The sequence below is a fragment of the Chlamydotis macqueenii genome, chromosome 1 (genome assembly GCF_036417535.1).
Source record: "Chlamydotis macqueenii isolate bChlMac1 chromosome 1, bChlMac1.mat, whole genome shotgun sequence".
NCBI lineage: Eukaryota > Metazoa > Chordata > Aves > Otidiformes > Otididae > Chlamydotis > Chlamydotis macqueenii.
Window position 1 is genome coordinate 167,694,019 of NC_141556.1, and position 72,089 is coordinate 167,766,107.

General features: G+C 38.3%; 1 protein-coding gene across 1 annotated transcript; it reads right to left on the reverse strand.

Moving 5' to 3' along the window:
* Positions 1–13,829: 13,829 nt before the first annotated feature.
* On the reverse strand, positions 13,830–49,484 carry LOC147602337 (uncharacterized). The gene is made up of 3 exons (XM_086739898.1): positions 49,475–49,484; positions 47,552–48,426; positions 13,830–14,156 (listed from the first exon to the last, which is right to left on the reverse strand). Exons 1-3 carry the CDS (start codon positions 49,482–49,484, stop codon positions 13,830–13,832), a joined length of 1,212 nt encoding a protein of 403 aa, XP_086596024.1.
* Between the last annotated feature and the right edge of the window lie 22,605 nt (positions 49,485–72,089).

Here is a 72,089-nt window from a genome sequence, read left to right on the forward strand (position 1 = left end):
GAGATAGGTGCATTTAACCTTGATTATGATAAGCTGCTTCAACAAAAAATTATGTTAATTTCCACTTCATGAGAAGAAAATCTAGTAAAAGTGTTTTAAATTTTAAAGAGATTTTAAAATAAAATTGATCCCTAACCAGTTATACTGCAACAATTCTAACTTCCTTTAAAACATTGCTTGTCATAGTGAAGCTGTAACACAACTTTCAACATTAATGAAAGGAGCAGGCTGAAAGGTGCCTCAAAAGCTCCTAATTCACTTTTGAATCTAAGGTAGAGATTATAAATTAATAGAGTGCTCTTGAAAATGAGATACTTAGTATATTATTCCAAGGTGTCATCAGTAATAGTATAATAAAATTATCACATTCTGCTTTATCTAGCTTCTGAAATATGAAAACTTCTAATGTCTAATGAAGTAAAAGTTCTTTCCTTACTCATCCTATCTTTCATCTGTTCCATCTGTCATCCAGAAGACAATATTGGAAAAAAATCTGCTGTGGATTGGATAGCTGTGGACTAAGGAGTCCACATCTCATAATTCAATACCTTTTGATTAAAATAATTGCTTGGAAAACAGATATCCTAAGTCTTCCTTAACTTGGAGAGTTTTGAAGCTGTATCTCAAATAATAACCTGAACACTATCCTGGGAGAGAATTTTGTTTATTTTGAAAATTAATGCTTTAAAAACAAGAATAAAATTGTTGGTTATTTTTCTTTTTAATCATGATTTTTTTTTTTTGGTCTCCATCTTTTAAAATTTCTTAATTCAATTTAGCTTGAGATACTGGTCTTGTGTTGTCAAGCAAATTCAAACTGAGAAAAATATGGAAAAAAAAAGAACTCCAATGGCTTAAGATTTGGTAAAAGGAGTGAGGTTATTCTTCATAAAAGATTCTACTGCAGTGTTTTCCATGGAAGCATAGCTGGCAGGTTGAGAGAGGTGATTCTTACCCTTTACTCTGCTTTGGTGAGACTGCACCTGGAGTACTGCATCCAGTTCTGGAGCCCCTAATATAAGAAGGATGTGGACCAGTTAGAGAGAGATAGTCCAGAGGAGGGCCATGAAGATGATCAGAGTGCTAGAGCACCTCTCCTATGAGGACAGGCTGAGACAATTGGGGCAATTCAATCTGGAGAAGAGAAGGCTCTGGGGAGACCTTATAGCAGCCTTCCAGTATGTAAAGGGGGTCTATAAGAAAGATGGAGACAAACTTTTAGCAGGGCCTGTAGCAAGAGGACAAGAGGTAATGGTTTTAAACTAAAAGAGGGTAGCTTTAGACTAGATATAAGGAAGAAATTTTTTACAATGAGGGTGGTGAAACGTTGGAACAAGTTTCCTAGAGAGGTGATTGATGTCCCATCCCTGGAAATATTCAAGGCCAGGTTGGATGATGCTCTGAGCAACCTGATCTAATTGAAGAGATCCATGCTCCTTGCAGGAGAGTTGGACTAGATGACCTTTAAAGGTCCTTTCCAGCCCAAACTATTCTATGATTCTATGAATCTATATTTCTACTTTAACTTAATTAGTTTTCTTATACATAATCACCTTAGTATAGTATAAGTGTGTGTGTAAGCTTAGTCTTCAATGTTTCTTTCAAAAAATAAATTATGATCTCATCAAAGCAATGTTGAACCCAAGTTTAAGTAATAGTATACTCTGGATTACTGCCAGAAAGATGTCTTGGGCACAGATTGGGGCAGCCATATTCCAGTTACATTCAATTCAGGGTGCATTTTAGAATCATAGAATGGTTCAGGTTGGAAGGCACCTTTAAAGGTCATCTAGTCCAGCTCCCCTGCAAGGAGCAGGGACATCTTCAACTAGATCAGGTTGCTCAGAGTCTTATCAAACCTGGCCTTGAATGTTTCCAGGGATGGGGCATCTACCACCTCTCTGGGCAACCTGTTCCAGTGTTCTACCACCCTCAGTATAAAAAAAAAATTCCTAATATCTAATCTAAATCTACCTCCCTCTATTTTAAAACCATTAACCCTAGCCCTGTCACAACAGGCCCTACTGAAGAGTTTCTCCCTGTCTTTCCTGTAGGCCCCCTTTTAGGTACTGGAAGACCGCTATCAGGTCTCCCCGGAGCCTACTCTTCTCCAGGCTGAACAGCCCCAAGTCTCTCAGCCTGTCCTCATAGGAAAGGTGCTCCAGCCCTCTTATCATCTTCGTGGCCCTCCTCTGGACCTTCTCCAATTGGTCCATGTCCTTCTTATGTTGGGGGCTCCAGAAGTGGACACACTACTCCAGGTGTGGTCTCACCATAGTAGATTAGAAGGGTAGAATCGCCTCCCTCAACCTGCTGGCCACACTCCACTTGATGCAGCCCAGGATGCAGTTGGCCTTCTGGGCTGCAAGGGTGGATTACCTGCTCATGTTGAGCTTCTCATCCACCATCACTCCCAAGTCCTTCTTCTCAGGGCTGCTCTCGATCCGTTTTCCACCCAGCCTGTATTTGTGCTTGGGATTGTCCCAAGTTGTATGCAGGACCTTGCGCTTGGCCTTGTTGAACTTTGTGAGGTTTGCACGGGCCCACCTCTCCAGCTTTTTGATAGGCTGACTTTAAGTTTCAGAAATTAGTAGTTCTCATACATTTTTACTTATAGTGTATGCTAACGGTATTTTAAACACTTCTAATAACTGCATTGAAGAAGATTCTTTAAATATTAATCAGATGAGATAGACATTGATGAATATCTTTTTATTACATTTAAAAGACAAAAAAGGGTGAATCTATAAAGATATTTATGTAAAACATCTGCAAAATTATTCATTTCTTTGATTTTTTTTTCAAAGTGTTTATCTGTTACATTTTGTTAGTGAAATTCTTGCTATTTGGAAATAGCTTTTTAAAGAAAATTGAGAGGCTTAGGTTTTTTTTATGGGAACAAATTGCTAGCTGTGAGGTAACTTAATGGGCCCATTTAAACAGTTTTCTCATTGCTTGGTTTGAAAGTACATTAGAAAGTAATGTAAAGGGAAAAAAATAACACATCAACTTCACTTTGATAAAAGTCTTTGCAATTCTTTTTCATTTAAGACACTATTTTAAATTCTACCTTAGACAAAATTGACAATCTGTTACTGCAGTCTTTCAAGGCTTACACTTTGCACAAATCATTTCAGTACTCTGAGACATAAGTTTGCATTCCTAATAAACCAGAATTGCAGCAAGCTGTTTCACAATAATGAAAACTGCACTGAACAAATTATTTCTATATTTCAACGTGCCTTAATCGCTATTTCCCTATCTGGCTGCCTTCACATCAGGAGCCTGCGTGGCACTGAATAGGCTCAAGCTGATGAGAAAGAAAATACCAAGAACTTCAGAATACACTGTACCTGCAATATTTTCACAAGAGTTTCGCCTTTTTTAGCAAAAGAAAGAATGAGGAGCCATAGTATTGCAGAATGATTTGATAGCTGTCACAGCCTCAGTATTCTTTCATTAGGAGCAGATTCAGACTAAAGCAGAGCTCAATGATGCTGGAAAAAGAAAAAAAAAAACCTGAAACCAACAGAGCATCTTTAAAAGATCAGAGCTTACAGTTATGACAGTAGGCTTTTAACTTTTCCCTCCTTTTCCACAAGATGCTTCTAAAAGAAGTAAGTGGTTTCAATAAATTGTTTTCTGAAGTGATACTCCAGACAATAATATTTCTTAAGCTTATTGTGGTCCAGATGATACAATTATGCTAATCTTATGACATTACTTATAGTCTTTTATTATTTCTTCAACAAAATTTGTGATCAGTAATCTTTGGGGTTTTCTTGCTCCATATATTTGTCATCTACTTTGCCTGCCTCAGTGTTTCGATCTCATACTACCTTTTGGGATCTCATATTTTATATCACCTTTGCTTAACTCTCTCTCTTTTTCTGTCAGTTCAGATTCTTGCAATGAAATTACTGTGCTCCAAATTTGAGAATGACAAAAATAAAATTAGAAACTTAAGACCATATAATTTCTGATGTATATGATATCTTCCTTTCTTTAAGATATTAATTTCAATATCATACCTATGTGGAGATTTTCTTCCTCGTATTTGACCCCAGAACATCCCTATGCCAGTCTATATTAGGTGTTTTCAGCGCCTGGTAAATGTAATCATATCTGCAGAAACAGTGAGTGAAGTCATTCTCTTCAGTGGCATGTTAGTGAAAGAGAGTTTTAGCTTTCTTAAGCTTAATTGGGAAATAAGTTGAAATTCAGACAGCTCCATGCCTAAAACAGAATTTATATTTAATAAGTCATTGACTTCCATTTGAATATATGAATAGATGAAGAAAGACAGGGTGAGGATATCTGGAGTTGGCTTTTGTTTCCCAAAGTAATGGTTAGGTCTGATGAAGTCTTAGTATATTTTAATATATCATATTACAGCATAGTATATGTATATATATATATCTCTCAAGTATCTATCATATGTCACATAACACATACCTCATGTTAGTCAAAGAGTACTCATATTAGTAGTTGAGTAAGAGGAACTGCACAGAGATATAGACAGAGAGTTCACAAAGTTGAGCCTCTTGTATAAACCCTATTAGTCATTGTTTTCATCTGCACAATAAAACTTACAGTGGAGTAAGTTGCCTAATTAGAGTTAATTATTAATTTATTCCACTGGTTTCATTTAGATTACCCCTGGAGTAAGGCATGATCTTCACATGAATTCTGAGATCAAAATATGGCTTTCTGTGCTTGAAGTAGTTTAGAGTCACCTTGAGTACCACACCTCTAAGTACAAGCAAGTCTCTCACTAAGATCAGTATCATAAGTCTGCCTTTTTTGTTTCCCATGGCAACTAAATTTTTTTCAGAAATCTTCTGGTGTTTTTATGAGACAAAAAAAAATCATCTATACAAAAATAAAATGTTGATGTATTTTATATTAGTAGCATAGTTATATGGACTACTCCAAATTTACTATGCATATATTTTACTTTTATCTTCAAGGTGCAAGAGTAAAAAAATTTACATGTTTAGTGGGAAAGGTGGGGGTGGATTTTCTCTTTACATCCTAATGAATCAATAAGGCTGCAAGATCTATCTTGTAGAACAGAAACTCATAAAATGTTTTAAAATCAGAAAGCATTTGTTTGTATTTTTTTTTTCAACAGTGCAGAATTAGACTGTTTGTTTTCTTTTATTCTCAAATAAATCCTTTACAAAGCAATGCAATGTAAAATAAAATTTTCCCAGTTGCAGAAATGTAGACTTAAACCTCTTCTGTAAAGAAAAACAAGGTGTTATTGCCTTGACAGATTTTTTTTTTTTCAGTGCATAGAATTTCTACAACCATGTGTCATGACTTCGCACACTTCCTACAAAAGACTCATATTTAGTCTTACTCTCAGATTTACTGGATTTCCTATATTGATGTTAATCAAAAGAAAATGCTATTCAAACATAATCGAGCAAAGGGATAGATCCAGATGAAACTTCTGTTTATCATTTCACAGTGACAGTATACAGAAGAAAACAGTCAGATTCTGTGGGGGACACAAGAAATGTCTTGTCCTGATGTCTCGTCAAAAGAGGTTTCAGATTGTATGTACATCTAAATGGCAGGGGCGGGGGGAAGGAGATGTATCCTAAAGCTGATTTAAAATAGCATTGATGAGGAGGAGTTATTGACACATATACCAGACCTAAGTAATTATTCAGGGCAAAGTACAAACCTAAGTTTTAAGCAGCAATTGAAACTACTTACTCTTCAAGAATGACAGACTTGTGCACCAGAATATGCTGGGGAGCCAACCAATGAGAAATAAGCTCTGCAGAAAAGGACATAGGAGTCCAAGTAGACACCAAGTTGAACATGAGTGTTGTGGGTTAACATCAGTAGATAGATAAGAAACACATAGCTGCTTACTAGCTTCCCAGAGTGGGATGAGGAAAGAGAATAATAAAGTTAAAAGTGAGAAAACTCGTAGTTTGAGATAAAGATAGTTTAATAGGTAAAGCAAAAGCCATATGCTTAAGCAAAGCAAAACAAAGAATTAATTTGCTACTTCCCATCAGCAAGCAGGTGTTTAGCTGTCTCCAGGAAAGCAGAGCTCCATTATGCATAACAGTTGCTTGGCAAGACAAACAGCAAAACTCTGAACATCTTCCCCCTTCTTCTTCATTCCTCAGCTTTTATTGCTGAGCATGATATAATATGGTAAGGGATATTCCTTTGGTCAGTTGGAGTCAGCTGTCCCAGTTGTGTCCCCTCTCAACTTTTTGTGCACCCCCAGCCTACTTGCTGGTGGGTCATTATGGGAAGTGGAAAAGGTCTTGACTCTGTGTAAACACTGCTCAGCAGTAATGAAAACATCCTTGTGTTATCAACATAGTTTTGGTCATAAATCCAAAGCCTAGCACCATACAAGCAACTATGAAGAAAATGAATTGTCCTAGCCAAAGCTAGTACTAGAAGACAGCAATGTGTCCCTGCGACAAAGAGGGATAACAGTACATTCTGATAAAATTCTACTTCAATCCCCAAATGAACTTAGAAATCCTTTAGGATTTCTCACCTAAACTTTGTAATGACAGTTAATGATAAGATAGTACCCACTTATTTATTTTTTTTTTCTCAAGGACACAATAGCCAATTAATTAAATCACTTGGCCAAAGCAGGAAGTGCTAGAGTAATCCTTTCCTTGACCTGCACAGGTTTGTACCCAAAAGACAATCTTGATTATTAGACCATTTAATATAATGTGGGAAATGGAAAGAAAGGAGAAAGAGTTTTTTTGCCCTCCTGCTAAATTTGGACTTCCATGCAGCAAGATTTGTGTTGGATGAAGTAGAAATTATTCATGCAAGTGATACGTTCCCAGGTGAAAAAGAGGTTAAGGAAGGAGGACCTTGACTACACAACACTGATGAGGATGTTTTCTCTGTAGACAAAATGATTATTTAATTCTAGTCATTCCTATAGAAACTACTCGTTTTGTATTCGTGAACAGGAGGTCCCTCTAGAGCACTCTTAACTACCGGAGATGTTTGCAGGGATTCAGTACTTAAAATGATTCAAGAGTAAGAATTTTGCATGAGCACAAAAGTAAAATCTGGAAAACATGCCACTCTGTTGCTCCGATATGCAGACTGCACATGAGATAAGAAAGTGCTTAATGATTAGAACTAGGTAAAGGAATCAAGCCTGAAGTAGAACCTTGTGTCATAAAGAGGGTCTAAGGTAGAGAATGTGTTGCAAGTATGAGCTTGACAGCTGCTGGGCAGCGTTGGAGTATGCCTAGACAGCAGCGTCAGCAATATCATATAAGGCCAAGTTTCGCTTAATAAAAACATTGGAAACTCCAGATTTTGGTATGTGAGTGTAGGTAGCAGAATTGAGACCAATGAGGAATAATCAATTAGGGGCAGAGAAGTTGACTCCAAAAGTAGAAAAAAAAATGGAGAAAGAAGAAGGTATAAACTCCGATAAAGAGCAAAGGATGGCATGATGTTCCAGTGGGAGGGGTGAGGGTGCCTACAGCCAGTAATGAAGCTTCCCTGCAGACACAAGCCCAATTTGATGCTGAGGGCCTACCAGACTCTGTCAGATTTATACCTCAAAAACTTGGTCTTGGAGGGTGCGGTAGAGAGGAATGTGCTTTCATCCTGGCACTAAATGGTTTTGAGAGGGAAGGGTTATAGAATTGTAGTTCTATAGAAGCTTTTGCCCTATTTAATAACGCAGTTTCCTTTTTATTTTTTGCACTTCAAATGTGTAAATATTTTCAGTGTTGTGTATCAAGCTCTCTAGGAGATAGATTTATTCCTTCAGTAATTGACATAGCAGTTTGGTTGTGTGTTGTCTTGGAATCTGGAGGAAAAGAGTTCAAATATTTTCAAGTTGGAGGGACCCTAACAAGATGAAATCTAACAAGATAATGACCTCTTAAGGATCATTTCCTTTAGGAAAAAAAAAAAAAAAAAAGTTCTGGTTTTTCTTTCTCATTTCTGAAACTCTAGTAGCAGAATTCTGAAATCATCTCTCCAAAGTGTATTGAGTATTCTTTCACTGACACAAAATCGTTATTTGTCCACAGAGTGTACTTTATACCAAAGTTATCTTTATCAGATTCAAGAGCTCTGTGATAACCAAGGTTGGAGTCACTTTGGAATCATCACTACTTGTCACATTCTGTTTAACTTTAATGCTTGTGGGACTTCTCAGTTTCTATGGTGAATCTGGACATGAAAGACAGAAACTGTTCATTAGAAAGTCAAAAGCAAATTATGGTATATAAATCTTTATTTCTTTTTTCTTAGTGCTAACTTAATTTCTAAGCAGTGGAGTACTGGGAAAGTTGGGTGACTTGGGGTGACTCATTCCATTTAAATGCCAATGTTAAGCTGGCAGAAAGCCAAGATGAATTGTATGTCAATTTAGACAAATTGGAGAATTGACATGTGAGGAGCCTGCTTTTGCACTCTTTATTGAAGGAGAGTCAGAAATAAAAGTTTTTCTAGAACAATTATTATCATTTATGAAATATCTTAACTTCAATTCAGTTATTCATATTCAAGAATATCTTTAGCATAGACATATCTCCTGGGGTGAAATCCTGACCCAGATGTATCAAATAGCAATTTTTTTTTTCCCTAGATACTTCCCAAGATAGGTGCAAGTAAGTGCAACTGCTATCCCCAGCAGCAGATAAGAGAAAAGACTGCACAGCATTGTCTATGACACCCATCGTGTGATACTAAGTGTGTATTTACATGGCGTGAAACATTATCTTTAGTTTTCTGGGAAAGATTCCAGGTTCCTTTTTTTTCTATAGCATAATTTGTTATTTATTGGTTTAGTTAATTTCTGCTTTTGTGCAGAAATTCCATCATGATCTCCGTAATTTACAATGCACATCTCCAAGTGCTACAAGAATAATAATTGCTTGTTTTCTAAGGATTTTAAGAAATTATTTTTTCAATATTTTACCTCAAACAGCTAGAACTTTATCCCACCCCATTCATTCTGCATCATGCATTTGGCTAAGTGCATCGCGTAAGCACTGATGACCATTGTCAGTGATAGTCTTTATTGCTGAGGTTGAGGTGGTCAGACTTTGGAGCCTCCCTTCTGCAGCAAGGATGGCTCAGACCAAAGTCGGTTTGTCCCCTCTCTCCCCCATCCAATTTTGGGACCTTATTCTTTTACAAGGCATCTGAGTTTTTAAACAATTCCCATCCCTTAGTCTCTGTCAGAGACAGCGAAGAAGAGAGGCGACAGCTAACTGCTTCCAGCAGTTGCAGGCAGATACCCTATCCTGTAATTTGGGTGATCTGGAGTTTGTTTCTTTTTGTTTGTTTTGTTTGTTTTCTTCTTGCTTAGCTGCTGCTTCTTTCCTTAAAGCAAACATAGTCTTTTCCCAGCTCTTCCACAGCCCTTCCACAGCCAGTTTCCATAATAAGTTGATAACAAGGGACCAGGATGAAGACCTTGCACAGTCAGCCTAAGGCACATCTAGTACAAGTCCAGACACAACACTCTTCTCAGTGAGCCACCAGGTACAGAAATGTTTATACAGTTACAGTTATTAGTGTGCTTATGTTTGGTTTCATAACAAGTGAATATTGAAAATTGTTTGGTGTGCTACTGTCTTCCTGGGTGCAACAGACTTCTGGTTTAGCTATACAATATATTATGGATACAGTATCTATCTTGCTGAAATAGTTCAAAAGTACTTAGTTTTAATTCATATTGGATTTTAAATTTAGTGATTTTTGCACAGGTTTTAAAATCTGAATCCAGTTATGAGCACTTCATGGGCTATAGTGTGCATAAACTATATGTTCAAGAAATATACTCAACAGAAATGTTTCAATACACCAGTACTACCTCTGTGATTACTTTTAAAGTAACCAACCTGCAGAGTTGTCTTAGCACATAGGACAACTTTGTTACATTTATTTTCTATTCATACTTCTGAGTCTTTTTAATTTTATAATATACATCAGATTTAATTATTTTAATAATTCAGTTTATTTTCATACTTGTGATTACTAGAATCCACATTAAAATATATCTCATTGATGTTGGTAACTGAATTTCTTTTATAATGCATTTACTCAGGAAATTACTTTAAGGAAATGTTGATAGCAATATATTAATAAATAATGGAAACTACAATTGTCTTCTGACTACTCATTGCTAAAAAAAAAAATCTTATCAATAAAATTACACTGCTAACATAATCTCAAATACTATCCCCAAAAGTGTACCTTTTGTTTTGCTTTCTTTGTATGTGCTTTCACATGGAGCACAATTCCACTGCCATTGAAATAAACAACATTTTTACCATTGGTTTCAAGAGCAAATGACAAGGTATTAATTTTAATGGAAATTTGATTAAATCAGATTTTGTTTTCTGAGTTCATGTTTATTATCTCCGGAAGATTATAATGTTATTTAGTAACTAAGTTTAAATACTACACATTGAGGGTTACAGGGGTATGCAAATTGAAGTTGATGGTAAAGAACATTTCAGTAATGCATCAATAATTTTATAAATTAATTATAATAACTAACAATAAGGTATGGGTTTTCTCTGTATAGGTAAATCTCACAGCTTTCCTTCTTCTTTAGGTAAAACTTATTATCTCTTTTGTGAGAGCCATGTTTGAATATACCTTTGATTTTGATGGATGGAAAGAGAGGAATTTCATTAGCATGAAGCATTTATCACCATGGTGATGTGAACAACCATAAAGGTGACCTGGTTAGAAGGGGAAAATTACTGAACAGGAGAAAATGCCTGCCAGCCTAGGAAATATGAGCCTGGGAACTAGGTCTGGGAACCAGAAGCATCCTTGAAAAGTGCATCTGGGCTCTTTGAAGTACAGCTGGGTACCTAGAGGCCAGAGTCATTCTGAGATACTGTTGATAAGCATAAAATCAAGAAACTGTAATGACAACTTGTCATCTGAAAAAGTGTAAACAGTCGGGAAAGACAAATGGTCTGAAAGAACAGAGAACATTTTGGCTGTTACAGGTGAAAAATAGAAACTAACAGCATCTATTCAAAATGCTAGTTTCCTATGCCCTTTTATGACTGTATGATATAAAAAAAATTATTTACGTTTTATCCAAAATGTAGCCTTTCTCTCTGAGAATTTCCTGTGCTGCACATACTTTTCCTTTCTTAATGTATTTGGTTTGTGTGGCAAGGTTTTGGTAGCAGGGGGGCTACAGGGGTCGCTTTTGTGAGAAGATGTTACAAGCTTTCCCTATGTCTGATAGAGCCAGTGCCAGTCAGCTCCAAGACAGAGTCATCGCTGGCCCAGACTGAGCCAGTTAGCCATGGTGGTAGCACCTCTGTGATAACATGTTTAAGAAGGAGGAGCGAGGGGGCTGGGGAAGCCCTGTGGTGACAGCAGCAGTCAGAAGAAAGAACTGAGAATATGTGAGAGGAATGGCTCCAGACACCAATGTCAGTGAAGAAGGAGGGAGAGGAGTAATGTCGCTCCTGGCTGAGATTCCCCTGCAGCACATGGAGGTCCACAATGGAGCAGAGATGCACCTGCAGCCCATGGAGGACCCCATGCCAGAGCAGATGGATGTGCCCAAAGGAGGCTGTGATCACGTAGAGAGCTCGTGCTGGAACAGGCTCCTGGTGGGACCTGTGAACCCATGGAGAGAGGAGCCCAAGCTGGAGCAGGTTTGCTGGCAGGACTTGTGACCCCATGGAGGACTCACACTGGAGTAATTTATTCCTGAAGGACCGTACTTTGTAGAAAGGACATATGAAAAGGACTCATGCTGGAGCAGTTTGTGAAGAACTGAAGCTCCTATGAGGGACCTCATGCTGGAGCACAGGAAGAGTCTGAGGAGGAAAGAGAGGCAGAGACAACATGTGATGAACTCACCGCAATCTCCATTCCCTGTTCCCTTATGTCACTGGGAAGGAGGAGTAGAGAAATCAGGAGTGAAGTTGAGCCCTGGAAGAAGGGTTATGTGGAGGAAAGGTGTTTTAATATTTGTTTTTATTTTTCATTACTGTACTCTGACTTGATTAGTAATAAATTAAATTAATTTCCCCAAGTTAAGTCTGTTTTTCACTCTTGACAGTAGCTGATGAGTGATCTTATTGTCCTTATCTAGACCTACGAGCCTTTTGTTGTACTTTTCTCCTCCTGTCCAGTTGAAGAGTACTGTGTCCAGTTCTGGAGCCCCCAACACAAGAAGGACATGGACCAGTTGGAGAAGGTCCAGAGGAGGGCCACAAAGATGATAAAAGGGCTGGAGCACGACAGGCTGAGAGTTGGGGCTGCTCAGCCTGGAGAAGACGAGGCTCCGGGGAGACCTGATAGTGGTTTTCTCATACCTCAAGGGGGCCTACAAGAAAGATGGGGAGAGGCTGTTCAGTAGGGCCTGTTGCGATAGGACAAGGAGTAATGGTTTTAAAATAGAGGGAGGTAGATTTAGATTAGATATTAGGAAAATTCTTTTTACAATGAGGGTTGTAGAACACTGGAACAGGTTGCCCAGAGAGGTGGTGGAAGCCCCATCCCTGGAAACGTTCAAGGCCAGGCTGGATGAGGCTCTGAGCAACCTGATCTAGTTGGGAATGTCCCTGTTCCTTGCAGCGAGGTTGGACTAGATGACCTTTGAAGGTCCCTTCCAACCCTAACCATTCTATGATTCTATAATTCTAAGAGGGGGAGTGATAGAGTAGCTTGGTGGGCACCAGCCAAATTCAACCCAACGCACCTAAACAGATTGACTTCTCTGCACAGACTCTCTGTGAGTTCTTGAAGCCCCACTGGGCACATCAGACTAGCTCCAAACTTCCTGATGTGTATAATCTTCAAAGTGAGACTCTGCCTGTTACTTCATTGGTCACCTTTTGAGTCCACTTCTGAGACTGGTTCAGTTTGTTGTCCCACCTGTTTGTGGCAAGATTGGGTCCCCTTCTGTGATCAGCTCTTCCTCCTCTTCAGGATGACTTAGCCCCTTCTGAAATCTATCTCATTTGCTTTATACCAGTATTATCTATATCCATGCAAGTAATCTATTGTAAGTATATCTGCTGTTATATTGTTTATAAGTTTGCAGTAACTTGTAATAGTATATACCTACTTGGTTGCTGCTGTTATTGGTTTTTGCTATTATATTAATTGTTGCTATATTATTAATTGATACTGTACTATTGATTGATACTCTATTACTGATTGTTGATCATAATTTTCGGTAGCTTAATTTATACATATTCACTTTATTAACCATAGATATACTTACTAGTGGTGATTTTTTGGTAGCTTACTTGCTACTGTGGTGATTTTTTATTATATTTGTGGTGATTTGTAATAAAGTAGAGAAATTAAGATGGTAATGTCTCCATGTCCTTGTGTATCATAGAAGTCTACAAACCTAAGTTCACAATCTCTATTCACCTGCAGGCTGGGTAAGACTTTAGGTTTTGACACATGGTCATATTAACTGAAAGGCATTCAGTTTATTTATTTACACATGTCTTATTCCTTCCATATCCTTTTAAGCTTGCCTCTGGACACAGTTATATCGTCACATATATCTTACATATAAGCTTTCCTTATTATGGTATAGTTGTTTCCAAATACAAAAGAGGCAAAAAAAAAAAAAAAAAAAAAAAAAAGCACTTTTTTTTTTTTTTTTTTTTTTTAAATAATGAAACTGCATTCATATTGTGAGACTTATCCAGATAACCTTTTGGAGAAAATGATACCACTATCAATCATATGTTTTCTGTTCCGGGCAACTCAATAAAGTTATCTTCTTGTGTTTGTTCAAAGATCACTGGATGTGTATGTCAGGGACTTGAAGACACCATCTGGCCTCACTGATAGGCATCAGTGCTTGAGCCCAGTTCAGTCTCTTCTCCTATTTCTAGCTGGCCTGGGCCCACCACTGTCAGGATCTCATCTCCTGGATGGCCTGCACTGCCGCTCATCTCCAGCCTGCCTTCAGCCACTGCTGATGGAAACCCCTGTCCAAGCTGCAGCCTCAGCATGAAACTCAACAAAACTTTTGGGGACTGTTGGTGGGCCCTGTTACTAGCCACCAGCTCTACCTGCTGTGCTGTCAAGGAGAGCTCAGCTGACCTTTTGTTTCCTGCATTGCCCCACTCCCTGACCCCAAGGGTGCTGCTGGCCCACTCTGTTCCCTGAAAACATATTGAAAATACTATATTCTAGAAAAGTATCCTCAACCTGAAAAGAACACTGCTTTTCAGAAGCCATGGCAGAAGAAAGATTGAATTGTCTTGGAAAATAAGAATAACTCAGGTGCGTGTTTAGGATGTGCTTGAGCATCTTGGATGGCTGTAAATGCCTGAGGACAGGCAAGTGAATCAAAACTACAAACAGGATAGGATTCAGCTCTACATTTGTGGATGCCTAAATTTGTTGTAAATACATGCCTGTGTGTGAACTGCATGTCTAGGCTCTGCTTCTAGTTGATTAAATCCTGCAGCTTAATATAGATACCTCAGTATAGGCACCTAATAATATTTATGTTGATTTAATGTAATCTGATCGCCTTGCAGTTGCCAGTCCAAAACCACATGGATTTCTGTTAGTCTAGTGAAGGTGCTTTGGTTAACCTATATGTCTCACATGGCATCAAACTCTAACATTTAGGCAACTGACTGAATTTCCAAATCAATATGAAAGCTACAAAACCCAATCTAAGAAGGTCACAGATATGTCATCAACTGAATAGCCTCCCAGACAATACAAATAGATTTTTCTAGAAGCTATATTCAGTCACTGTAGCTATATACTACCATTGTAGATGTCCTAGAGTATCTGAGACATCAGCATGGGAATATCCATAGGGACATATGCTTTTCTTGGAATAGCATTCAGATGTCGTGCAGAATACCCTAGGATTTGTTAGATGGTATAAGACCCTGATATGCATATAAGCAATCAAATTAAGCCTCCTTTGTCTGGAACAGAAGCTGAGGCATGATGTTTACATGCAAAGTCTGACATTTAGTCATCTGGATCACATGTAGGTGGCTCACATGCGAGATGTTGTTCAGATTAACAGTACGTTAGGAACTTACTGCCCAAAAAAAAAAAAATCAAGATCTTAAAGGGATTCAAGTAGATATTATCATTTTCAGTGAGTATGAGAATATCTGCATTTATATCACGCAAGATTTAGTCACTACACGCATCATCATTTCTTTATAGACCTTAATTTAACTGAGAGCATTTAGGAGGACATTTTTCATGGGAGGCAAGAGATCTCATAATATGCTGCTGAATTTTTCTTACAGCCTTGTAAGTATCTGCAGTTGTTCATTCCAAGAGGTAGAATATTGAATTATTTGAAACACTGGTATGATTCAGTAGAACAGTTGCTATGTTATGGTTATCATTTGGTACTGCTTATTATGTTATCATAACCAGTTGTACACAATGATACATACATTGCCACACTGTAAGTGATGCAATCTGACTGGACTTTGTTCCAGGCATATGGATTAAAAAAAAAAAAAAAAAAAAAAAAGGAAAAAAAACTATACAACATCATTTACTGTGTAATCTTGGTACATTCTACTAAAAAAAAAAATGTATGTGGATTATTTTCTTTTTTTATTTCTGCTGTTTCACTTACCTACCTTTAAAAAGAAAGGCAATTAATGTGATTATTTTATACATCAAGAAATCCTTACTGAGAAAGAGTGTGAGAAAAATTTAACCCTGCTAGTAACCTCCTTCATTGATTTGTCATGCATACTGTACAGTTAAGTACAGATTGTTAGATTAAATGCTCTATAAACCTGAAAATGTAAATTATCTCATGAAGTTTTTCCTTACTTTCTCCTCTCTCCTCTCCTCTCCTCTCCTCTCCTCTCCTCTCCTCTCCTCTCCTCTCTGAACCTCTCCTCTCCGAACCTCTCCTCTCTGAACCTCTCCTCTCCTCTCTGAACCTCTCTTCTCCGAACCTCTCCGAACCTCTCCAAACCTCTCCGAACTTCTCCTCTCCGATCCTCTCCTCTCCGAACCTCTCCTCCCCTCTCCGGACCTCCCCTCCCTTCCCCTCCCCTCCCCTCTCCTTGTTCCTTTCCCTGAAAAGAGCCAGGGGAAATAAAAATACAATTATGTAAGATTTAGTCTTATTTGCAGCTACCAACTTTGATAACAGATGACTGAAACTAAAGGGAAGCAATGAAACATCTGAAGATATTAAAATGAGTAGATTTTCAAATGTTTGCATGATAACAAAGTTTTCTTGACTTTAATACATATTTATTCAGTAATAAACTCTATTTTTATAATGAAAGTACCAACTCAAATTTCACAGAGGTCTATTTATATCTGTTACCATCTCAGATATTATATCGCAAAAAATTTGCATGGTTTCTTCTAAATGGATCTACAAACAGTTTGAAATGGAAAGTAATTTTTTTTTTTTGTTAAGACAATAAGAAAATGTCACCTTTCAAAAGAACATCAGAAAAGAAATGATGATGATGTGTCATATTTTTTTTTCTGACTGAGTACACTATTTAAAATGCATATTGTGTAAATATTTTGTGTCATTTTCTGTAATGACCTACATATATTACATGCCCCATACTATGTCAAATGCAGTTCTAATTCTTTAGTAACACAAGGAGGTTGACAACCATGAATTATATAGATGATTGCTGCATTTAAAGGAGATTTCTATTTCTTGAGAGAAAGGGAGAGTTTGCAAGAACTACCTGAAAGTATATAAAGAAGTGAATGTTAGCTTAGTTTCTGTTCTCACACTTCATGTAAATAGTTAAATCCGTATGCAGCTTTTAAAGAACACTAACTTTACTACTGAGTTATAACCATAATGTGAGTGAAGTTCAGAGACCTTGTCCTTAATTTTTTGTATCAAATGAAGCAGCTAGATTAGGAGGGACTGAAAGACATGAGCTCCAAAGAAAGCAACATCTTCCTTTCAGTGAAAATTTTCTGTTATAAAATTGCAATTTGAAATTGTAAGAAATTTGATCCAAGGGCTTCTAAAACCTTCTTTAATACTTACATTGCGGAAGAAACACATCCTAGAAACTTTTTTAAGTGGATGATTTTTGTATAGTATTTACTTTTTTTTTTTCTCTGAATATTCATAATGGCAAGACTGTTAACAAGAAAAAAATAGAATTTAGTTTCAGTCTTCCATGTCAATGTAAGTAAGCTCTAAACAGCTTGTTAGCTTAGTGTTATATCAATAGGCTTTACATGTCTACTACAGATGACATCTATTGATGTACATATGACAACAGAAAGTGCTCCTGATGATTATATTCTCCTAATGAAGGAGAGAGAGATAACAAGATACCTTTATGCATATATCTCCAAGGCTGAAATCTGTATAAAATTTTCTCCTTGTTTATTAAAAGACTGAATGAAAGTGTACAAACAGGGTTATTCAGAAGTTCATAACTACAACATCAAATGCAGTCATCTAACAAACTGCTGGAATAAGTCAGCCTCTGAATACTTTATTTAGTATGACCCAGCTTAGAAACTCATGCACATTGTTGCTCCAGTTAGAGACTTTCAAAAACTTCACTCATTCCTTTTTGCAATCATGAAAAAATGTGAGAAATAAAAAAACGAAAGTACAATGTGACATAATATGAATATCAAATGGAAGGAACAGTTAGATCTATGGTGAACTTAACCTTGAGCTTTAACATTTCTTATTTGTTGATCATACGGTTTTATTTCTTCCTTATAATTTCCTTTTCTTTTATATTCTTATTAAGCCAGAATATTTATGAAGACAACAGTCTTCTCTGTTTGCAGTGCCTAATCAATGTTATCTTTTCCATAGCTACTGACTACCAGCATATTAGTAGCCGTAGCATTGAATAGTAAATTGTTGTTGGTATTGGTATTTAATAGTAAAGTACTACCAGTAGTAGTAAACAGAAACAGTAATACCATAATATTGATGGTGTTTATAAAATCAGAATCACGGAGGCTGAAGGGACTTCTAGAGGTCATCTTGCTCAACCTGTTGCTAAAAGCAGGTCAAAACTAGATTGGATCTGACCTTGTATGACTCGGAATGTGCCCAAGAACAGAAATTACGCAGTCTCTCTTGGCAAATCATTGCAGTGTTTCATTATGGTGCTTTCTGGAAAAATCATAAGAAAGAATAACTATATATATATATATAGACATATATATATATATATATGCTAAAATTTATTTGGATAGTTCTGCCAGTATTCTTTTCTGAAAAGTAAGAAATGTGAGGGGAGTTATAACATCACTGGGTTAAGTAGAATTATGTATCAATTATTTTTTGTCATAATTACAAAATGAAGATCTCAAGATGTTTCAATCAGGAGAGGTTATATTGTAAAAAAAAAAAATGTTTAATGATAATTATACTGTAAAAGTTACAATATCAAAATACCATTACAGTAGATGAAAGATTACACTGAAATATTTGATTTTTTTTTTCTTGATAATAGTTTGGTCTATTCATTTGAAAATAATAGTGAATGATTGTTAGACACTTATTTTGTCGCACTGTGAAATATAATAATTCCCTTCTGTGAAAAAAAAACATGCAGAATTGGATATTTTCATAGTAAGAAATAACGAGTAAACAAACTAAACAAGTCAGAGTTACTAACTTAAAAGAACCCTTTAAATACTATTGTGCAGTTACATTTATTGTATTTCATGCATTTTTGTAACATATTTGATTAGTACATAATTTGAACTATCTTTGCAATCATCTCCTCTGAGGCTGCAAAGGCAAAGAAGGTAAAATAATGATGGAGTCTCCCTTGAGTCAAAGCAGGATATTATCCTGTAATCTCAGTTCGCTAATTGTCCTGATAGTGACGCACAAAGCACCAAATTATCTCTGTCACTTTCCTATGCCTATCACTTTCCTATTCTATAAGGCCAAGAAAAGTAAATGACTATTCTGTCATTATTGTTCCAATCTAACACAAGTAAAGTCATAAAAATCTGCCCTAGAAGAGAACAGATTATACTGGTACACTGCAGCATGAAATACTATTCAGAGGCTTTCAAGGGAGCTTAGGCAATGTCTACACTTCTTTCTTCTTTTTTTTTTTTTTTTTCTCCTTCTAAATTTTTGTCTATGTTGTCTCTTTATACTGAAGAGATTGCATAACTAGAAACTTATATTTCACACATGTCCAACAACTTATTATGTGGCCTTCATAAAATATGCAATATTTGAGACTTGTAAGAAACACTGTAGTATCTCAAGCAGGGAAAATCTGCAGTGATTTATTGTAGACACAGCTGTACTAGGAAACCCATTACAAACATCAATATGAAGCCTTCGAGTTCTCACTTGAAAAAGTCCTGGGACTCAAACGTCCACAGAATCATTGACACAACAACCTGTGAAATGCATTTGATTGAACTTGTCAAAAAAAAAAAAAAAAGAAGTATGAGAAAAATATTCCTCACAAGCATTTTGACGTATTTCTTGTGTGCTTGTAAACACACACTCATTTAAAGTTTTATGATCTATTCCATTAATTTATCTGACTTACCTGCAGAAGAAGTTGACTAACGGGTAGTACAGCAGATAATATACCAGACAGTATAAAAAGTAGTTAGGTACAGATAATTAACAGAAGGTAAGATGTTTCTGCAAACTGTAATGTAACTTTATCACACCAGAATCACATGCAGCATGCCGGTCTGTCACCTGGTACCTCACTGGAACCCTTGACTGAATTCTTGATGTCTTTGAACTAACAAATAATGTTGTCACTGACAAAGAAAGTAGAAATGAATTTAAGATAAAATGTATAAGGGATTGGTAGCAACAAAATTAGTGTATTATAATAAACAAAGAATGTGAAATCCCACAGGGTAAACTCTATGTTAATGTAGTATGTATTTCACCAATTCCTAACTTCACAATCTAAAACATTTACAGTGATAGCTATAGAACTCTGAGCTTGATGTCCTAAAGGCAAAAGAAAATAAAAACTGCTTGAAACTTCATCAATTTGTGGTACAAAAATAAAACGGTTAAGGTGAGAGCCTGTATAACCCATCACGTTCAAGTTACATTAATAAGAAAATATCACCAAGGTGATCTAATTAAAAATTTTCATTTAAGTATACCTCTTCATTTTGAATCATGGCAATTTGACTGTATTATTTGGGAAAAATAAAATCTTCCAAACAAGAATTAAACCTCCATCCCCAACAGTACCTGTCTGGGTACTCAGTGATAAATTATAATTATAGAACCATTGAATCATAGAACGGTTTGGATTGGAAGGGAATTTTAATGGTCTTCTAGTCCAATCCTCCTGCAAGGAGCAGGGATATCTTCAACCAGATCAGGTTGCTCAGAGCCTCATCCAACCTGGCCTTGAATGTTTCCAGGGATGGGGAATCCACTACCTCTCTGGGCAACCTGTTCCAGTGTTCTACCACCCTCAGTGTAAAAAAAAATTTTCCTAATATCTAACCTAAATCTACCTCCCTCTATTTTAAAACCATTACTCCTTGTCCTATCGTAACAGGCCCTACTGAACAGCCTCTCCCCATCTTGCCCGTAGCCCTGCTGTAGGTACTGGAAGACCAGTATAACGTCTCCCCAGAGCCTTCTCTTCTCCAGGCTGAACAGCCCCAACTCTCTCAGCCTGTCTTAATAGAAGAGGTGCTCCAGCCCTCTTATCATCTTCGTGGCCCTCTTCTGGACTCTATCCAACAGCTCCACGTCCTTCTTATGTTGGGCTCTCCAGAACTGGATGCAGTACTCCAAGTGGGGTCTCACCAGAGCAGAATAAAGAGACAGAATTATCTCCCTTGACCTGCTGGCCACGCTCATCTTGATGCAGTCCAGGATGTGATTGGCCTTCTGGGCCGCAAGGGTGCATTGCCGGCTCATGCTGAGCTTCTCATCCACCATTATGGTTAGGTTTTGTTTTTGTTTTTTTTTTAAAGACTAGTTTTTGAGAAATGGACTGTAAAAGTGAAAATATAATTATTTCGAAAGGGAGCTAAGTACTTTGTTAAAAATACAGTATTGACTATAAAATGCCTGTAACAGTTTACACGTGAAGAAAAGTAGTGTTACTGGGTCAGGAAAATCACAAGGTTAAAGGAATCATTTAGATAAGGTGTTAAATGGTACATCGAAAATGGCCAGTAAAATAAGAAAATATTTCTATATGACTCAGAGTGCTCAGAAATTAACATCAGTTTTGCAGGAAGGCAAAAATAAATCAGTTTTGTTACAGGGAAGTTACCAAAATTATATTTATAGTTAGCAGCACATAGTATTGTGTACACATAAACTTAGTGAACCCTGTTTTCTCATAGCTGTGCTTATTCTGGATAACTGATGGTGGGACTTGCAGATATTGATGAGAGTTTGCAAACTGTTGTTGAAGAATATTTCACAACTGAGGCTTTCTTTTTAATTCTTAAGGAAAAATTGTAGTGTTCATTAACATATGCATTCATGTTATGCTCAGAAATTGAATAACAAGATATATGAGATCTTTACCAAACTGTCAGTAGACTCTGTGTGATTGGAGAGTGTGTGGAGATATATGCACATATGATTCCTGATTTCTCATAAAGGCAAGAGTTAAGCAAAAAGAAGAGAGAAGTTGTATCCCTAGACTGTATTTCAGCCATAAGTTTTATAGTGCAGAAGCTTAAGAAAGTTCTTTAACAAAAATAAGTGAATGATGCAATTAAGTATTTACTTCTAACTGAAAAAATAAATAATTAAGACTTAGTCTGTAATTAAGCAATGATAACTAAATATGCACTTCAGCATGATTACAAGATGAAATAAGAAATGTTGTAGGACAGAAGGTTAATAGACAAGGGTTTTTTTTGTTTAATTTTGCTTGGGGTTTCTTATACTTGTGTTATCTGTGTATATATGCTACTCTTGAGTCTTGTTTTATCGCAGAACAAACAAGGCTTAGCCAGAAATTGGAAAAGTCCAAGAAAACAAAGGAAGCACAACCCTTCACTGCCTGTGTCAACAACTCTGGGCAGCAAATTACTGGTTACTCTGAAAGTTTCCTTGTTGCCATGTTGCAGTTCAAAACAGGGTTACCCAAGCTATATCAAGTGTCCAAATACAAACTTATTTGTTATTGATGCTAACTATCTCTAATACAGAATATGGAACAAATCAGATCAAGTATAAGGTCTTGGAACTTTTGTGTTATAGCCAAATTGTTACACAAATTGAGGGAGAAGAGATATGATTGACTAAGGATATAAGAACACAGTAAACTGTTGACAAAACAGTAAGTGTCTAAGAACACTCTGGAAATCCAGACTCAAACACAGTGCTTCCTATAGAACACAACAGACTAGTTAGACTTGACCATGCTTAGTTTTATAACTTGTAAGATTTATAATCTTGTCGAATTTCAACACAGGAAGAGAATAAATAAAAAAAAAAATAAATAGAAACAAAGGTGTAGATGTAACATGAGTGGGAGAAGAATGGGATAGTAGAAGAAAAAAAAAGTAAAATTAAATAATAGCTAAGGGTGACATGGACTTCTGGATGTTACCTAATCAAATCCTCTTGTTCAGAGTAGGGCCATCTAGGACAGGTTGTTGACAGCAATGTTCAATCAGGTTTTGAATATCTCCAAGTATGGAGACTCCATGACCTCTCTGGGAAATCTATTCCAGTGTTTGACCATCCTCACTGTAAGGGTTCTTATGTTTAGGTGTTTTTTTCCAGCATTACAGGTTGTGCCCCTTGTCCTGTGTCACGCTCCGATTTCGGGTGGGAGGAAGGCCCCCTTGCGTTCTAGCCGACCTCAGACGAGTCTGGGAGGCTAGGGGCGGCTAGACCAACCTCACACACACTGGAGCGTGGTTTTGTTCGTATTTCTCAGGAACAGAATTAAGACTCAAAACGGAGTCAAGCGCCAGGTAACTTTATTAACCCGACAAGAAGTTCGCAAATGCAAGAGAAAGGAGAGAAAGAAAGGAAAGAGGGAAAAGAGTTTCAGTTGCAATAGCTACCACCACGGAGCTGCGGCGTCCCGACAGTCCAGTTGACTCGGTGGGGGAAACGTTCCGTCCGATGTTGGTCATTTCTGTCCTTTTATCGTTCATCTTATTCACGTCACATATTCCAAGAGCGGGTTTGCTTGGCCGCACCCCTCACCTGGCGGTGATACGCATGCCCAATACCGTCTCTGGGCCCCTCTGTTTTTCTGGCGTGGGTCTGGGCGCATACATAGGGGTAAGGCTAAATTTTGCAGAATCAGCTCTGCATTCAGGTTTGTGGGAAAATAGGAGGAAAAAACAGGAAGCTTCCAGTCCTGTGGCTTGACTGGCTTGCAAGATAAGGGAATCATCTTGCAGGAAAAAACAGGAAGACTCCAGTCCTATGGTTTGACTGATGTACCATTGTTTAGGTGATGGTTTGACGCTTCGACAATGTTGAGACAAACATTTGACACAGTCTCTCACATCCTGCCAGTGGACACCATTAGGAAGAGTCAGGCTCCATCTTTCATCTTCGACCATGACACGGTGGAGTTCAAGATCCACGGGGCAGCAAGGAAACTACATGGCAAGCTCTCTGCCCTAGACTTCAGGAAGGCGGACTTCGGCCTCTTCAGGGACCTGATGGGCCAAGTGCCATGGGAGGTGGCCCTGGAGGGAAGAGGGGCCCAGGAAAGTTGGTCTATATTCAAGGAGCACCTCCTCCAAGCTCAGCAGAGGTGCATCCCGACGAAGAACAAGTTGGGCAAAAAGGCCAGGAGGCCCGCGTGGATAAGCAAGGAGCTCCTGGACCAACTGAAAGTAAAGAAGGAAGCCTATAGAGGGTGGAAATGGAGACAGGTAGCCTGGAGGTCTACAAAGAGGCTGTACGAGTTGCCAGGGATCAGGTGAGGAAGGCTAAAGCCCTGACAGAACTGAATCTGGCCAGGGATATAAAATGCAACAAGAAGAGCTTCTATAGGTATGTAGGAGACAAAAGAAAGTCCAAGGAAAATGTAGGCCCCCTCCGGAAGGGAACTGGTGTCCTGGTTACCCAGGACGTGGAGAAGGCTGAGCTTCTCAATGACGTTTTTGCCTCAGTCTTCACCTATAAGAGCTCTTGTCCCTCCACCCAAGCTGTAGAAGGTGCAAGGAGGGACTGCGAGGATGAAGAAACCTCCCACTGTACTCGAAGAGCAGGTTCGGGATCATCTAAGGAACCTAAAGGTGCACAAGTCCATGGGACCTGATGAGATCCATCCGCAGGTCCTGAGGGAACTGGCAGATGAAGTTGCCAAGCCACTGGCTATCATATTTGAGAAGTCGTGGTTGTCTGGTGAGGTCCCCGATGACTGGAAGAGAGGGAACATAACCCCAATTTTTAAAAAGGGGAATAAGGAAGACCCAGGTAACTACAGGCCGGTCAGCCTCACCTCTGTGCCTGGCAAGGACATGGAGCAGATTCTCCTGGAAACCATGCTAAGGCACATGGAGAGCAAGGAGGTGGTTGGTGACAGCCAACATGGCTTCACCAAGGGCAGATCGTGCCTGACCAATTTGGTGGCCTTCTATGACGGGGTGACGGCATTGGTGTACAAGGGATGAGAAACAGGTATCATCTACCTGGACTTGTGCAAATCTTTTGACACTGTCCCACACGACATCCTTCTCTCCAAAGTAGAGAGACATGGGTTTGATGGACAGACCACTCGGTGGATAAGGAGCTGGCTGGATGGCTGCACTCAAAGAGTGGTGGTTAATGGCTCAGTGTCCGTGTGGAGACCTGTCACGAGTGGCATCCCTCAGGGGTCTGTGTTGGGCCCAGCCCTGTTCAACATCTTTGTCAGTGACATGGACAGTGGGATAGAGTGCACCCTCAGCAAGTTCGCCAATGACACCAAGTTGTGTGGTGCCGTCGACACGCTGGAAGGGAGGGATGCCATCCAGAGGGACCTTGACAGGCTGGAGAGGTGGGCCCGTGCCAACCTCATGAAGTTCAAGCAGGCCAAGTGCAAGGTCCTGCACCTGGGTCGTGGCAATCCCAGGCACAAATACAGGCTGGGCGGGGAATGGATTGAGAGCAGCCCTGAGGAGAAGGACTTGGGAGTGCTGGTGGATGAGAAGCTCAACATGAGCTGGCAATGCGCCCTTGTGGCCCAGAAGGCCAACCACATCCTGGGCTGCATCAAGAGAAGCATGGCCAGCAGGTTGAGGGAGGTGATTCTGCCCCTCTACTCTGCCCTGGTGAGACCCCACCTGGAGTACTGTGTCCAGTTCTGGAGCCCCCAACACAAGAAGGACATGGACCAGTTGGAGAAGGTCCAGAGGAGGGCCACAAAGATGATAAGAGGGCTGGAGAACCTCTCCTGTGAGGCCAGGCTGAGAGAGTTGGGGCTGTTCAGCCTGGAGAAGAGGAGGCTCCGGGGAGACCTGATAGCGGTCTTCCAGTACCTCAAGGCGGCCTACAAGAAAGATGGGGAGAGGCTGTTTAGTAGGGCCTGTTACGATAGGACGAGAGGTAATGGTTTTAAAATAGAGGGGGATAGATTTAGATTGGACATTAGTAAAAAATTTTTTACAATGTGAGTTGTAGAACACTGGAACAGGTTGCCCAGAGAGGTGGTGGAAGCCCCATCCCTGGAAACATTCAAGGCCAGGCTGGATGAGGCTCTGAGCAACCTGATCTAGTTGGGGATGTCCCTGCTCCTTGCAGCGGGGTTGGACTAGATGACCTTTGAAGGTCCCTTCCAACCCTAACCATTCTATGATTCTATGATTCTATGATTCTATTTCCCCTTCCCAAATCAGGTATTTCTACACATTGATTAGATATCCCCATCTTTGTCATCTCCTGGCTGAACAATTGCAGATCTCCCAGCCTTTCCTTGTTTGTCACATGACTTAGTCCCTTTATTATCTTAATTTTCTTTTACTGGACTCACTCTGTTAGATGAATGTTTTTTTTTTCCTGAGAAGCAAAGAACTGAAAAGAGCACTCTAGATGTGTTCTCACTAGTGCTGAGCAGAGGAGAATAATTGCCTCCTTCAGTCTGCTAGTCACATTCTCCCTAACAGAGCTTTGGATATTGCTGGCCTTTTTTTTTTGTTTGTTTCAAGAATGCATTGCTGGTTCATTTCTATGATCCCAAAGACAGTTTAGCTCTGAAAGTCCATATAGACTTCTAATTCCTCCTATTTGTTCCCCGTGCTTCATGCTCTGCTGTACGAGCAGTCAGAGAGGCGCCCAGTCGTGTTGATTTCACAGAATAAACAGGGTAACTTTCCCAGTAATGCTGCCATCTCAGCTCTTCTTTATTTCTGTGCACATTCTTGAAGAGGGGCCCCTTTCTCCAGGTCCATCTTGCACCCTTTGCTTTCCAAGTAGCCGACTCCTTTCTCACTTGGTCATCATGTCCCACTCTCATCACTTCTAGTTTAAAGCTGTTCTCAACAGGTTAGCCAGTCTGCTGGCAAAAGTGTTTCTTTTCCTACTTAGTAATTTGAATCCTACATCTTCTTAGCTATCCTTCCTTCATCATCAAAGAAGGTGCCTTGGTCATAAAAACCAAATCTTTGTTATAACCACAAGCTGTTGTCGACCTGCAGAAACTCTCCACTCTTCCTCAGGCCCTTTCCCCTCACTTGAAAGACTGAGGAGAAAACTACCAGAGTCCCTACACCCTTGATCCTCAGCCCCAGAACCTCATGATCACACTTGATATACACCAGGTCTCCCCAGGCTTTAAGGTTGATGCTTATGTGGAAGAGCTTCAGGGACATAGTCTAAGGGCCTGAAAAGCCTAAGCAGTTAGGAATCTCTCACTAATGTCACTCACCACTTCCTCTTGGTGCTGCTGCATAGTTTAGATTCAGTCTGCTTGGGTGCATCCTTGAACACAGATTCCAGCCCATCATCTGCTAACAAGGACACTGACCTTTTTTGTAGCTTCAGATATACAGTCGTCCAGATTCTGCAACAACTATTATTCTAGGTGGAGCAGGAGCCTTCTTTCTTGTGCCACAAGTCACAACTTACAGCATTTGCCAGTATGGGAGTATCCATTTGCCAAGTCAGTGAACACAGACTCTACCTGTACCTTTTTCAGTACAGTTGAGCCTTCAGGCTTTTGTAGCTGCAGTGTCATAAAGATCCAACCTCTTTCACAATGCCTCTGATGTGCAGTCTGATAACCTCTTCCAGCAGCTACTTGGCAATCCACCAGCACACACCTGCAGGCAAGGACACCACTTCTCCTCCAACCTCAGCAAGAGGCCACAGGCACTCTTCTGTGACAATTAACTCTTGTGTTGACTGCACTGCTTTAACTGTGCTGTAGGCAGGCAGCCACATAGGCCTCTCTGTAGCACCTACTGAAAGGGTGCTTGACCCTCCTCTGTTCAGGTGGAACAAAAGCTCAAAGAAACATTTGATCAGGAACAACTGACAGAGGTTGTTAGAAGCTGCTAAAGCTTGCTGGAACAGCTGACAGAGCTTGTTAAAGGCTGCTAAAGCTTGCTGGAAGCCTCCTGTAGCTATCCTCACCTAGTCACAGCACTGGGCACAGTGATGTTCTTAAAAAACTTTCCAGGAGTCCCCCAGCAATCATACATGAAGTTCCCAGAAGATCTAGATGCCTAAGCAGTGCCTAGAAACTGCTATTCACGTTGCTGCACCTGATGCTTACCTGTTAGTTGATGTTTTAAAAATTTCAGAGCTGCATGGCTGTCAGCTGTGTGAGCATAGTGACCTTTATCATGAGTCAGAAAAAAAAATTATGTTACTCCAAAAGCCTATATATAAACCCTCAAATCTGTAAAGATTTTGCAGATGGTGTTACTCTTGACTAATATATATATATATAAAACTAAAGTCAAACCAAATTTGCTAAACTCTGTTCATAATCACTACTGAGAAAGAAACTGAATCTTTTTTTACACATTTACTTGAGGCTATGAGATTTATTCCTAAAAGCACCTATTATTCTACACTGAGTATAAAGGGACTTCAGATAACTAGTTTAAAATGTAGATTTCTGTATTCAAGATATCTAAAGCACAGTGGAATTCACCTCAACTTTAATGCCTATAATACTTTGCATCTAAGCCTAAGTGCAAGTCATTTGTTTTCACTGAGCTGTAATGATGACCACACAGAATAATACATGGAGGTTGAATTCAGCTCTAGAGGCAGCTGAAACTCTATAATCTTGATACTTTTAGTTTTGATTTGGTTTTGGTTTGGTTTTGCTTTCATGGTTTAGGGTTAGGTGGAGACCTAGGGAATGACATAGGAATCTGGTCCTTTCTGATATATCCAAGATAGGCATATGATTTTAGCAGGTAAATCCTCTGATCTGTTGGAGAACTTACGTGCTAGTAGAGTGGCAGCTGATGGCCAGAAGGGATATTAATCAAACATAAAGAAGTGCTTGTCTTAGGATATTAAACAGCCAAGTAAAAACCTTCTTTCTGTCATCTGAAGAGCTCACAAAACTCCACTATATTGACTATATTGCAACCAATGCAAGGTGAGTTTAACTGATTTAATATGTAATTTTCATTTAGATTCTCTTACAGAAATCCTGGTTTAAGTGTCCAAAATTGAATGTGATTCTAGCTTCAGGTTATCTAAGAATTCAAGTGATGAATGCTATAACTTGTCTGTATCAAGGAAAAATTCTGTACTGTGATTATATATAAGTGTCTTGTAGAAAGTGTTCTTGATAGTAAAGTTTCTAATGTCACATCTGAATCATGTCACATCTCAGCACTCAGTCACCAAGGCAACAGCTTCAGTGCTGACATGATCCGCAGCGGCGCGTCTCAGTGCAGTGCACAGGGGAATGTCTTGAACTACGGAACCTCAGGGGGAGCTGAAAGAAGCGCCAGGACCTGCCAAGAACCCGCAGCTCATGAGAGCGGCTGGTGGTGGACAAGACCTAGGCTGAGCCAGGGGCATTAGCAGCCCAGCCCCTCCCCACTTACAAAGGAAGCCCTTAGGGAATGCCAGCGACAAGGGCATGCAAACAGGGCATGCAGTGTCAGCAAGGGCATGGCGTGGTAGTTTGCATGAAAGGGTGTGCAGGGAGGGTGCCTGTTCTTTGAAGAAGGGGCATTCCACTGAGAGAGAGGGAGACTTGAGGCACAGAAAATGCAGCATCTGGGCACTAGCCAAGGGCACTCGTCCTACCCGACTCTCAGGGCAGAATGGTGGTCACTCATCTGAGGGCAAAGTCTGCAGCTCGGGCTCGGAGGCCTGCACCAGCTGCCCCAGCAGTGGCCGATGCCTCCACATAGTCGGAGCAGCCAAAGGGAGAGGCTGCAGTGCAGACCTCAGAAAGCAGGAAGTGCCTGGACCTTTCTCCTGTGGCAGGGACATGCGGCAGCCCTGCCTGCAAAAGATGTGCCTGAGTAGAGGACATCCTGCAACAGATGGCTGAGCTGCAGGAGGCAGTGAGGAGGCTGCGTAAGATCAGGGAGGCTGCGAAGGAGCTAGATAGTTGGTTCCAAGTGCAGTTTGCACCAGAACCACAGCCCACAGCCAAACAGTCAGAAATTCCCCTGCTGACACAGGGAGAAGGGAAGTGTGACAGTGATGCAGAGGAATGGAAGCTTGCAAACACAAGGGCCAGCAGAAGGAAGAGACACACCCTTAAACCTGAGGTTCTCTTGCAGAACTGGTTTGCCGCTCTTCAGGCCAAACAAGTAAGACCCAGCACATCAGGAGAGAATCTGGAGTTGAGCAAGGCAGTCTGACCTGCTCGTATAATGACCAGTGCAACCAAAAAAAATACAACGGGTAATAGTAATAGACAATTCTCCTCTGAGAGGTATGGAAGCACCCTTTTGCCAACCTGATGCACTCTCTAGAGAGATGTGCTGCTTACTGGGGGCTCATATCAGGAATGTCACCAAGAGACTACCAAACCTCATACAGCACATGGACTATTATCTGCTCCTGCTATTTCACAGCCAAGAGCAGCCTGAGGAGTATCAAGAATTACAGAGCCCTGGGAGCAATGTTTAAGGACTCTGGGGCACAAGTAGTCTTTTCATATATCCTCCTGGTTAAAGGCCCTGAAAGACCCCCCAGCATAAGAAGGACATGGATCGGTTGGAGTGAGTCCAGGGTAGGGCCACGAAGATGATCAGAGGGCTGGAGCACCTCTCCTATGAGGACAGGCTGAGAGAATTGGGGCTTTTCAGTCTGGAGAAGACAAGGCTCCAGAGAAACCTTATAGTGGTCTTCCAGTACCTAAAGGGGTACCTACAGGAAAGACTGGGAGAAACCCTTCAGGAGAGCCTCTTGCAATAGGACAGGCATAATGGTTTCAAAATAGAGGGAGGTAGATTTAGGTTAGATATTAGGAATTTTTTTTTTTACAGTGAGGGTGGTACAATATTGGAATGGGTTGCCCAGAGAGGTAGCGGATGCCTCATCCCTGGAAACATTCAAGGCCAGGTTGGATGGGGCTCTGAGCAACCTGATCTTGTTGAAGATGTCCCTGCTCCTTGCAGGGGGGTTGGACTAGATGACCTTTGAAGGTCCCTTCTAAACCAAACCATTCTATGATTCTATATTCTATTCCACAGAACTCATTAGGCAGCGGTAAGAATGTTGGATCTCAAAGTATATACTTTTAAAAAAAGTCTGATTTACGCTGCAGTACTCTTACTCTGTATTGATAAAGAAAGGAATGTCAGACACCATTCAGCTGCTGCCTAAAATGGGTGAAAAGTACAATTATTTGACAGTGTTATCTTTCACTGTATATCACATATCTGAGGTACTGCAATTGCTAGTAAAAACCTTCTACCCAGTTTTCCCACTAACACTCCTTTCATTATACATAGGCTGTTAGAATATTCTCTGCTAGCTTTTACAAAACTCTGCAAAGTTCACTGTCAGTCGAAATGTCAGGTAAAATAGTCTACTTTTCTTTGTAGTGTGTAGCTGAAAAATACTCTTGGAGAAAGAATAAATGACTGCCACACACTTTGGGCTTGCCTTCAGCTATCAGTCATTTAAAAACATCTTTAAAGTGTATGACTGAGAAGCATTTAAGTTCTGAAAACAGCAAAGTTTGGAAAACATTAAATCTGACATGGCATGCTTCTTATGAGCATTCAGCAAAATGAGTATGACTTCTGGTGATCGGTATATTGTGAATAATATATTTTTCCTGAAAAAAAAAAAAAAAACCTGACCAAAAAAAAAGTTCAGGGCAGTAGAAAAGCCTTTTAAAGTCTCTAATTTCATTCAGTACAGTTGGAATCACGAGAGCTATTGTAAAGTATATCTCTTTTGTAAAAAGATGCAAAAAAGTAATTTTATCTAAACTTCCATTCTTTCCTTAAAAAAAAAAACACCTAGAAATTTAATATCAATATATCTTTCATTATTTTAAAATGAAAAAAATAAAAGAGTTATTAAAAAAATTAAATAAGCTACTTTAATTTACAGGAGGAAGGATCCTCGTTTATTACATATAATCTGAAGTATCATAAACACTGATTGGCTCAGGGTGTAACACTCTACTTCTAAGAATATATAAATGTTGAACTTTTAATTCGTCAATATATATTTTTGAAGTAAAGTATACCTATAATATTGCTGCATCCAAAGTCTTGATTTTTTTCCTGGGACAAAAAAAAACAGAAACAAATCAACCTGTGAAAGATAAAGAGAGCTTGTATAACATGTTAACATCAGTTAATTTTATTGAAGAGGAGGGCTATTTCATGTTTCACCAACAGAAGTTTTTGAGAAGCCTTGATCATCCTGCCCAGGAAATAACAGTAATCAAGTTTTGGAGTAATGAATGTTAATATGAAAGCATGCACTACTGCTGATGTTGTCACTACAGCCAGATGTCTGCAGTAATTTGAGTCATTGACCATTGGAGACCGTGGAACATGATGTTTGACAAAAAAGTACAACAAATGACCAAAAAAAAAGACAAATATGAACAATAATCTAGCCTCATGGCAAAGTGCATAAATAATTTATGTGTGTATAAATAGAGAGTTTATTGAATCCTGAAGCAAGCTGGGAGTGGTTACATGCAGAAGTACTTCAGTACTCTAGATCAAGTCAACATAATTGCTACTTTCATCCTAATAAAGTTCATCATTTGCTATTAAATTAACTTGCTTCTTCCTTTTTATCATAGGAAAGCTCATTCAGTAGTCCTAATAGGGTACAGTTCTACTTCAAAATTATGACACACAGTATGTTAATTTCCCTTCCAAAAATTGAATTTTTTTACAATCTGAAAATGATAATTACAATAAAACAATAAATATTGGATTATTTTGGATTATCCTTTTTTTTTTTTTTAACCACTACAAAACTTTAGCCAGCCAAAGAAAAATCTATAAAAAATCAAATGGAAAAATAGGCATTTCATGATCTATGGAACAAATGAAATCTAATGAAGCCAATTTTAAAATTATTTTGTTTCTGTCAATTGATTTCAGAGTATTAGTTGAAATTCTAACCAGGCTTGCAGAATTTATAAATCTCTACTTTTCATGTATGCTCCCTGTAATTCGACAATGTACAACGTCAAATTACAGTCTTTCCTTCTCTAAGACATTTATGTCTGAAACTCTTAGGGGCTTCTGTTTTCTTAAGGAAAAGAGAGATAAAGTGACTTTTTCTGCTTCCGGGTGACATCTAAATTACTTCTTTACATTCTAAGGAGTGTGAGACCTATACTACTCCATCAAATTTGGTGAAGTCACAACATGTATTGAAAAATTAATAGGTAATATATATAAACAAAAATGTGCAGCGCAAGGTGTTTCAAATGAAACCAGATTTTTAAAGTAATTTCTGTTTTATATCATATAATTTAAAAATTATACTAGATTCTGTATTCTTCTTCACACATATGTACTTTAAGAAAAAAAGGAAACCTGCCCCACTCTTAGAATAATAGATGTAGTTGTGCCAGTCCTTTACTGCATGGGGAGTTAGTTATGTATTCTGAGTTAAATGAATTTAATGTAAACTTATATTTTAAAATTCAGAGGAAAATGCTCTGCTAATATTGTAGATATTCTCTATAGTCAATGGAGAATACCAACAAAAACCTTCCGTAAGTGATTTGTTCCACATATATTAAAAATTTTGTGTTACTTGGAGGAACCTCTCACTCTGCGTCAACTATAGAAGTAGCCTAAAGACCGAGTTTAGATCAAGTGCTTAAATTTATTACCTGATATGGGATTCAGCGCACATCTAATATCATTTTAGGTTACTTAGAGCATCTTGTGGGCCTACAACCACTGCTCCAAAAAGCCTTAGATCTTTGATACAGCATTCGTTACATAAGAGAACCTAACCTCCATTTATTTGTCCTTGATGGAAAACATAAAGAAATAGATTCATCAAAATCTGTGCCATCTCATCTTAGTGTTGATAACTAAAATACATCACATAAATCATGTCTTATTATTCTCACTGACTACAGACAAAACACAGATCAGAAACTGACAGCTATTTTGTGGCCGTCATAAAGTAGTTGAGTTGAACTTCAAGCTTTATGCTAATTGACATGAACCTATGTATTGAAAAAGGTCTCTTTCTTCTGTAGATGAATGTAACCTTTATCAAAATTTCTATTACATCACTCTAGCACAGTTGTCACTCAGTTTTACACTTGAGGCTCTTTTACATATTTTGATAGCAGGACATATAGGATGATGATGACGACTATTATTATTATTCAGCAACTGACAAATAAAGATGAAACTGAAAATTAACTTTTCTGTAGAATAGGACCAAAAACAAACCTCCAAACTGTTTCACTATAATTAATGCATTATGAGAAGCAGATGAAAATCTCTTGGAAGACATTAGCTAATGATACTAAATTAGCATGCTTATTCAGCACGTGGTTCCACAGCTACTTAATGTCGTTAGAGTTTCATTACTGTGTGATTCCTCCATCTACTGCACAAGTGGATTAAATAACTGCTATATACTATTAATTTCATTATGTTCTCTTGGTATTTTTAGATGGTTTTAGACAGAAAAAGTAAAGTAAAAATCAATTCCCTATTGCTGGCAATTGATTACGAATATTCCAAGCAAGTCACCAGAGCCAAAGTCACACCACTTGAAATATATTAAATACATTTGTAATGTATTACTGAAGAGAAAGGAGGAAGTCCTTCCTTCAGAAGAACTGACTAGTGTTTGGGTATAATTCAGCTCTGAGTACTGCCATATGAAACTTTTAACATATTTAAGAAATATTACACACTGAGGAACTTCTTCATTAGCAGATTTAGGAGGCAAATGCAGAACCACATCTAATCTAGCATTAAAGAAAGTCACATTTCAACATGCAAAGTGACTGTGTCTACCACTTCATATTCAGTACAGTCCACTTAAATTGTAGAATGATAGAATAATTTAGGTTGGAAAGGGCCTTTGGACATCATCCATTCAAGATTGCTCTGAATGGTAGCCCAGTCCTCCAAGGAATCAGCGACTGCCCAGTTTGATGTAAGACGGTCTATTCCCTCCCATTATCCAAGTTGCTAATGAAGACATGAAATAGTGTTGGCTTCAGTATCCATTCCCTGGGAATGCCACTAATAGTCAGCCACCAGTGGAGCTTCAAACAGTTAATCACTAGACTTTCAACCTGATGATCCAGTCAGTTTTCCATTCAACTAGCAGTCCACTTCTCCAGTGATTATGTCTTCAGTATGGCCTCAAATATACAATGGAAGATCATGTTGAAAGCCTTGATCCACTGGTCTTTTTTACCTTCCTTCTATTTTCTCCTCAATCCGCGGGAGAGAGGAGAGAGAAAGAGTAAGGATAGGTGTTTGGCTGATGCCAGGGGTCAACCCACCACATTGTCTTAATATACAAAATCCAGTGCTTTTTTTCTACTTGATAAAAAGTCCAATCATGCTTATTACACTCAAATAAGTGTTGTAATTAACTGTATTCAAGCTGGATACTAAATACGAATTCTTGTATTGTATTTTAAAGACACTTTATTTTCCTAGTATACATTTACACTTATTTCCAAGTGACTTCCTGGAAAGCTGGGCCTCAGCATAAGTAATTGTTTCTTAGAAAGACAAACACCAAAATCGCAAATGTTCCCCTCTTCCTCCTTCTTTCCTTGAGCTTTTAGTGCTGAAGTATGATGTCATTGATATGGAATATCCCTTTGGTCAGCTAGGGTCACTTATGCCGGCTGTGTTCCCTCCAACCTCTTGGCCAACCTCAGGCTACTCATCTGAGGAGTGAGGGAGTGTTGGAGAGAAAGCCTTAACACTAGGTAAGCACTGTCCAGCAGTAGCTGAAACACTGGTACATTATCAATGCTATCTTAGCCAGAAATGCAAAACACAGCATTGTATGGGTTGCTATGAAGGAAGTTAACTTCATCCCAGACACATCTAGTACAAACAGGTCCTCCTTTGCTCCTTGTTTCATGTAACCAATTAAAAAAAAAACATAGTTGTCAGTGAATTAGACAAAAGACAATCTCCTCCTTCTGATAACGAACCCTGTCAGATGCTAATGACATATTATGAAATTATACATAAAACAATAATGCAATCGATACATGGAATAATTCTCCTTAAGTACAGCAAGTCTTGCAAGTATGGCATGTCTTGCATCTCTGTCAGTTTTTATACCAAAATAAAATAGTAAAGAACAAAAGAACTTGTTATCTGATGAACGTATTTGTCTGGGGAAAAGTGCAGATGGTTGAAGTCCTTCTTATATTCATTAACCACATAAATGAAAACTAATTAAAAACAGGAATTAATGCTGTATATAGCAGATAGCAAATTAGGTATTTCTGATTCAGTGTCTGTAAAATTTCTGGGTTTAACTGATCCAGTTCTTTCTAGTAGGCCCATTAGAGAAGTAAGATTTAATCAACAATGAATAAGATATATCAGAGTTTTAAAAGAAGCAGTATTTATAGTTCACACATTGTGAACAATGCACTTAATTATCTTAAAAATAATATCCTGAGAGGAAGAAAGATTTAAGGAAGATCAGCAAATATGTTTGTGGCTACCTTATAGAAATAATTCAATATATTTGGACTCTTGAGACTGCAAATAAGTTTGCTTTTGGGGAAGGAGGTATTCTAGATTTCTATAAAATTTTGAGTGGTATGAAGCGGGTACAAATGGATAGACAAGAATTAAGGGCCATCAAAAGGAACTAGGTTCAAAACAGGAAAAAAATGAAATGTTTCTTCATTAAAAATGCAGCAAATAAATGGAAGTCCTTGTCAAAGGACATCACTGATACAAAAAGTTCATGTGGATTTACTCAAGAAGATTTTTCCATCTTAAGGCACTAAGTTGCTAAGCATAAAGTGTTAGGTATAAAGTTTGGTATTTGAGATTTCCCTGTCAATAAGGTGATGATGGAATAGGAATTACTGAAAGAAAGATATGATACTTCCACCACAACAACAGGATGATGGGGCAAGTATGTGAACAGAGTGCCAACTGGTGTGCAGCTGGGAGAAGGACTGTCATTTGGACTTGTCGTATAGGGAAACAGTCTCAAAGGGAAAACTCAACTTTCACATATCCCCCTGTGCAAGGTATGGCACCAATGCACTGTGAGAGGGATGACTGACACAAGAAGAGGCCAGCCTTGAGAGGTTCTGGACCCCGCAGATGGTTGTTCTCAAGAGCTCTGACCCCTGTGGTCATACAACAGCTGTTGTCCCACTGCAAAGGCTTGACGTCACTTGCCAAGGCGATCAGCTCTGGTGTCATTCCACCGTGTACACAGGAGATTCCTGAGAAACAACTAGGAATAGGTGACAGGTGACAGTAGTAGATGACTCTCTTCAGAGAGGTACGGAGGCACCCATTTGCCAACCTGATGCACTCCCTGGAAAGGTGTACTACTTACCAGGTGCTCATATCAGGGATGTCACCGAGAGACTACCAAGCCTCATATAGTCCATTATTATCCCTTGCTATGGTTTCACATGGACACCAGGGATACAGCCAGCAGCAATCTGATGAGTATCAAAAATGATCACAGAGCCCTGGGAGTGGTGGTAAGGGACTCTGGAGTGCAGGCAGTTTTTTCATCAGTTTTCTTGGTCAAAGGGAAGGAGTTTGAAAGGGCTGGTCATATCTGAAAAATTAATAAATGGTTACAAGAGTGGTGCTATGGTCAGGGCTTCAGCTACTTAGACCATGGAACATGTTTTGAGAAATATGGTCTACTGGGTGCTGATGAGGTCCACCTGTCAGAAAACGGAAAGACCATCTTTGGTCATAGGCTTGCCAAGCTGGGGAAGAGGGCTTTAAGCTAAAGTTGCTGGGGGAAGGGAACCCCAAACTATCCCATTCCTACCAGTTTGATGCCAGACCCAGCAACAGATGCTGAGAGCCTGGAGAAGGTTCACAGGTGGGCAGAATAGCACCTTTAGAGTAATACAAAGGAAGTCCAGCCACTCTAGCCAGTAAGTCAGCTTAATAGAGGGTCCAGCTTGAATGCCTCTATGCCAGTGCAAGTATCATGGCCAAAGCAGGATAATGAGAAATAGAACAAAACAACCTCCTCCCACGACTTCCTCTTCCGAGGCTTAACTTAACATTACAATTACCTCTACCTCCTTCCCCACCCTGAGTTGCACAGGGTCAGGGAACAGGGAACGGAGGTTACGGTCAGTTCATCACATGTCGCTTTAGGCCGCTCCTTCCTCCTCAGGAGAAGATCTCCTCACATTCCTCCCCTGCTCCAGTGTGAGGTCCCTCCCACAGGCTACAGTCCTTCATGAACTGCTCCAGTGAGAGTCGTTTTTCCACGAGGTGCAGGCTCTCATGAACTAGCTGCCCCAACGTGGAGGGGGGCCACTGTCTCCTTTGGAAATCTACCTGCCCCCAGAAGGCTGCAGGTGGATCTCTGCTACTCCATGGGCCTCCACGTGCCGCAGGGGGACAGCCTGCTTCACTATGGTCTTCACCATGGGCTGCAGGAGAATCTCTGCCAGGGGCAACATTACTCCTCCCCCTCCTTCTTCACTGACCTTGGCATCTGCAGCTGTTCATCTCACAAGAAATTCTTCATAGTCAGCTCAGGCAGACACATCTCAGGTTCTCTTCACATCTCCTCTCTTCACTTCTCTTTGCCAGCCTGCGCCAAGTCGGGCCCAGATGGCCAGCCAGTGGGAGGCTAGAGGGCAAGGCTCATGCCTCCCCATCTCTGCCTCCCAGTCCTGCTTCTTCATTTGTTCTTCTTCTTTTTTTTTGTATTTTATTTTATTTTCCCCCTTCCTAAATACATTATCTCAGAGGCATTATCACTGAATATTCCATCACCAGTTGTCTCAGCCCTGGCCAGCAGTGGGTCCTCCCTAGACCTGGCTGAGTCCACTGGACTAAGGGGAAACTTCTAGCAGCTCCTTGCAGAAGCTGCCACCATAGCCCCCCCACTAAACAAAACCAACACAGCTGCTAAGCTTTGTGCAAATATATTATCAGCTAATACACAGTTGGTATTTAAATGACCATTACCTGCGTTGTTATTCAGTAACATATGATTTTCATCTAACATCAACTAAAAGCTCCAAAACAAGGACTGAGAAAAGTGAGAGTGGAGTAGAGGTGTTTCTTATACTGCTTCTACTATAAAACTTATCCCATGAGAATCTATCACAACCACAGTATGAGGGCTTTGATGGCCGAAAACCAGCAGCCTTATAGGAACAAGGGAAAAATACTACGACAAAGGCTTTGGAAAAACACTGACACAAATAGTTAGGTCAACAGTTACAGAGCCAATGAAAAGAAGGTTTACAGAACTGCAAATGGAAGACATTCAGCATTACAAAGATTGTCATGTAAGGCACTGTGAAACATTATTAATCCAGATTTGTTTCTTTGCATAGACAGAAATGAAACCAGCATAGTAGGAATTGATTTTTCCTAAGATTAATATCTTAAATATTTCAGGTGAATTGCATCATTAATTTTTCTATTCATTTCCGTGAATTCTCAAATTGCTATAGATCACTGAGATTGTAGATAGACAAATTTTAGATATCTTAAAGTACTATGTGACCGGCCTGAATCCCACTTATAAAGAAAATCCAGTAACAAACTCATCAAAAAAAAAGCAAATGGTGAAATGGATTGAAAACTGGTTAAACAGGAAAACCTAGAGGGTGGTAATCAATGGCATGAAGTCTAGTTAGAAGCCAGTAATTAGCAGTGTATCCCAGGCGTCAATAATGGATGCAATCCTGTTCAATGTCTTGATTAATGATCTGGATGATGGAGCAGAGTGTACCTCCAGAAAGTTTGTAGATGGTGCCAACCTGGGAGGAGTGGATGATATGCTATAGGTTTGTGCTGCCATGCAGTGTGACCTCAAAAGACTAGATAAATGAGCTAACAGGAGCCCTATACAGTTCAAAAAAAGGGAAATGCAAAGTCCTGCACTCCCAGTATGAGTTGAGGGCCAACCATCTGGAAAGCACCTTTGCAGAAAAGGTCCGTGTGTAAACCAAGTTAAACATGAGCCAGTAATGTGCCCTTGCAGCAAAGAAAGCTAATGGTGTCCCGGGCTACATTAGGATCAATGTTGCCAGCATGCTGAGGGAGGTGATCCTTCCTCTCTATTCAGCACTGGTGAGGCCACATCTGGACTACTGTGTAGAGGTCTAGGTTCCTACCAGAGAGATATAGAAATACTGGAGACAGTTCAGTGAAGGACAAAGAAGATTATTGAAGGGTTGGAGCATGTCTCACATGAGGAAAGGCTGAGAGACCCGGGACAGTTCAGCCTAGAAAAGAGAAGACTCAAGGAAGATCTTATCAATGTGTACAAATATCTGAAAGGAGGATGCAAAGAAGGTGCAGCCATGTTGGTTTTTTTTCGGTAGTGCCCAGTGATGGGACCAGAAGCAATGGGCACAAACTGAAACACAGCGTGTGCCATCTGGACATCAGGAAACACTTTTCCACTTTTCCTCTCCTCTCCTCTCCTCTCCTCTCCTCTCCTCTCCTCTCCTCTCCTCTCTGAACCTTTCCTCTCCTCTCCTCTCCTCTCCTCTCCTCTCCTCTCCTCTCTGAACCTCTCGTCTCCGAACCTCTCCTCTGTCTTTTCCACAGACTGTGGCACTATCCCATGTAAGTTCATTGAACTTAAGATCAGAAAGAAGAATTCATATCATTATATATGTATATTTATTTATTTATTTATATGTATGTCTTGAACATATGTTGAAGATGTTAAATTCTGATTTAAAGGTTTCAGGTGACACAAATAATTTTCGTCTACAATTTAGTTGCATTCTCTTATGAAATATATATGTCCTATTTATGAATTGAATTTATCTAGCTTCAGAATGGGCTACAGGTTTAGATAAAACTCTATATTATGTTAAATTGGAAGGATTTAGGTTTTCAAATGAGAGAATGTATTGAGATGATGGTATGGAAAGTATATCCACTGCAAGAATACTGACCAAGTATATACCGAAGTAAGTTCACAGCACTTTTTAAATAGTTGACTTTCTTTTTTTTTTCTGTTTAATATGGGTTTATATTTCATTCATTTCATTCTTGCTTCATAGATGTTCTTCAGACTGTCCAAATAATTAAAAAGAAAATTAATTTTCTCATAGAGCTAAACTAAATAGATTGGCACAATCTCTGTGCCTAATGGATATAATCCAGCACACTATTTAAACCTGTGGTTAAGTGCTTTGCTGGATCAAGGCGTAGCAACCTGTGAGGCAACTTTGGATTTTTTCCAAAACAGCTAATAGGTTTGCCTCTTGGCCATAGTGGTGCTGTTTGCTGAATATGTCGTAAGACGTATTAGGGAAGAAAAAAAGCTGAGGATGTTAAAATGCATCTTATGATATTGCTCTGAATATCACAAAAAAAAAAAAAAGGAAATTCCTTAGGTTAAAAGAAGCAGAAAAATAACCCCAAGAGCATAGAAGTCAAACTGAGCATCACATTGAGAATTTCCAGAAATATTTTAAAATAAGAAATTACTACATGTGTCAAAAAACATAGTGACTTCAAGGCATTTAAGGAAATACAGTACCTTGCAGCTTTAGTATTACATAAAATAAGAACCAAAATAGAACAGAAAAAATATCATTACTATACAGTATTCCTCAGACCACCCACATCTGGATCTGAAATATTACCGAATTAAAAACAGATGAAATTCCTCAATCAAAATTCACCTACTGTCTCTGAGGTCATACAGCTGAGTTTCACATGAATCTTCTATAGTTCATTAAAAGAAAAAGTGCCTAAAGGGAAGTTTCTTCTATCCTAAGACACAGTTTGCTGATTGCTATTGAATTTTCTTTCTCACTGTATTGATTATGACACAAACCTAAATGACCTATTTTGATCAGGCATTCAAATTTTAGATGGTATGATGTGAGATTAATAGTAATCTTACAGTAAGTATCATATTTTTAGACAGCAAACATACTTTTCCTTCCTTATCCATGAAATACTAAAAATTGTTTTATAGCTTTATACTCAATATATACATGATATACATGGATTTGTATGTTTTTATTTTTCTCTTTTTATTTTCATTATAATGTCATGAAAGGTCAGATACACTTTATCTGACAAAAATTGTGAAAATTTTAAAATGGATACACTGGTAATTGCACTTATATATAAGAACTTCTAAAAAAACCTAATGTAAGCACGTATGCACGCAAGTGCACACAATGTATATGATTATGAAATTATTAACATTTAACTCTGTAATTTCCAAATAGCATTAATGTTATCAGTATGACAAGGTAACTTGGGGTCAAAAAAAAATCTGATAACATTTCCTGTAAAATCTAACTGAATAAAAATATTCTTATTCTAGATATCAGCATCCCTCAAAGTAGGTGCCTATATTTATTAGTGATGCCTCTGCCAATATCCTATTTTCTCATTGTCATTGGGAATTGCTGTAGATACACAGGCCTGCAGCCACAGAGTTTCAGCTCTCTGTCACTTCAGGCCATCCTATGGTGCAGATATGAACTAGCACACCTTGAAGTATGACACATGTTTCCACAGTCTCCTAACACTCTTGCCCTTTGATTGCAAACAGCAATATTTCTTTGGGGAAAAAAAAGACAGGGAAAAAAAAAAGACAGAAAAAAATAAAGAAAAAAAGAGAAGTCTTTAAAAGCTTTAAAACTTTGGTAAAATAGAATCACACTGCATGAGCAGAATGGAGTAGCCCTTGCGAGATACCACCTGTTCTCAGATACACGTTTCTTTCCATAGTAAGCATGAGAGATGAATCAATCAGATCAGAAAATGTCACATACTCCATAGCACATCACAACACATCTGAAACCTACTGAGTCAGATTCTTTCAGATTCTTGCTGTAAGTATTTTGTAGCCTGTATAACTTAATGGAGGGGGTTCCTTATACATGAAATACTACAGGGAGAAAAGAAAAGCCAGGGAAAGGAAAAGGAAAGAAAATAAAAGAAAAGGGAGTGGTATTTGAAAGAGTGCCAAGGGAAAAGCAAGGATGTAAAGGCACCCAGTGTATCTGCATAAAAGACATTCACATTTCCCTGAACTCTACATTCTTCACTAGCTCAAGTGCCATGATCACTTTTCTCAACTGCATCCTCAATTACGTAAAGACATTTTTTGTACCACACAACCTGCACCAACTTATCAATGGCCACCATTTATATCTAGATAAGAGAAGCACCTTATATCAAGAGGTAATTGGATGTGTTTCTTGTAGCAATCAATACACTTGTGTATATGCTCATGGAAAACTGTATTTTTTATGAAATATTGGGTCAATACATTTCTCCATTGATGCAGTGACTTTCACAGAAAAATAATTCAGCACCTCCACTAGTACATACTACCCACACAAGGTCATTATTTCAGTCATCTTCTCTTCCCTCCTGGAGACTGTAGTCAGTCAGTTAAGCAGCAGTCCAGACCTGCTGTACAACCAGGCACTGGCAGGTCTACAGCAGGCACAAGAAAAACACGCAACACTTCCTCATGGCTTCTCAATATATCTCCATTCACAGGATGGACAATACACAGCTATAAAACTGCTGCATGTCTCACACACTTAAAAAAAAACTACATTTGCCCTCTCTAAGAGGAGAAGTGCCATTCCAGAAGACCAGGAGAAACAAACAAGTGCTCCTTATTGTAAGCAAAACATCTTTCTTGAGTTCATCTGCATTTCAGAAGCCTTATGCTGTAAGTGGGCTTTTTCTGTAGTCATGGCTATATCAGAACTAAGAACAGCTGGCGGGCAGGCAGCAAAATCTCAGCACGGATCTGTAGTGGGACGCATTGCACCAGCTGCCATATGCCCACATTCTGTGTGCTGGATTCCTTGTGCTTGTGGAAGAGAGGCAATACAAATGTATTTCAAAATGATACATCTACTATGCAGGAATAGATGAGTACGGTCCCTATACAATCCAGGAGTTACTGTGTGGGTGGGAAAGGAGGCAAAGACATAGCAGCACAGATGTGTCACTGACAAAACTAAAGTGTTTCAATAACAGTAGACATCTGGTTTTAGTCCATTGAACCACAATCACAGTTTCAAGAAGGGCAAACAATTTATTTTATATGTAGAACTATAACTGAATATAAATATATTTAATTACATGTCATTGCAGAAAAAAATACTTGCAGAAAATAATTCACATGCTAAGGTGATGAATTTTCAGTCTTTGTTCACTGCACAATCTGACTTCACAACCTCATCACTTATTAATAAAACAAATATCCATTTTTCACTTTTAAGGAACTATGTGTCACAGAAAACATGATAATGGTGCACTTTGCAGCTACCTTACTTCCTCAGAAAAGCCATATTAAACTAATCTTCAGCTAATGAGTTTTCTTCACTCAACACCAGTTGCTGCTTTTTTTTCCTCTTCTCTTCTCAGTTTTTAACACTCAACTTACTAAATATGGCAGGTAAAAGCACAGGTTGATTTGAAAGGTTTATTTTTTAAACCTTTAAGGCTATTTTTCTAAATTCATGCTTCAGAACAATCAGTCTGAAATTACAACTTCAATATAATTATTTGTTTGGAGCAACAATAATCCAATACAGTGGTCTCCTAGAGTAAGGACATTTCCAATTAAAAAAATCATTACTCAAGCTCACTTTATGAAAGACACAGATTTAAGGCAATTTGGCAAAAGAATCATGCTTATAAGTCCTACTTCATTAAGGGGTAACCCTAATAATTCCAAGAATAAGTTTGGAGAAAAGAAAAAGAATAAACAAAATTTTAAAAAAAACCCACCTTCAGCATTTACCAAAGGTGAGAGAAAAGAAAAAAAAAAACTTAGTCAATTTTTTTACTACTTCCATGTTCTTATTCCATCCTTCCACTTACCAGGATGTACAGCTAGATGAAAACCAGTCTTGACAGAAAAAAAGAAACCACAAAGAACAGCCCCTTACATAGAGATTATATCAACTAAGCATTTTATTATTCATAAGGATATAGAATCATAGAATCATAGAATCATAGAATCACATGGTTGGATGGGACCTATAAGATCATCTAGTCCAACCGTCTTCCCACTACCATTGCTGCCACAGCTACTAAACCATATCCTGTAGCTTCTCATCAAGCTGCCTCTTGAACACTGCCAGGGACGGAGACTCCACCACCTCCCTGGGCAGGCCGTTCCAGTGCCTTACCACTCTTTGAGAGAAAAAGTTTTTCCTCACGTCCAATCTAAACCTCCTCTGGTACAACTTGTGGCCATTTCCTCAGGTCCTGCTTGTTGCTTGGAAGAAGAGGCCAAACCCCTGTTCATCACAACCTGCCTTCAGGAAGCTATAGAGTGCAATGAGGTCTCCCCTGAGCCTCCTCTTCTCCAGACTAAACAATCCCAACTCTCTCAGCCGCTCCTCATAAGACTTGTGCTCCAGACCCCTCACCAGCTTTGTTGCCCTTCTCTGGACACGTTCCAGGGCTTCAATGTCTTTCTTGTAGTGAGGGGCCCAAAACTGAACACAATACTCAAGGTGCGGCCTCACCAGTGCCGAATACAGGGGGATGATTACCTCCCTGCTCCTGCTGGCCACACTATTTCTAATGCAGGCCAGGATGCCGTTGGCCCTCTTGGCCACCTGGGCACACTGTCGGCTCATGTTCAGCTGAGCATCAACCAACACCCCCAGGTCCCTTTCCTCTTCACAGTCCTCCAGCCACTCAGCTCCGAGCCTATAGCGCTGCATGGGGTTATTGTGGCCAAAGTGCAGGACCCGACACTTGGCCTTGTTGAACCTCATCCCATTCAGCTCAGCCCAGTGATCCAGCCTATCCAGATCCCTCTGAAGGGCCTCCCTACCCTCAGGTAGATCAACACCGCCACCCAACTTGGTGTCATCTGCAAACTTACTGAGGGTACACTCAATCCCCTCGTCTAGGTCATCAATAAAGATATTGAACAAGATGGGCCCAAGTACCGATCCCTGGGGGACACCACTTGTAACAGGCTGCCAGCTGGACTTGACTCCATTAACCACCACCCGCTGGGCACGGCCCCCTAGCCAATTCTTTATCCAAAGAAGGGTATACCTACCCAGTCCACAGGCAGCCAGTTTCCCTAGGAGAATACTGTGAGAGACCGTGTCAAAGGCCTTGCTGAAGTTCAGGTAGACCACATCAACAGCCTTTCCTTCATCCACCAGTCTGGTCACCCAGTCGTAAAAGGAAATGAGGTTGGTCAAGCACGACCTGCTTTTCGTGAACCCGTGCTGGCTGGGCCTGATCCCCTAGATGCCACTCATATGCCGAGTGATCTCACCCAAGATGATTTGCTCCATAACTTTCCTGGGTACTGAGGTCAGGCTGACAGGCCTGTAGTTCCCCGGATCCTCCTTACGGCCCTTCTTGTAGATGGGAGTCACATCGGCAAGCCTCCAGTCCTCCGGGACCTCCCCAGATAACCAGGAGCGCTGGTAGATGGCCGAGAGCGGCTCGGCAATCACCCCCACCAACTCCCTTAGCACCCTAGGATGGAGCCCGTCCGGTCCCATGGACTTGTGGCAGTCCAGATGGAGAAGGAGTTCTCTAACTGTCTCCACCTGTACCACAGGGGGTGTACTCGGCCTGGCATCCCAGACTTCCAGATTAGGGCATAAAGTGCCCTGAGGATAACTGATCTGCCTATTAAAGGCAGAAGTAAAGAAGGCGTTGAGGACCTCAGCCTTCTCCTTATCCTCAGTGATTACATTCCCCGCTGCATCAAGTAAAGGGTGTAAATGCTCCTTATTTCTTCTCTTACCACTGATATATTTGTAAAAGGATTTCTTGTTCTCTTTTACTGCAGTGGCCAATCTGAGTTCATGCTGAGCTTTTGCCTTCCTAACTTCCTCCCTGCATACCTTAGAAACTTCTTTGTAATCTCCCCAAGTAGCCTGTCCCTTCTTCCAGAGGACATAGACTCTCTTTTTCTTCCGGAGCCTCAACAATAGTTCCCGGTTCATCCACACAGGTCTTCTTCCCCTATGGCTTGCCTTACAGCATTCAGGAACAGCCTGTTCTTGTGCCTTTAAGATCTCCATCTTGAGGAGCGTCCAGGCTTCCTGGACCCCTTTACCCTTAAGGAGCGACTCCCAAGGGACCCTCGCAACAAGCGTCCTGAACAAGTCAAAGTCCGCCCTCTTGAAGTTCAGGATAGCCGTTCTGCTAGTGATCCTTCTGACATCTCCAAGAATAGAGAATTCTACAATTTCATGGTCACTCTGCCCAAGACAGTGCCCAACCTTCACGTCTCCCACCAGACCTTCTCTGTTAGTAAAGAGTAGGTCAATCAGGGCACCACCCCTGGTAGGCTCTCGTACCAGCTGCATAAGGAAACTATCTTCCACACCCTCTAGGAACCTTTTGGACTGTTTCCTCTGCGCTGTATGATATTCCCAGCATATATCAGGGAAGTTGAAGTCTCCCACAAGAACGAGTGCTGGCGATCGCGTGACTCGCTCAAGCTGCTCATAGAACGCCTCGTCCTTCTCTTCATCCTGATTAGGCGGTCTATAACAGACTCCCACCACGATGTCACTCCTACAGGCCTTTCCTCTTATCCTTATCCATAGATACTCAACTGTATCATTCCCAACCCCAAGCTCTTCAACGTCAAAACAGTCTTTAATATAAAGGGCCACACCACCACCCTTCCTTCCTCATCTATCCCTTCTGAAGAGCTTGTAGCCTTCCATCACAGCACTCCAGTCGTGGGAGTGGTCCCACCACGTTTCAGTAACGGCAACCAGGTCATAGTTATCCTGCCGCACAATCGCTTCCAGCTCCTCCTGTTTGTTACTCATGCTGGGTGCATCGGTGTACATGCACTTCAGCCGAGACGGCTGCCTCAGCCCCAGATCAAGCACCGTTCCCCTGGGCTCTTCCCTTGAGGGCCTTGTTTTGTCCCCTTCCCCCTTCGTAGCTAGTTTAAAGATCTGTTGATAAGCCCCGCCAGCTCCTGTGCTAGGCTTCGTTGTCCCCTGTAAGAAAGGTGGGTTCCACAAACAGAAGACAGGCCAGGGGCCGAGTAAACTGCCCCATGATCAAAGAACCCAAAGTTTCTGTCTCGACACCAGCCTCTAAGCCAATTATTCATTAATGGAACTTTCCAAGCCCACTCCGTGCCACTCGCTGACCCTGAAGGTATAGAACAGAAGATCACTTGAGCTCCTGCTCCTTGAACCAAACGCCCTAAACCCCTGAAATCTCTTTTCATAGTTCGTAGGCTTCTCTGTGCAATTTCATCACTGCCCACTTCAACTATGAGGAGTGGAAAATAATCAGTGGGCCTAACCAGCTGTGGGAGTTTCCGGGTTATGTCTCTGACCCGGGCCCCAGGAAGGCAGCACACCTGCCTACGGGTAGGGTCAGGCCGGCATATTGGGCCCTCTGTCCCTCTCAGAAGGGAGTCACCTACAACTATCACCCTTCTTTCTTTTTTGGAGGAGGCAGTCTTCAAGCGTGGCTCCGACTGCCTCACCTTATGCAAGCTAGGAGGCGGCGTTCCCACGTCATCCTCACTTGCCTCTCCCTCCGGTTTCAGGACTTCAAACCTGTTACACAGAGGGACCTGGGGAACCGAGGTAGGTCGGGATGGGGGTTGCCTGCGACGCCAACCTGGGACCTGCTGCCATCCCTCCTCTTCTCTCAAGCAGTCCCTCTCCACTTGACTATGGCAAGGGAGAGTGTCCACTACTCCCTCAGTCCGCGGGGTGCAATCTCTGCGTCTTTTTCGCAGAGAGTCACTCCACCAGTCAATCTCCCGCTCGCACTCTCTGATACTCCGTAACCTCTCTATGTCCTCCCTAAGCTCCACCACCAGACTGAGCAGCTCATCCAGCTGCTCACACCTCGCACAGGTGGCATCCTTCCCGTCCTCTCCTGGCAGCAGCAGGCACAGGCACTCCCTGCAGCCAGAGACCTGAACTGCCGCATTTTTGGGCAGACCTTCTTTCTGGGTTGCCACAGTCTTCTTGGGGGAAGCCCGCTTCCTGGTGAGGACCATGTTTAAAGCTGTGATGTCAGAGCCTGTCAATAGGAGAGCAGGTCGCCCGAGAAAAGACTAGATCCAACTCCCACTCCCTCTGCTACTGTATTGAATGCTCTCAAATATATTGGGAGACTCTATATGGAGTTAAAAGTTATTCATTGTAATTAACAGTCTTCCAATTTTAAGAAAATATCTAAGCAATATAAAAAGGCTTAATTAATAATACCGTTAAAATTGCTATACATAATCTTTTTATCCTCTACCTTTTCTCTTTGTTACTATCTTTAGACTTCTAATGCTGACTGAGAAGGTTTGGCCTTTATCAAGCAAAAAGGGGGTCACACTGAGTGATCAGTGCCTGATTGTGCCTGTTAGGAGGAGTGGGGTGACCATGGTGAATGTTGTTCCTTTGGCCCAAGAGCAGGTGTTATACTGTAAAGTGCTTCAGTTTGTCTTTAGGAGGAGTTGAACCTTCTGTTTCAACACAGTACAAAATTCTCCACTTTTGAAAAAAAAAATCCATGTAGAGGTGTAGCCTCTTCATATCTGATGAGTAAATAAACAGAGAAATGTGTGGGTAAAGAGGAATTTATGAACTCTACTAGATAAGGACAGGACACAATGTGCTAAATGTTCAATAGTATATAAAAAACATCTGAATTACCTTGGACCTTTTTTTGATGATATTCTGAGAACATTTGTACAAAAAAAAATAATAGCTGGAAATATTTTTTACTCTTACTATAAAAACCTGCCCTTTTTCAAATCCAGTAGCTGTGTGAATTATAAATTTGCAATGAGGTTATATTACTATTTTTGTAGTGGCAACGTATTCTCACACAGGCTAGACATTAATTTTACTTTTGTATATTTTCAATATGACTTTCTGAAATATATAGTTATAAAATAGCCATTAGATTGTCCAGTGGTTGATTTTACCTGAATACATGTTTAGGATTTCTGATATCTTAATACTGTGGAGAAAAACAGGCAAATAGATTTTTTTATTTTCTCTTTCACACATTACACATTTCAGTGTAGTGAAAAGGAAGAATAGCAGAATTTAAGCAGCCAAAACCAGTATCTGGCAAAAGTTTACTTTCCAAAATGACAAACATCACTGAATTATTAAATCATTTTTTTTCTTCCTTTAAAAAAACAACAACAACAACAAAAGCTGAATAAGTAAAGCTATGTGAATACATCTGAGATTGCCTACCTGGCACTTTGAATAGCCAAAAATACTATACATAAAATTCTGACAACCAAAGCCCAAGTCTTGAACTCTGACATTTTGTAAATGCTGGGCCACTACTGTAACCTGAAATTTCATTAGGTCTACATAAACTAGTGTAAATTTTAAAAAGAGCCAGATTCTGTTCATAAGTTGGATATTCTCCAGATCTTACTCTACTTTTCTATAAGAAAAGTCAGTCTTTGACACTCCATTTCTAACTGATGATGAGTTAAACTCTTCGCAAACAGTACTCTAGGTATTTTTTCCTCTTTACCATCCTCTCCATAAACTGGGTCTAGCATAAAGTCATCTACAGCTAAGGTATTTGAAAATTGTACACAAAATTCATTATTTTGTACTGAATGCACAGAACTGCAGAATCACAGAATGACAGAACAGTTGAGGTTTGAAGGGACCTCTGAAAGTCTTCTGGGTCAAGATCCCTGCTCAAGCAGGTCCCCTTAGGGTCTGTTGCTCATAACCATGTGCAGATGGGTTTTGAATTTCTACAGGAAAACAGACTCCATAACCTCTCTGGACAACCTGTGCCAGTACTTGATCATTCTCACAGTAGAAAAGTGTTTCCTGATGTTCAGATGGCACAGACTGTGTTTCAGTTTGTGCTCATTGCTTCTGGTCCTGTCACTGGGCAGCACTGAAAGGAGCCTGGCTGCGCCTTCTTTGCATCCTCCCTTCAGGTATTTGTGTACATTGATAAGATCACCTCTGAGGCTTATAGTCTCTAGGCTGAACTGTCTCAGGTCTCAGCCTTTCTTCATAGGAGATTGTCGTGGTTTTGTTAGTGAGGGGGGCCTAAGGTGGTAGCTTCTGTAGAAAACTGCTAGAAGTCGCTCCCCTTTGTTCAGTGGACTCAGCCGGGCCTAGGGCGGACCTGCTGCTGGCCAAGCAGAGCCAATTGGTAGCAGAATGTCCCGTGATAACGCCTCTGCGATAACGTATTTAAGAAGTGGAAAACAGAAAAAAAAAGAGAGAAGAGAAGATGTGAAGAAGCTGAGCGGGGGCAGAGGCGCAGAGGGGGAGGCGCAGGCCTCAGGGGCCTTGCAGGCCTCACCCTCTGGCCTCTTGCCAGGCAGCCGACTGGGCCCGACTCGGTCCAGCCTGGCTGCAAGAAGTGGAGAGGAGATGAGAAGTGAATAAGATGTAAAAAAGATCCTGAGAGACATCTACCAGCCTGTTGTGAGGAACGGCTGCAGATGCCAAGGTCAGTTCAGAAGGAGGGGGAGGAGTAATGTGGCTCCTGGCCATGATTCCCCTGCAGCCTGTGGTGACGACCATGGTGGAGCAGGTTGTCCCCCTGCAGCCCATGGAGGTCCACGGAGGAGCAGAGATCCACTTGGAGCCCATGAAGGACCCCGTACCGGGGGAGGTGGATGCCTGAAGGCGGCTGTGGCCTGTGGAGGGCCCGCTGGGACAACTGTTTTAGAGGGACTGAACTCCGTGGAAGAGATGACCCACGCTGGAGCAGTTCCACGAAGGACTGTGGCGTAGGGGTGGGACCCCACAACAGAGCAGGGGAGGAATGCGAGGAGTTCTTCCCCCAATCATGAAGCAGCGGCGTGAAACAACGTATGATGAACTGACTGCAACCCCCATTCCCTCTTCCCCTCTGTGCCACTCAGGAGGGGAAGGTGGTAGAGATAATGTTAAGCTTGAGAAGAGGGAGGGGTGGGGGGAGGTTATCTTGTTCTCTGTCTCATTATCCTGCTGTTTATAGTAATAAATGAATAGTTTTTTCCCCGAGTCCAGTCTGTTTTGCCCGTGACGGTAACTTTAAGGATATTCTCCCTGTCCTTATCTCAAACCTCGAGCCTTTTTTCCTTATATTTTCTCTCCCTGTTCTCTTCGAAGGTGTGGGGAGTGAGAGAGAGACTGCGTAGTCTGGTCCCGATCAGGGCTGAACTACGACAGAGATATGCTCCAGTTCCTTAGAATTTGTGTACTACAAGAGTACTGGAAACTCTTATGTGTGTTTATTTGTATAGCTACAATCTCTTGTAGGAGAGAAAAAGACCTGAGGTGTCAGCAATAAACTATGATCTACCCGTTAGATTCACTAGAGCTCAATCTCACTTCTTCTGAAATACCTTCAATAAAGCACAAATGTATTCTCTTTATGATATCTGTAATAAGAACAATTTGACTTAAAAATCTTCCTCTTGTGATATGGGAAAGAGAAGTCCTTTGCACTTGACTCATTCACAGCCTTAAAAAGTTTAAAAAAAAAAAGTATTGTAAGCTTATAGTGTTGTTCAGTTTTAAATATTCAGTGTTGACCTCAGTTTTTTATTTCTCTTTCAGAAAGATAACATGAAGCAATAAATCAAACTATAAAGAGTAGATATTGTGTTTGTATCATTTCCTTTAATATTTCAAGTGAAATTTAGCAGAAAATAATTTTAAAGTTTGATTTATTAGTGTTTAGTTAAACATTAACTCCTGAAGCAGAGGAGCATGACACTATTAGAATGTATGCTCATTTTTGGAAAGCTCGAGTGGTAATGCATTTAAAATTTAAATAAAACAGAGAGAGGAAATTATTTTCCTTTTAAATAAGCTTAAATGTAGACAAAACCTATTATACAGAAATAACTTTTATAGTACTATAATATTGTCACTCAAAAAAAAATAGTAAACTGGGATTATCAGAGATGTATAAAAGTAGTCACACAAATTGTTACAGTAATTTCAACATTTCAACAATCAAATAAGTATTATTAATACTGTTAGAAACAAAATAACTAAATATAGGAAATTATGATCAAAAAAAGGAAATAAATCACATGTAACGACAAAAAAAAATTCAGAAGTAGCACACTAATGCCTTATCACCTTATCTATCTATCTATCTAAAGTTATCTTTTTTTTTTTCCTCGTAGAGATTGTCCCAATGTTAAAAACATCATAAAGACAAAAAAGATTAATTATGCCATGAGATATTTTCACTAAATTACTTATAGACTCCTTTCTGGAGTTGTCAAGCTTCCCTCACAGTGAAGTTTCACTGTAGCACTTTGCATTTATGTAGTTCTAGCACAGTATGCCTGCTTTTGGTTCGGCCTTGCCCACCACTACAGTATATGCCAGCAATAATAACCAAGATACTGATAATTATAATGAAAAGAATATGATGTCCTACAGTTTATCTGCCATTAAAAACATTTTGCATGTACTTTCTCTTTCCTTTTATTTGTCGATGTATTTAAGGGGCTTTTTTCCAGAATTATTTATAATAAAAACACAAGAGGGGAAGGAAAAGGGAAAGGGAAAGGGAAAACAAAAGGGGAAAAGAAACAAAAAAAAAGGAAAAAGAAATTAAAAAAGAAAAACAGAAAGAAAGAAAAAAAATTTTAAAAGACAGAAAAAAAAGAGACCGTACTTGTGAGTATACAAATATATAATAATCTCAACAAAATTAGAATTTAGTTTTACTATTACAAAGTTTCCTGACTCTGTGAACAATTTATGAGAGAGCAGAAGGTAGAATGAAGACAGCAGTAGAAGAGGTAACTGTTAATTTAATTCTAGTAGCATGAAAAACTTGCTGTATATCATAATGTGAAAAATTTAATTTTGGAAGAGACTTTAACCTCTTTCAGCTAGAATTTGTAAAAGCCTGTATCGTAAATTAACAATAAAATGATAAATTTCTTTAGTCTTGACAGTACAACAGGATGGAAGGAAAGCTTATGCTTGAAAGCCCAAAAGGATGGATGAAAAGCAACATACTAAAGTTGAAATGGCTGGGACTGATCATCTCAATTTAAAAAAAAAATAAAAGAAAAGAAAAAGAAAAAAAAATGTATGTGTGTGTGTTTGTGAAAAATAAATGCCATACAACAAACAATTCTTATACAAAAGAATGCAATTTTCATTCACTTGAATTCAATTATTTACTTAAAGTTTTGACACTGGTAACTTTCTTTCAATGTTATGCTATTTTCAATCAATACGTTATGGTTTAAAAGCCAGGTGTTAGTAATTAGTCACCCATCACAACTGCCATAGAAAATATAAAAGAAAATTAACACCAACAACTCAAACAAAGGCAATAACATTATATTGGCAGTAATCAGGCCACATCTTTATACAATTCACATAATCAAAAGCAGATGTATAATTCATTTAGGCAATTAAAAACACATTTTAAATGTTTAAAAGCTCCCAGTTATGTCAGAGGCATAGATAATATTCATAATACATGAATAAGCGGATATATAGAATACTTGTAATTAAAAGAATGGTAGCAGGTGGAGGACAAACAGATAATCACTAACAAACAGAATCACAGAATCATTTAGGTTGGAAAAGACCTTTAAGATCTTCAGGTTCAACCACAAATCTAACACTGCCAAGTCCATCACTAAACCATGTCCCTAAACGCCACATCTATTTCTTTTAAATACCTCCAGGGATGGTGACTCAACCACTTCCCTGGGCAGCCTGTTCCAATGCTTGACAACCCTTTCAGTGAGAGAATTTTTCCTAATATCCAATCTAAATCTCCCCTGGTGCAGCCTGAGGCCGCTTCGTCTGGTTGTATCGCTTGTTACCTGGAAAAAGAGACAGACACTCACCTCACCACAGCCTCCTTTCAAGTAGTTGTAGAGAGTGATAAGGTCTCACCTGGGCCTCCTTTTCTCGAGACTATACAACCCCAGTTCCCTCAGCCACTTCTCATAAAATTTGTTCTGTAGACCCTTCATTAGCTTTTTTGCCCTTCTTTGGACACACTCCGGCACCTCAATGTCTTTCTTGTTGTGGTGTGCGGCCTCACCAGTGCTGAGTACAGTGGGATGATGACTTCCCTAGTCCTTCTGGTCACACTATTTCTGATACAAAACAGGATGCTCTTGGCCTTTTTGGCCACCTAGGCACACTGCCAGCTTATATTCAGCTGACTGTCAACCACCATCAACATAGAAGTATTGAGAATATAATGATAAAGTGCAGCGCCATCAGACACTTCATGTCAGACTAACTGTGGTGGTGCTAGGTACAGTGGATTGTACAGGGTGGATAACACATAGCAGTCTCTTTTAAAAAGTACTAGAAACATAACAAACTTATTTGAAGTAACACAAAATTAAAAAAGTCACCCAGTAATGTTCTGAACTGCTTCATGCACTTTGCAATGAATTTATGAATTAGTCATCTAGTAATCTATATTTCTCTTAAGCATCAGAAATTTGATAGTATAATAAAAAATAAGAAAGTGTAGTAAGGATCTTTATAATTTTTTTAATATAAACATTAAAATTAACACTATTCATTATGGTCCAGTGCCGGTGAGAATATGTGAGTATGTAGCTACCTTACTGCTCAGAAACATTATAAAGGAGAATAAACCTATATTGTACATTTTATGGAAACTTTTGTTTTAAATAAGTGCAAAATAAAAAGCTTCATACCGTACAAACAATAGGGATGAATAGAAATATTCACAGGCCACAATTTTTTTTTCTCTCATGACAGTTTAGTTAGGAGTTCTTGTTTTAAATTTTTATAAAGGCATTGTAACAATAAACCAAGGTAAATTAAAGGAGAAAATCATAGAATCATAGAATCATAGAATCACATGGTTGGATGGGACCTATAAAATAATTCCCTACCTTTTTTTTTTTCTCTTGTGTCTTTCTACTTCTCGCTCTCATGGAAAAAATTTCTTCTAGCTTCATTGCAGTCTTAATCAGTTCTCCTGTTATTACTTCTCACCTATTACTTCTGTACATAATCTCACACTTTTTATTTATGTGTTACTGACCCGGAAATTATGCTAAACATTTATGTAGGATCCAAATGAATTAAATTATACTACTTTAAAAACACTGTGAAACAAGAGAAGCAGTTCATTTGATAAGTAGTTAATGCTTTTAGCCCTTTTACAAGCAAATAATCTAATAAGGTTTCTTAATAAATCAATGTGTCAGTCAATAAATGAATGCGTAGCTGTTTTTATGTGAGTGGAGTGTTCAGATCAAAAAAGTGAAATGTTTATAAGTTGGGAAAAGGCAGAATTAAGGCAAGCTATGCAGTCAAATTTTATCGGAGTAGCACACTGACTTTTTATTCCATCCTCTTCAGATACAACTCTGGAAGCATAATTATTTTCATATTTTGAGGTCAGTGACCTTTTGCACAGATTTCAAGAGATCTTCCAGGCCCTGCCACTGCAGTGCAGAGTGACTTCAGGAAAATTATATTTCAAGTTTTTGTCTGTAAGGTGGATAATTGCTAGATCAACCTCCATTGTAAACTGTTATGCGATCTGCTGCTGAAAGCATCATTACTCAAGCCATGTAGATCCTGGACAGCTATTCCTGAGTAAATAGCTAATAATATTTACAATACAACAATTAATTAACTGAACAGAGAAAAATGTAAATCCCTCTTCAAAATGAAAGAAATTGCTAATTTGCACGTTGTAAATTTGATATTAGTGTTTTCTGTTTTCTCAGGCTTAGAAGAAATAGATGGCTGTATCTTATAAATGTAGTGTATTTTGTATTTTATTAGACTACAGTTGCGAAGTTTGAATTAATGATGTAACTATATATTTTTTTTTTTAGTTCATAATCTACATGAATCTCTTGCTGTCTTTCTAAAGAGGGTGGAGAAAGGCTAAAGCGACGCAGGCATCTCCTGATAGGTAAGGAATACTATGAAGGCCTCTTTCATTGTGTGATAAGTAATCCTAACTGTCTCTGTCATCTGCTGGTGATCCAGTATTTTATTTTTGCTGCAAGGTGGTATTTTATTTTCTAACAAAATTTTCATACAACTTTCATCTTATGGTACATCACACTTGGAATGTGAATACTGGAATAGATTAACAAAATTTTTGGATTTGCAATCTTGAAACAGAAACTTTGTTTTACAGACCTGCAATTTTCTTTTTTTTTCCTGCTTAAAGTTTTGCAAAAATGTAAATGAAGCTGAGCACTTATGTTAAAGTTCTGATTTAACTTTTATAATTTGTCTTTGCACATTTGATTTATTTTCTGTGGTTATCAGGGATTAATATATATTTTTTTTAAGATTGCAAAAAAAAATGTTTTACTAAAATGACTTGGCATGATTGCTTGTATTAAAAGTTGTTCACGGTGTTCTGAGATTTAGCAGAGCACTTCATTTCCAATAAATGTCATAATCATTATAGTTGCTTTTCATAGCTTTGATTGGAAATGCAATTAGGTTTATTTCCCCAAACTAATTGTTCTCTTTGTTTTATTTTGTTTATTCTTGATATTTCCTTTCATTACTGAGTGTGTTCATTCAAAACAGATGTGAGCCACCACAGAATAATATATTACAACTTCATAGTCATTTTACTGCTTATTTCCACATTTTAATTGTAAATACTGAGTTGTTCATTTGTATATTGGTATACCAGGGAGAATACTGAGATTTTTAATGACATGTGAAACATTTATTGAACTAATACAATCTAAGCTTCTATTAAATGCGATAATGACAGTCTTACAAGATTAGAAAGACTGAACAAAATCGTATCACTAGAATAATAATTTTAAATAAGATTTCAAGTTAACTGAACATGCCCTAAATCATACAACTCTATGGCTGTTTGTAGGTCAGTAAAAAAAAAAAAAAAGAGCACTAATATATTATATTCTGTCTATAATTTAAAGAAACACCACTATAAACACTATAAATAGTATCTTGGCAGAATTTAAAGAAAACTGTTCTAGAAACACCCTTTGCACATACACACGTGCCCAATCCATTAAAAAATACATCATTTACTCTTTATGTATGCGCATATTTTATATATATAAAAATATACCTAGGTAAGCAAATACAAAACACTGACATAGTTAATTTTGAAGGAATTATTCCCTTATAGAATCTGAGTCGTTGATTGTCTCAATATCAGAGGTTTGTCATCAACATGTTGAAATTTTAAAATTATGTGCTGAAACAAATGTAATAAACATTACAATTTGTTATGCAATGTAGAAAAATAAATATGTAAAAATAACCTAGAATAGCAATGCATTTGGTGACAAAAATAAAAAAAAAAATAAAATAGAATGTGTACAGCCATTTAAAAATCATCATGCAGCCATTACTTTCATAGACTTTACAGCATTCAGAAGAAAACTAAGGAAAATTATTATCAGAACTAGAAATCAAAACAAAATGACAAAATGATTTAAGAAGGTAAATTGTTTGCATAACTAAAGAAATAGAATTATATATTTAGCAGAAACTAGAAAAAGCGTGCTTGTTCTCCCTCTCTGGAATTTTATTTTGTACATAAGGTATCTTAATCAACTGGAAAATTCTTTTTTTTTCTTTTTTTTTCTACAGAATGGGAACTGGGAATTATAGTCTTCTATGCCTTGCTATAATTGACTTGCATATCTGAAATCCTACAGTCAACCTGAAAAATAAAATTAAAATATAAATTTTCATCTAAGTTTGAAATTATTAAGTCATCTGATTTAATGGTATATCTCCTCTTAATTGACTCTGTATCTTCATTTTATTTTTCTACCATGAGAAGTTAGGGAGAGTCTTCTATCACAAGCCTGCTACCAGAATGTCTCAATTTTTTTCACAAATTGCTTGCTACAGGCATGTTGTACTAGTGTATGCTCTATTTAAATGATGAATTACATTTGGTTTCTTATATTATAAAAGAGTAGATCAGTATTTATGTTTATCTCTAGTCATTTCTAGTGTATTTCCTGGTTATCTCTACAAACTCTTCCCATTTTGCCCATTTTGAATCTTGTGTCTTGGAAATATATCTATATTTTCCTCTGAGAATGCATAAATTTTAAATGTTTAAGCATTCTTTTTCTTCACATTTTTTCCAGTGCTATTAACATAATATTTCTCAATCCCATCAGAAACAGAAGCTGAAGATAAATTTTTGAAACTAAAGATATTTTATCTCACTTATGTTTTCAGAGCTCATGTAGTTTATTCATGTATAGAGCAGAAAAAGTAACAAACACTTTATGGAATTATATTTTCAGAATAATTATTTCACTATGACAATAAATATAACATGCTATTTTTTGTGTAGTGGTGGTTTTTTTTTTAAGAAAACTATGGGAAATGTGAAAACACTGTGTTAGTAAAATTTCTTAACATGTCATTCCACGTTCTGTGTAGCATTTTTATTTTTTTAAAAGTATGATTGAATACATTTTTCTCCAGTACACTATACTAGAAGACAAGGAAACAGATTTTCCTCCTGAAATGTTGACTTTTAATCAAAGAGCTACAAAATTTAGTTGACCTGTAAAAATGGTAAAAAAAAAAAAAACTTAAAGCAAGATTTTATTTTCATTTGCTTGAAATCAGTAATAACCTATTCATGAGACTTTGAAATGTACATAGGTGGAATATGTATTTATATGTGAAATGAACATAGGTGGAAGAAGTTTAATGTCTAGGAAATCTTACCTAATTGTGCTGGAAGAATAAATGCATAGATGGGCAGATAGCAAATAAACTGTATGAAGATTTTGTTTAAAAATAAGAAGAAGTATGAAGATTTTTTTTTTTTTTAAGTGTAACTCTGAAAATTTCCAAAATTTCCTAATTATCTTTCTCTAAGTGAGACCTTTGGTGTTTTCTTCTTCAGTCACTTTTGGTTTTATCTTAACCTATGTCTACTTTCTTCCCAAGTAGTCCAAATTGCACTCACAAGAGTGTAATGCTTTAATTAAATTTATCCCAAGTAAAGCTAGAGCTTGTATACTCTGTTTAAGTGCAATATTAGCATGATCTCCAGGCTCTCCTTAAGGTCCATTAGATTCAGGCATGTCTACAGCATAATTCATGTTGTTCTAACAGAAATGTTTAAGAGAAACAGCTTGAATCTCGCCCCCCCCCCCCCGCCCCAGTGAGGTCTATCTCTTCATTAATTATGACTCTGATTAGATATGGAACCAGTAAGGGCCAAAATCACATAATTAATTTAATTCTGCTTTCTCAATGTGTTTTTATACACTGATTATTGAGAAAACTAATTAAAAAAATTTGAAAGTGCGGAGAGAGGTACTGAGCACACAGAAGAAGCATGAAAGGGTAATCTGAATTTGGAAGCTTGGGGAGTAAAATAAGTAAGATAAATGTGAAATGGGAGTGTTGTATACAACTAAGTAAACTGAAACAGTCTCATATGGAGACTCAAGGCTAGTGAAAAAAAATTATATTATTCCCTCTTCATTTTTCATTTACAAAATAGGGATAATACTGTTTCTTTATTCACAAAACAGTTTTGAAAATAAATTGTGAAGCATATGCATACTGTCACAGTAACACAACATATATAAGCAGGAGAAGACTTCCATTTCTGGGGCAGGATGTAAATAACATGCAGTGTATAAAGCATGTAGTCACGGATGCAACAGTAACAAAAAGCTTTAACAAGAGTTTATTTGATTAAGTAATTAAATTCAACATCATGATATTTGTGTCAAGAATACAGAGGTATCAGAATTGCATAGAGTATCTACTTTGTCATTCTTAACTCATGAACTCGACCTTGGAACCCTGTATGAAATTTTAATAGATATGTTCTGTGTGAATATGAATGGTAGGTCAATTATGGTTGTATATCTGCTTTATTTATTTCTATTTCATGACCCAAAATAGGATTCATTACTCTTCTTTTGAAGTGCTAGAACTTCTTTTTTGTTAGAACTTCTAGACCTTCCTGAAATTGTGCTGAAGCTCTGTCAGGAAAACAGTGTAAACTACAATGGTCCCATATCCAAAAAATAGCTGGAGTAGCTGAGTTCTAAGAAGCAGATTCATCTGTACAGTTAGTTAACAGCAAGAGAGGAGACATTTAATTTCTAGTACTCCATAGGCATGGTAAGTAATAAATATTAAAAAAAAAATCCATCAAAAGATACAAATTACTGGCATATAACAAGAATGCCTGTAGTATAAAGTGGATTTGGATAATATCATCCAAATGAAGGCAATTGTATTGCAAATATCCTCTAAATATTGAAAAACTTCATACAGATATTTTTAAATATCACCCGATCAATAGCAACAAAGAAATTTTGAATGTTCTGAGAGAAACGAGGTAATGTCTTCACCTGTTCTACGTTACATGCAATTTTCCAGATTTTGTCATGTAAAAGGTACTAAACGGTGAACTATAAAGTAATGTTTGATTTTTTTTTGTTGTTGTGATAAGTGAGATTTAACTTAATAGCATAAGACTGAAAGCTGAGCCATTCCATGAACATTATGATGTGAGAGTGATAATGAAATTTGGTATGAAATCTGATGAATAGCCTAAACTAAGGTTTCAAGAGCTGGTACTGGTTTTGACCAGTACCAATCTTCTATGATCTTAGATTGAGGAAGCAGCATTGCAGAGGCCTGGTTTTGTTTCGCATTTGGAATTGTTCTTTTGGTTGTCTGAAAGGCTTGTGAAACACGTGGGACATTTTGAGATTGAAGTTATTTGATATAGGAATACAAAATAGTAACCTCTCTAAGCTGTATTCTTAAATACTTTGGAGTTGGAACTGCAATTTGGAATTATCTTATTTACCTCACAGTACACAGTGCATCCTTTTATGCATGTCTATATATAGAATAGAATCATAGAATATCTCAAGTTGGAAGGGACTTAAAAGGATCATCAAGTCCAACACCTTGCTCATCTCAGGATGACTTAAAACTGAACCATATGACTAAATAAGAGTGCTGTCCGGATACTCCTTGAGCTCTGACAAGCTTGATATTGTGACCACTTCCTTGGGGAGCTTGTTCCAGTGACTGACCACCCACCTCAGTGAAGAATATTTTCCTAATTTCCAGTCTGAACTTCCCCTGATACAACTTCATTCCATCTCCTCATGTCTTATCGCTGGTCACCAGAGAGAAGAGATCAGCACCTCCCCCTCCGCTGTCCTACTTGACGAAGTTGTACACTGTGATGAGGTCACCCCTCAGCCTTCTCTTCTTCAAGCTGAACAAACCTTGCAACCTCAGCCATTCCTTGTAAGTCTTGGCCTTGAGACTTTTCTCCATCTTGGTCAACCTCCTCTGGACACACTGTAATAGTGTGATGTCCTTCTTTTATTAAGGCACCCAAAACTGCACACAGTAGTCAAGGTGGAGCTGCACCAGTGCAGACTGGGATAATCACCTCCCTCAAACAGCTACCTATGCTGTACTTGATGCACCACAGGGTATGGTTGGCCGTTTTTGCTGCCAGAGCACACTGTTGATTCATATTCAACTTACTATCAACCTGTATCTCCAGATCTCTTTCCATGGGACTGCTCTCCAGCCTCTTGTCCCACAATTTGCACATATAACCAGGATTGCTCGATCCAAGGTGTAGAATTTGGCACTTGCTCTTGTTAAATTTCATGTGGTTGGTGATTGTCCAGCTCTCTAGTCTGTCTAGATCTCTTTGTAAAGTCTCCCTACCATTGTGAGAGTCCATAGCTCCTCTTAGTTTAGCATTATCGGCAAACTGACCTGATGCACATTCAATTCCTCTGTCCAGATAATTTATTAAAAACATTAAAGAGCACACATCTATATATACACACTTGTAGATATGTATATTCATATATGTTTTTGTGTACATATGCATAGTAAACAGCTATATGCCTTGTGGACATAAAACATAGTAATCAACATACAATTTAAGATATTTAGTTTCTGAAACATTCTAACCACTGTATTTTGAAAAGGACTATTGAATGTATTTATGATTAACTGAGCTCCAAAGGGGCACAATTCATGTAAATGAGGATGAAGAACTAAAGGATATGAATAATTCTGAAGGTAAAAGAAACTGTGGGTGGGTATTAATCTCACTCAACTGTAAACATCTCTACTAGACATTCCAATCTGCCTTCATAACAAAGGGAGAGAAACTGACAATTTTTTGGTTATGATTCACATGCTCTATTGTAAAAATCTACTTCAGAATAAGACAATTTACACTTACTTCTCTCTATCAGTTATGAACATTGTCTATATTGCCAGCTCCTGTATAGAAGTCTACACCATAAGTGTCTGAAGCTAAGTGGTATTGTGTTATGTAATGATAACAGTGGAGCAGTGTGGAGACAATTTTGGATGCCATTTTCATGTATTAACTATTTTATTTTGGTTCATTATCTTTTTTTTTTTTAATTACTGGGTTTTTATTAGTATTTAGAGATGGTTGTGCTCATACTAATGTGATAACATCCACAAAAGAAGAAGTAGAAATGTAAAATAACTGTAGATATTTCAGAAACTTCCAGAGTTGAGAATCATGTAGACAATACAAAACTGAGAGAAGAGACTTATATACTAGATGGGTGTGTTACAATTCAGAGGACCCAGACAGGCTGGAGAAATGGGCTGACAAATACCTCATGAAGTTCAACAAATGGAAACACAAAATTGTTAGCATGTGAAAGAAAAAAAAAAATCCACATGTCAACACTGGAAATTTCTTTTCCAATTGACTGTAAAGCAACCTTGCAGGACCTAGGATGCCCAGTGGACCAAAATTTGATCATAAGACTGTCACCAGTAGGTTGAGGGACGTGAAGTTTCCTCTCTGCTCAGCACTGGTGAGACCACACCAGGACTACCTTGATGTTGGTATACTGGAGCAATTCCAGTGAAGGGCCACAAAAGATAATTAAGGGACTGGAGCACAGTTTGTGATAAACACTGAAAGCGCAAAATAGTTACTGACATTTTAGATGCACCCAAGGATACCAAAACCCAGTTTTACACAGGTGAAACCAGACCAGTTCATATTCTGAGTCTATTTTATAAGTTGTTCAAACATTTAAATCTTACTTCTTGCCTCTGAATAGCACACCGAAAATCTGCCTAGTGGAGTTATTCATGAATGCAATACGTAAATGAAATTAATAGAAGGTGAATCAAAGTATCTGTTTCCCTGAAAAATACTTTTAAAAGACAATTATTGGAAAGACTTTTTTTTGTGAATATAAAAGCTGATTTTCTGAAAAAAAAAACACATCCCATTAATTGCTAAGATTTAGAAAAGAAAAATATTTAAACTCAACTTTATGTAGATGAAAAAAATAAATAGGTTTAGCTAAGTTCTAAAACCAGTGATGTCAGTCCAGTTTTACAGTTTACTGAGATGTTAGAATCTTCAACAGTTAAAAAAAAATTCCTGAGATTTTAATTTTTGTCTGTGTGTGTGTGCCTGTGGTTCTTCATTAGCATATATGTAGATTCAGAATTGCTCGAGGACAAAAGTCAAACAAATAAAATAATGAAGAAACTCTCAGACAGCTTCTTAACCTTCCCCTCAGACAGCTTCTTAACCTTCTGTACACTTTAATTTAAAAGTCAATGAGTTACTCTAAGGTACACCCATAAGTCAACCTGAAGAAAATCTTATAGCTTTGTAGATGATGGAACAAAGTCGTAACACATAGATGACTTCACTGTTACAAAAGTAATCAGCTCCTCAAGTCAACTATGAAAAGATTGCACATTTTCAAGACATATATTACTATGCTTGAGTTTTGCTATGTATATTAACACGAGTGCAGTGAATTTAAATGAGCCCAGTGAAATATATGTCACAATCATCAAGCATACACTTTTAGGGTCTAACAAAGTGACATATCTTGAAAAGAACAGATTAAAGACCAAATTTGACTACAGTATGTCTCTCGTTCAAAGAGAATAAATCTAGAATACTTGAAAAAGTGAAATACACAATGATATTTCATAACATCTAATAACTGGAAAGAAAGAATAATAGATATCATCACGTAGGTTATTAAGGCAGCAATTATTTTACATCATGTTGAACACCTTCTTTGACATTCTAAAAGGTAACCTCAATATTCACAAGTCCACTATTATTGATGGTGGGGAATAAGGGGGAAACACCAGTGAAATGCAGTTACAACCTTTAAAACAGCTTTGAACATGCAGATTAATTCTAAGGAGTACCTGTCTTACTGGTAGATACATAATGTACTACTAGAAAAAATTCTTTCACTCAGGTTTTGTGACTTGGGACCAGCATTTCTCTTTAAATACAGGAAGTGCAAAAGTCTGAGTAATTTTCTTGGTTGTCTTAAACGTTATGGAAGCTATATCATATATAAATACAGAATTTGATTTATATTAATATGAGGTATATTAGTTTTCCATAATCATGGAAAAATAGAATTGTGGAATGATTTAGGTTACAAGAGACCGTTGGACAAAACCATCTTGTCCAACCCCTATGCCATAGGGAGAGATGTCTTCCACTAGATCAGGTTACTCAAAGGCCTGTCCAGCCTGACCTTGAACACTTCCAATAATGGGGCACCCACCACCTCTCTGGGCAACCTGTTCCTAAGTATCACCACCCTCACAGTAAATAATTACTTCCTTATATCCAACCTAAACCTACCCTCTTTCAGTTTAAAAACTTTACCCCTTGTCCTATCACAACAGGTCCTAGTAAAAACTCTCTCTCCGCCTTTCTTATGAGCCCTTCTTCTATTCTGAAAGGCTGCAAATAAGGTGTCCCTGGAACCTTCTCTTCTTCAGGCTGAACAATCCCAACTCTCTCAGTCTTTATTGATAGGAGACATTCCAGCTCTCTGATCATTTTTGTGGTCCTCCTCTGAACTTGGTCCAACAGGTCCATGTCTTTCTTGTACTGGGAACCTCAAGGAAGAATGCAGCACTCCAAGTAGGATCTAATGAGAGTGTAGTATCGGGGCAGAATCACCTCCCTTGACCTGCTAGCCATGCTGCTTGTTATGCAGCCCAGGATACAATTTGCCTTCTGGACTGCAAACACACATTGCTGGCTCATATCCAATTATTCATCTGCCAGTATCCCCAAGTCCTTCTCTGCAGGATTGCTCTCAACCCATTCATCTCCCATCCTATATTGATACTGGGAGTTGCCCCAACCATGGTACAGGACCTTGCACTTGGACTTGTTGAATTTCATGAGGTTTTCATGGGGCCACTCCTCAAGCCTGTCAAGGTCTCTCTGGATGTCATCCCTTCCCTCAAGCGCACCAACTGTACCACTCAGCTTGATGTCATCCCAAAACTTGCTGAGAGTGCAATCAATCTCACTGTTTATGCCATTGATTAAGATAGTGAACAGTACCATTCCCAATGGAGACCCTTGAGTGACACCCCTCATTACTGGTTTCTACTTTGATATTGAGCAATTGACTGTAACTTTTTGGACATAGTTAGTAAATCAATTCTTTATCCATTTAATAGTCCATACATCAAACCCATCTCTCCCCAATTGAGCGGTAAGAATGTTGGTAATACTGGTAACTAGGAATAGAATTCTAGATCTTGGAAACTCCGTAATGAACTGAAGTTCTTTTTATGGATTGATTTGCTCTGGAAGAGTTGAGTAAAAGGCCAAGTCTTATATAGACAATACTTTATTACCTTGATCATGTTTGTTTGGGTTATGCCTTAGATCATACTAAAAAATACCAAGTTTATTCTGCCAAGAACTTTTCAAACAAATAGTAACAGAAAGTTCTTTTCCCTAAATGCAGCATAAGTGATTAATTGGTAAAGACAAAGAGGTGTAATAGATGCAATAGGGAAGAGAGGACATTGTGACAGAAGAAAATTAAGTGTGTAGAATGTGAAAGGGATTCCATTCACAGAATCTGAGTGGAAAGGTTTTTTTCTAGTGTCACATCATGTAAGTACCAGTAAACAACCTAATGCTTAGAAACTATCTATCTATCTATCTATCTATCTATGCAAAGCTATTTTGAAGGTTGTAACTGCTTCTCACTGGTGCAAATACTGGGAATTCACAAATTTTTATTTGTTCTACTTTGTTTCTTTTTCTAAAATTATGTTAAAAATCGTGGTGAGTGAACAAATCTTTGACTCTTTATGATTTTTTCAATATTCTCAGATAAAACCAGCTGGAATTTTAAATACATCCAATTACTTGTACTTCAGTCAGGCGTACATAATTCACAAAGGAATAGCCATCCTTCTGCTTGTTAAAGCCTAGAACTAAGACATTTGTAACTATGACTACTTTGGCTTTAAAAAGTTTGCTAGTAAAAATGTTAGTTAGGACTTTCAGTTCCATAAGTTTTAGAACCTTAAAATGTAAGAATATGTAATAGAAATCTCAAACAAGAGAGCCTTGTACCGTGAATTACACAGTTCATTTTCTCATCCTGATAATTCTGCCTAGTGGTCCACATGTATAAATTATTTCTGCTAATTAAGCCTTTAATTAAAATTGATAATACTAATTTTAAGTAAATAGATATGGTATCAGTCTCTAAATACTGGCTTTTAATAACTTTGTTGATATCTAATTTACTTGCTCTAATTATCCTGTTAAACACCAATAAAATGCTTTTGTGTACTTTACAGTCTGTTAATAGCAGTTCAATTACTGTTGTATTTCTTGTGTAATTTAGAAGAACTAAATAGCAACAACATTTACATGTTATCATTTTATAGCCTGTAAATGTCGTTATAATTGATATTTAATTGCAAAAAAAAAGACCAATATATTTCATAATTCGTTGTGTGATCTGTTTGTGAAATAGACATTAGTAGAAGCTAAACATACAAACAGCAATCTTTCTTAAAAAACATAGAAAGGAGATCTGTGTGTTCAGTTACATTTGTCAGTTCTTCAGAAAGCTGGTTTTTGTCTCTGACTATCAAAAAGTTTTGATCAGAAAAGCAAGCAATGAAATAAATATATATATATATTCAAATAATACATTGCATCAGGAGTATCATGCATATATTTCTCTCTCATGGAAGGTTAAATCTCAAGGCCAGAAACTTTACAGTGAAAATATTTTTTTTACTTCATCCATTCACTAAGTGGGGAAAGAACTGCAACAGAAATCCTGTTTGGCAAAAGTACTTACAAATACAATTTCTGTAGTGACTCAAAGTTGAATGAGGTCCACTGTAAGCTGAGATCAATTACAGTTGAACCACTAAATCATTGTAGGTGATTCATGTGGGACAAAGCAAGCAGCCTCTGCAATACACAAGCATAAAACCCAAAGTTTGGATATTTGTTGCAGACCCATTCAGGCAGGAGTTTTTTCAGTATGTATTCTTGCTGCACTTACTTTCAGTAAAAGGCGAGGTGCAATTTAAATTTCTGGATATTACGTCAACGGTTTCAAGCAGATGTAGGTAGAGAGATAAAACAACTTGGCTGGCTTTTATTTCCTTGCCATGAACAATTTCTCCATTGATTTGCGAAAGGAAATTCCAGTACCATCCAAGCAAAGTGTGTCTTATTCTTAAAAACAAAATGAGTCTATGTTGCCTGTGCTACACAATGTTACAGCACTTTAAGTGTCAATCACAGTATAGATTACAGCTGGTAATAGTAAGGTGTCTATAGCTATCAGGCACTACTCAGACTGAAGCCATATTTAAAAGAAAACATTATACTCATCTCCTCTGATCCCATGACAGCGCAGTATTCAAACCAATTCCTGCATTCATTACCTGTTACACAGTATCTATTTTTATAATAATAATAGAGATGTATTTCTAACAGTGCTGATGTGCGAATGTGATTGTTACTTATTTATTTTTTTTCAAATATTATTTTGTTATTTTGTATTAAAGGGAAAAGAGCATCTTGGGAGAGAGTTGTTTTTTTTTTTTTACATCAGCTGAAAATTATCTGAAGTACATTTGAAACAGCATTGTTTTCCCTTTGCTAACATTTGTTTAGTTGCTTGAGATCTTTCCATGGCTTACTAGCTGTCACTTTGCTTCCAGATAATGAGAGAGAAATAGTATCAAACAGCTCAGGAGAGGAATTGTCCTTTTGTGCTGTCCCTTCATAAGGGCTGACCAGTGGAATGGCTGCCAGCCCCTTAAAAGGGTGTTGTAGTACTCCTTTGAAGTGTCTAGTAGCACTGTTGAGAAGAGAAAGTACAGTGACTTAAAGATATCTCTAACATAGTACTCGAATCTTACTGTGGTAGCTGTAACAAAAACAAGGGGTTTTTTTGTTTGTTTTTGTTTTTTCCTTTCCTGAGCATTTATCTGAACAAAATCTTCACTAAGATTTAGAAAGGATTTCCTGAATGCTGATGAAGAATCTTATAGTAGAGTAGCTTCACCAATCCCCACTTAGAGGAACTTCAAAATGTAGAGGTAATTGTTAGTGTAGTAAATATATATATATATATATATAGATATATAAATATTTTAAAGTATTTTGATTTTATCATTCCCAGGTTGAATTATTTTGTCTTATTTGTGTCCAGTGCATGGACACATTCTATTGTTCTTCTCACACTGAAGCTGTCACAGAGAAAACTGGTTTATAAATACTAAATATGAACTGTAGTAGCTGAGCTGGAGATATTCAGAATAGAAATGGAGAATTTCAATTGATTATCTCTGACAAAGTTATATGTATATATAAACAAGCACATACACACTTGCTGTGAATGTGTACATTAATAATATCATATATTTCCATATATCACACCAGAGACTCTATACTGCATTAAATTTCAGAGTTATGTTTATTTCCTATAACGGTCCCAAATAAATTGGAAAAAAAAAAACAACAAAAAAAAACCCCTAAGAATTTATTCTGCTAAAATATATGGCAACAATTTTAAAACATAACTTTGATCCACCTAGTCAAGCATTGTGGAGCTTCTACCAAGAACAAACTAGAAATTGATCTTCATGGCTTGTGCACTTAGAGGTTTATAGAAAAGAAAAGAATCAGTGTTATATATACAGAATCCTTCACATATTCATGGTTTTCAGGTGAGCTACTTGCATGAGAAAGTTAGAGATCTATCTTTTTTTTTCACTCTTTATCTACATTCCAAAAAACATAATCTTTTTTTTTTTAATAAAATATTATATTCCAATAAGTCATTGGAATATTCTCCCCAGGGAGGTGATGGATTCCCAACATTGGACATTTTTAAGATTCAGCTGAACAGAGTGCTGGTCCATCTTGTCTAGACCATGTTTTTGCCAAGAAAAGTTGGACCAGATGATCACTGAGGTCCTTTCCAAACTGATGTTCTATGATTCTATTAACAATTTTTATACTATCCAACACACATCTATTTGCACTTAAAAATGCTATTATTTAATATTTTATTTAACTTCCTGTTCCTTTAAGATCTTTTGAAATGAAGTTACAGTAAATATAAAGATAAGTTAAATTTAAACACTTGTCTCTAAATCTTATTTCCATTTTCTTTGTACAGAATACTTAAGAATTTGGACATATTTTATATTTAGTATTTTCTATTTAAAAAAAAAGAAATTTAAAGTGAAGTGAATAACACACAGTCTAAGCATTTTGAACAAGTTACAGTTTCTTATTACACTGATTAATACCACTTAATTTAACAAAATTATGCAGCAGGCATTATTTTTTTTATGAAAAAATAGATTGCTGTTAAGAATAAATGTTTCACAACAACAGATTTTTGTGTTAGTAATTTGTGGGGATAGTAAAAACATAAAATAGTTTGAAACCATAGATGTGTATTTTCTGAAGAACATATAGCTCAGTCTAATCAGTCACATATAATTAATGAAGCATTATCATTTCTTCTGTAGTATTTGCTATAATACCCAATATAAAGAATGTAAGCTGTTATCTTTCCTTGGGAAATTACAGTCATTAACTGGGATTTTAAAAAATCTGGTGATAACGTAATTCATAACTTTGATATATCACTAGAATTAGACTCAATATAGAAATTTGCTTTACTAAGAAGTAAAAAAAAAAACCACAAATAAATCCAAAGACAAGTAAAATACAACTGCTGAGTTTACGATTTAAGTGATAATATATATATAAAAAAACAGTGTTCGGAGAAAAGACTACTCAATGGCAATCACTAAGTACTACTGTTTTTCTGTGATTTTCTTCTCTATAGGAAGTACTGCATTGTAAATGAGATGCCTCCTTTTGTGCATAATCTCTGCTTGGACTTTAAAAATAAAATATGTACTCTACACTATTGAATTATTTTGTTGTTATTTACAAAATAACTTTTAAAGGCACATTGACTAGAGAAGGAAGCACATCTGAGCTGTCTTGCAGTTTTATCTTTTTTTTTATATGTAAGAAATAACATTTTTCAGAATTACTGTAGAAAAATAATCCTGCAGATGTGATAAAGAAAGCAAATTATTACATAAGAGTATAACAATGAAAAATTTGCTCTTCAGTTCACAAATACATTAATCCTGGAGTTTTAGATACAACCCAGAAGACCTCAAATTGGGAACCTCAGAGGGTTGAAGGAAAAGTATGAGCAGGAAGGAGCAGGAGAGAGGAGCTGTAATGAACTGACCTCAGTCGACTCATTTCCCCCACCCTCATGCACTGCTTGTGGAGGGTGGAAGGCAGTAGAACAGCTGGAAATTAAGGAGTTAAGTGGAGCCTGCGAAATACCGCAGGGAAAGTGTATTAGTTTTTATCTCTGTTCCTCACTATCCAACTCTACTTTAATAAATTAAATAAATTAAATAAATTAAATTATTTTTTCTCCACAATGAGTCTGCTTTGCCTGTGATGATAATTGGTAAGTTATCTCCTGGTCTTTATCTTGACCCTCGGGTTTTTTCCATCCTATTTTCTCCTCCTTTCCCATGGAGGGTGAGTAAGAGGGTGGCTGGATGCGGGTCTGGTAGATAGCCAAGATCAACCCACCACACTGACGTAAAACATACCTAAAACTCCTAAAGAGTGACTGATGGTTTAGGTAAGCAAACGAATAAAACAAGGAAAATTAGATAGTGACCTAGTACTATCAAGGAAAAATGCAATATTAAGGATCAGCAGCATAACTTCTCATCAGAGAGATAAGTAAGATGTGATCCAACCTATGATAGCAAGAGTTTTGTTTATTTTCTGTAGATGTAATTTATCCTGTACTTCTTGACAGTAAATACCACAATGATGAGTGATTCATGCTTTAAAGGGTCATGGAAAGAGTCATTAGCTGTTTGCTGTGATTGTAGGGATTTCCTTGTCTACTAACAGTAAGTGTATTAAAAGAATTTTGTCCATTGGCTTGCCCAACTTGTAAGTGGCAGTGGCATTCAGCTGGTGTTCAGTAGACCATAAGGCAGAATGTGTCTGTCTAAATATAGGCATCACGTATGATTAAGAAGCAGGACATCTTCAACAAAAGGTGACAGAAGACACTCTATCCTCCAGGCTCTGTCATCCTGGAAGAAAAAAGCAGATGATTTTTTACAGCAGCTATGCATGAAGACATCCTTGGACGAAGTTGACAAGTG

What these genes read in the sequence shown, in the direction of transcription:
- LOC147602337 (XM_086739898.1), bottom strand. An exon ending in CGGCCCCTGGCCTGTCTTCT is followed by an intron (nt 14,157 to 47,551) that starts GTTTGTGGAACC and finishes ATATGTTTTCAG; the next exon opens with GGAACAGAGTGGGCCAGCAG.